General features: G+C 38.9%; 3 protein-coding genes across 3 annotated transcripts in view; 1 reads left to right on the top strand and 2 right to left on the bottom strand.

The window, feature by feature from the left end:
* Nucleotides 1-8,496: 8,496 nt before the first annotated feature.
* On the top strand, nucleotides 8,497-11,201 carry LOC139718819 (uncharacterized). The gene is made up of 3 exons (XM_071630283.1): nucleotides 8,497-8,503; nucleotides 9,486-10,569; nucleotides 11,144-11,201. Exons 1-3 carry the CDS (start codon nucleotides 8,497-8,499, stop codon nucleotides 11,199-11,201), a joined length of 1,149 nt encoding a protein of 382 aa, XP_071486384.1.
* A 16,469-nt stretch (nucleotides 11,202-27,670) lies between these two features.
* Nucleotides 27,671-49,612, bottom strand: LOC139718818 (methyltransferase-like protein 27). The gene is made up of 4 exons (XM_071630282.1): nucleotides 49,484-49,612; nucleotides 39,767-39,889; nucleotides 37,917-38,055; nucleotides 27,671-27,873 (listed from the first exon to the last, which is right to left on the bottom strand). The coding sequence occupies exons 1-4, from the start codon at nucleotides 49,610-49,612 to the stop codon at nucleotides 27,671-27,673; spliced, it is 594 nt and encodes a 197-aa protein (XP_071486383.1).
* Nucleotides 49,613-64,916: 15,304 nt separating this feature from the next.
* LOC139718833 (uncharacterized) overlaps nucleotides 64,917-72,089 on the bottom strand; it is a 14,946-nt gene continuing 7,773 nt past the window's right edge. Inside the window, exons 2-3 of the mRNA XM_071630297.1 lie at nucleotides 68,783-69,119; nucleotides 64,917-68,324 (exon numbers count right to left, since the gene is read on the bottom strand). Coding sequence (XP_071486398.1) covers nucleotides 68,054-68,324; nucleotides 68,783-69,119 — 608 coding nt within the window. The 3' untranslated portion in view covers nucleotides 64,917-68,053. The remainder of the gene's footprint in view (nucleotides 68,325-68,782; nucleotides 69,120-72,089) is intronic.

The raw sequence follows: 72,089 nt of genomic DNA, 5'->3' as shown, positions 1-72,089 counted from the left end.
GAAGCTTCAAAATAAACAAACCTACGGAATCCCGGGAATGGCGAAACTTCGGAATAAAAGAAAGAAACGAACCTTTGGCGTAGCGAATTGTAACCGAATTTTTAACCGTCATTTTCTATACATGTGTGACAATACAATCAACTTTATATGCTCTCTTTTAAATGTAATTTTCAATGAAATTAAAAAGGTAACATCCCATTTCACACAGCTTTCCAGTGTATGATGAGTATTCAACAAGCAGTATATATTATGATATATGCGAGGCTTCCTTGTTTTCGTTATTATATTGTAGTTCGGTTATAACGAAATTTCGTTATAACGAAAGAAAACTTCCGGTCCCGAGCATTTCGTTATAACGGGAGTGCACTGTACTAAACACTTAACAAAAAGTAAGTTCCCTCTAAAACAAACATCTATATTTTATGAATCAGGAACCTTTGAGGAAAATAAATCTGAATACAGGATCATGTAGCTGTATTTCTCGGCTACCTTTCATGTGAAATTCAGTGGATATCACTTGGTCACGCTTGACTGAGCATGACTTAAAGTTTGATTTGGTGATATCGGAACAAATTTCAATTTTCCAGGATTAAAAAGGCAGCGTGAAAAATTGGCAGTTTGGCCATAATCCCCATGGTAAGTTCATGTGAAGAGGAGGAATTTATGCTTTTGAAAGCTAACAATGGCTTTTGCATGCAATGTGGTTTATTTTACGGTTGAATGACGACATTATGAAACAATGATTTATCTTATTAAAATCATCCAGCAGGTGTTGCATTAATCTTCTGCATTTAAAATCAACTGAAAAACATTTCATTATTGCGCTTAGGGCCGATATAAATGTCTCAGTGATCCTTGGCATTCCTTCAAAATTTTACACGTCAAAGGGTACATGGTGCCGGAAACCCTCCTTATAATCCATGGCTACCTTTGATTAAAATCAATATTGAAGTATACGTGCCTTTAGTTTGATGAAATCCCCTTGTTAGAGCAGAGATGAGAAATTATGCAAATTAAATCTTCGGGCCTTTGTTCTCGCTACTGAATACTAATTTTGGCATTAAGTTCTTGATCTTTGTAACGTCATGAAGTCATGCATTAACTCAAAGGGAAAATAAATGCAATTAATCATTAGCATGGAACCAAATTTCACTTTTGTTCAACATCAATATCCTCCCGTGCTGCACATAATATATGCATGGAGAGTCTGGAGACAGATATTGATTGTGGTGAGATACATGTAGTGGCCTTTGTTGTTCATGTGGTGTTGATGATTGTGATGGTGATGATAGTTGCTTAAAATGTTGGTTGACTATTATACGATCGTTATGGCAATATAACACAGATTGGGAAGCATCTGCACTCACTTTTTAGGCTCTATCCACTAACGCCGCTGAACACGTCTTCAAAACCAACCAAAAGTAAATCGTATGGGAATTTCAGCCACGAAAATGGTTTTGACCTGCACACTTTGCTCATCTTATGTGCTCATCCTGAAGCATGTCACAATGTAATTTTTTTATCGAAATGTTTTTTTAATTGAAATCAGAGTAATTTCCCAACATGTCAACTAAAACATAAAAACAATGATTTTTTTTTTTATGGCAAAAAAAGGCAGCGCGCAAAATTATCACAATTCTCACTGCACAATTTAAATTATTTTTCTTTGTTTTTAATGTGCTCATTCAACCGTAAAATTACGTGAATTGTGTGTAAAAACTGTTCAACACACGAATTCAATCTCAATTGATAGAAATTACCACGAGAAACATGTCAAATCGGCCATTTTGGTAATTCTCACCTCGTGTTCACTCAACCGTGAAATTTTGTGCACAAGTCACATGGTACGATAAGAAGCACATGAATTATACGTTGCATGCCTTCTTATCGTGGAAAATTGAAATTAGTTCCAATATCACCAAATCAAAATTGCAAAATTGGGCTTGTGAACTTCAAAAAGTGACCATTTTGACTTTAAGTCATGCTCATTCAAGCGTGACTAAGTGATATCCACTGAATTTCACATGAAACGTAGCCGAGAAATGCAGCTACATGATCCTGTATTCAGATTTCCTCAGAGGTTCCCGATTCATAAATTACAGAGGTTTGTTTTAGGGGGAAGTTACTTTTTGTTTAGTGTTTGTTTAGTGTTTTAGTATTTGATTGTAAAGGTGTACAATCATCTAACCAATTATCTCGTATGTATGGTATATCAAAGTTAGAAACTACGATTGAATCTTACTTCTTTCTCACTCAGTATATTTTTCTTCATAGAGCCGCTGCCTATATCTAACAACAAAGTGTTCTCCGCCAAACCTTTATTTTGCACCTGCATTAGAAGTAGTTATGAATTTTAGCGTCATGTACAAAGTGGAATCTCCTCCCCCTCTAAAAAAGAAAAAAAAAAAGAAAAAGAAGAAAGTGCAGAATGACTTTCTTCAAACATAATATAGGGCGTAAAAGTTTTTTGTAACCTGTAACTCTGTAGTCTCACCCGGATGTATATGAAGGTGAACTTGTTTCATTTTCTCCCACTGATAGGAAGAACGAGGAAATAACCGTCATGACAAACAATAGAAAATGCAATTGAAATCTTGCAATTTTCTGCCGTTTCATGGTCATCGAGTCAGTATTATGTCTTAATCATGGTCATGTGTTTGTCTGATCAACTCTTGCGGAAAGAGTAATTCGTGAAAAAAAGTTTTTTTTTTGCAAAAACTTCGAATCTTCACCCATTTTCATACAGCAAAGTTACTCCGAAAATTAAAAGAAAGTACATTTGGACATGCATACTAACGAACCTTCGGAATTACGAGCCGTATTTCGGCTTCGGATTAACAAACCTTCGGAATAATGAACCTTGTTTCTTTCTTCTTTTTATTTGTTCAACAAATTAAGGATTCTTTTTATTTGTTCAACGGATTAAGGATTCTTCGGAATTTGCTGTAATCCTCGAGATACGTGTGTGTGTGTGTGTGTGTGTGTGTGTGTGTGTTTCCAAATCAAGTAGAAGCTCTTGGAGGCTTCATCTTGGATATGATGTAAGACATGATTTGAAATATCCACGTATCTTTAAAACCCGTAAACTGCTGAAGACCACGTCAGTGGCCCCGAGTTACATTTTTTTTTCATTTATTAAAGTATTTAAGTGAAAACTTATGCTATTTCACTGAAACACATTTAGTTTTAACAAACCTAAGCAGAAAAAAAAGTTTTATCGCAAAAAGTAAAATCGTATAGCCAAAAAAAGTCAAAACATGCGTTTTTGAACAGAGTACCATAGTAAAATCAATATATGGGACTACACGGACATTGATTACATGACTCACAATCATGCAAATATATCAGCAGTAAAAAGAGATAAACACCGAATTTCTTGTATTAGTGTCCTAACATACCAATGTAAAATTAAGTTTAAAAATTAATTATTAATCAAAAATTAAACATTAATTAAAATTAGGTACAAAATTTGGAAAACGATCAAGGAAATTTTGAAATATGTCATATTTTTTCGTATTTCTTCTCACAATTATGGTATTTTTCAATACAAAAATTGGTTTTACAGGCATAAAATGTGAAAATTATATTTGAAATTTAATTGAAAAAAATCTTTTTTAGTTCAAATTTTTATTTTTGATCTTTCCTCTTCAAAACAACATATGACATCACATAAAAACTCTAGAAATATAATATTTTTCAGTAATCTCCATAATATGTGTATGGCCCTAAAACTAAGAATGCCAAAAAAAAAAAAAAATACCCTCAGCAGTTTACGGGTTTTAAGCAAAGATATGCCTGCTTCTGACAACAAATTTTGGACACACAGGATACCTCACATGAAATAATCAATACACAGTGCACTCCCGTCATATAACGAACACGGTTATAACGAAATTCCGGTTACAACGAAGCAAAAATTCAGGCCGAAACATTTTCGCTCTATATTTCCAATCATTTATTTGTTCGGTTGTTACAAAGTATAACGAAATAAAACTGATGGTCCTGAGGACTTCGTTATAACGGGAGTCCACTATATAGAACAAAAAAACCTTAAATTTGTCGAGATTTATAGAGAAACGTAGTTTCAGTCATGCACTCATGATAGTGCAGTCCGAGTATGTAGGCCTATACAGTATGTCCGAAACAAAAATACAATAAGATTTTCGCATTGATAACACCCAATATGATTAAACTGTCTAAATGCTACTTCAGGGTCTCAAAATATAATATCTTAGCTCTATTTTGCAGAAAACCCCAGTTAGTTTGGTTAAGCGGTCAGAGAGAAATGTGGATTGTTGTATTAAAGCATGTCATGAGTCTGATTCTTCCAAGTGTAACACTTTGATGCTCTTGTGTGTGAATACAATAGACAAAACTTGGGGGGAAGAGTTTTCTGACATCCTCTACAAAATTCCTCATATCTCTTTGACCGTTAAAGCAAATCGAATGGGGTTTTCTGTAAGATGTGGGCAATGATTTTGTTAGTTTCGTACCCAGAATTTGTATTTTGATTGATGAACTAATTTTAAAGATATCATTGCGGAGGGTCCCGTTGTTGTTGTTGTTGGGGTTTTTTCGGGGGGGGGGGGGGGGGGGCATACGGTATACTAACCTTTCCCGAGGACGCGATTGATCTCGGGAATGCCAGATCGGTCCACGCACTGGGGTGCAAAGATCCCGACAGCCGCCACTATGCCAAAATATCCTGGAGGAATAAATGACGAATGTAATACGAAAAGAAGTAATCAGAATATCACACCACCCCCCTCCATCTGTTATGTATCCTTCTGAGATCTGTTTTACACATCTTTAGAAGATTGGACAACATTTCGTCAGAGCTGGAGAGACAAAACCTAGATATGTTTTCTCCCATCCCCATATGGCACTATAGTAACTCTTCTCTTTTTTTCAAAACTTTTTCATTTGTGGTCATCATAGTTGTTGTTTGTTATTGTCTTTGAGTCAATCTTTTTTTTTTTCTCGCTCTCTCGTTTACAAGCAACACTGAAATAGAATGTGCATGATTTTATACGTACAGCTTATTTTGATCATACATCGTTCATTCTATTTTTTATAGATAGCAGCGGAAAACACCAATTCATGTAGGCCTACCTTAAAAGTTATGGTCCGAAAACGTGTGCTCCTCTTGTTATTATTTTACATTGTTCTTTATTATTATTATTATAATAATTATTATTATTATTATTATTATTATTATTATCATTATTATTATCATTGCATACCTATATTATTTATGGTCGTTATTATACAGCATACAAGGGTGAACTTTTTGATAAATGGGCAACTTATTTTAACATAACGTATATACTTTTCTCTGGCTAATATTTGTTGTACTGACATGAACTCATGGAGCAGATTGGTTTTTTTTTACATGTTTGTTTCTTCCTCTTGTTTTTTCTATCAATTTCAATACGCGTGTCGACGGAGAATCATTTACAAAATGTGAAACTTCAAGCATTACTTGCATACCGTCATCAAAGGGCATGCGCGAATTTTCTTCCAAATAGCAGACTTGCAGTTGCTTGTACGAGCCTTCTCCCGGCACTTTGCCGCCAACGCCTCATTCCCGTCCACCGCATACATATTGGTGTAGCCCAGAGATGCGAGCTGGATGATATAAACAGATTGATTGTTGTAGCTCGTTTAATTGCACAAAATACAACTCTAAAATTGAAGGAAACATATGACGTTTTAATATGTTTCTTTATTCACTATACGTTCTACATCAACATCAACATGAAATCGTACTTCAAGAGATGTGCTAAAGTTGTTGCGTGGGCTAAGAAAAATATGCTAAAAGTCATCGCCCGAAAGACAGAGTTTTTGCATTTTTCATCAAGTTTCGATCCATCCACTTGTCCGAATCCCTGTATTTGTCGATGGTTTCACGGTGAATGAAACATACATAGCACGAAACATATGTGTTCACATGGATCAGCACCTACAACTGAAAGATCATGTGAAAAAAGTATGTTGCTTATCTATGTTACTCTTTAAAAGAAAGTGACATAGATTCGCATTTTTTAAGTAAAAAAAAACTACAGAGAAATTTACACATCATTTTGTTTCATATAGAATAGATTCATGTAACGCTCTCGAAAATTGCAGATAGTCCAAAATAGTGCTGCTCGACCGATGGAACGTGCAAAAGGTCGGGATCCCATTACGTCCATGTTGAATCGCCTGCATTTTGTTCCCCGCATAGGTAATATTTTTCATTATGCGCTATATAAGATATACTATCATTATTATGATTATTGTCATTTTTCTATTATTATTGTTATTATTATTATTATTACACCAATGCTTCTCAACCTTTTTTTTCAATCTGAGCCCCACTGTGGCTCCAATGATTTTTTTTTCGAGGCCCAGTTAGAAAGACTAGATATATATATATATATATATATATATATATATATATATATATATAATGTTTTAGCCGACTTACGGCCCTCCTGTAAAGAAGTGGGACTCTGTATATACACGATGCTAATGTCTTGGACTATAGACCCTGGTTTTAACAGATTAAAGACTTTAACTTCGGAGTAGAATTTAATGCACGAATGGGAAATTCAATGCTACACATCGGACGATATAGTTTAGTGCCGTGGGGATTATGAGTTATAAAATTCAGGTCTAGAAATAAAATCCCGATTTTTATAACCTGGCCGACGGAACCGGGCAGGGATGGGGGGGGGGGGGTTGGGGCGGGGGCTTGCCTCTCCCCCCCCCCCCTCCCACTCTAATGCATACATAGGAATACATAGGGTGTCACCACTCTCATAACAGGGCCGGCGGAACCGGGCGGGGATGGGGTGGGGGCGGGGGCATGCCTCCCCCCCCCCCCACTTTAATACATACCTAGGAATACATAGATTGTCGATCACTGCATTGGAAGCCGACACGAGATAGCCAGACGGATATGGAATATTCAATTTCGTGCGAAGTTTGCCCCGAAAAACTAGAATTATCACTGAAGTTGATTAATACCCCTGCCCCTAGTGTTGCTTTATAGTATGTGATGTCATGAGGGCAATGATGTTAATACAAGTTTGTGCATTTGTCGAATTGGACACAGAATAATCTTAGTTTACTGTACAATTACAGAGTTGACACTGAGCTCCACAAGGTTTGGGTAAAAGTGTGGTTACCATGGCAATGTATTGTCTGATACAAACACAAGGGACATTTTGCATAACTACACTTAAAAACCATCATATACATCAAATTTGACCTTCACAGCTTGAATTGTTTATTTTGATACAAAAATGAGTGGTTACCATGGCAACGCATTTTCCTTAAACTAACACATTGGTGTCTTGCAAAGCTACACTTCCAGATCATGATACATACCAAATTTGACTTAAATTGCTTGAATGATGGAAAAGTTATTCGATCTGCAAGGTTTTGGTAAAATTGTGGTTACCATGGCAACGGTTTGTGTCACAAACACATCACAAACATAAAAATTATGTGTTCCACATTTATACGTCAAGGCCATAATGCCTACCAAATTTGGTTTCAATTGCTTGAAAACTGTGGAAGAAGTTCACTCCACAGGATTTAAAAAAAAAATGCGGTTACCATGGCAACGCATTGTCCGATACAAATACAAAGGACATTTTGCAAAACTACACTTAAAGAGCATCATGCACACCGAATTTCACCTTTATAGATTAAATGGTTCAATTTGATACAAAGATGAGTGGTTACCATGGCAACACATTTTTCATTGGTGTCTTGCATGACTACACCTCCCCATCATCATACATACTAAATTTGACCTTTTATTGCTTGAATAGTGTGGAAGTTATTCAATCCACAAGGTTTTGGTATGATTATGGTTACCATGACAACGCTTTGTCCGACAAACACAAAAATTATGTCTTCCACATCTATGCCTCAAGGCCATTATGCCTACCAAATTTGATTTCAACTGCTTCCAAACTGTGGAAGTTGTTCACTCCACAAGATTTCGAAGAAAACATGCGGTTACCATGACAACGCTTTGTCAAGTAAAAACACAAAGAGTGTCTTGCATAACTACACCTAGAGATCATCATAGATACCAATTTTGACATTGATTGCTTAAATACTATGGAAGTCATTCAATCCACAAGGTTTTGGTAAAATTATGGTTACCATGGCAACGCATAGTCCGACAAACACAAAAACAAAATGTCTTGCACATCTATACCTCAATATCATCATTTTCCCTAAATTTCATTTAAATTTCTTCAAAACTGTAGAAGGAGTTCGCAACGCAAGATTTTGCAAGAGATCGACCGACCGACCGACCGACCAACATCACGATGATTCCTATACCCCCTTCACACTACCCCTTATATGTGTTGTGCTGGAGGACGGACGTGCCGGAGCGGAGCTCCATCTTATGCTCTGATTTCAGCGCCTTTTCGCCTCACCAGAGAAACTTTTTCATATGCCTGGATTGCACTCATCGCGCTGATTCCGCGGATGTCTGGTATGTGTTGCGTAACTTGAGTGTTTGCGAGTTTTTCCGGGTTTTTTCTTCGTTTCTGGTCGTTTTTGTCGAAGAAGTATAATAAACTTAGCGTCCAACAATAACAAATAGTAAACAAAAATACGCTAAGTAGACGCGCAAATAGTCCTACGCAAGGATTTCAGCCTACTATGACGTCACTATAGATATCAACATTAGTATTAGTATCGCGTACCAGTCAACAATCCTCAGTGTGACGTCACCATTTACAGTGCAGTCAACGCAGCTTTAAGGAACAAGGCGTATACGCTAGAAACAAGCAACAAGTGCGCATCTTCAGCCAACAAACCTCGTTGTGACGTCATCCCCTACAGTCATCGCAGCTAACTTTCAGCAACGCACACAAAGCACCCGTTAGCAGCCAGATTTGACGCAATTCATTATTGTGACGTCACAAGAGCTAAAGGACACGTCCAATTTTTTCTTCTTTAGTATAACTTTCAGCTATAAATAGCCTTCGAGGCGATACACACGAATATCGAGTAGCACTGAATAGTGTTTGTGGGTCCGTGTTGTCAACCTCCTTGTGGTGGGCCCGGGGCAACTGATCGATCAGGTGTCTGATTTATCAGGCGAATGACAACAATCTGAGACAGCAGCAGCAACAGTAGAGCTCCAAATAAGATGAATCCTTCATGTCCACAGCCTGAAGCTGACACAAAGTTATCAGGGCAAGCATCTTTTGATGTCATACAGGAAGGTGTCTCCGTGCTGCAACTAAACGTAGAAGGCCTAACCAAAGCCAAGATCAATGTTATTGAACAGTTACTTCAGACACATAAAGCAACAGTAGTTCTTCTACAGGAAACTCATGCTAAGGACAGCTCTTGTCTCAATATCCCTGGTTTCACTCTGGCCGCACATACAGTAAGCGAAATTCATGGGATTGCAACTTTTGTCAAGAGTACTCACAGTTGGAAAGCATTGGTTTCATGTCCATCAGACTCACCAGTGGAGTGGACGGCAACGTTAGTTGAAGAGGTTACCATTATAAATATCTACAAGCCACCCTCATTTCGACTCCAGCCAAATACCCTTCCTATCTTCAGTGCTCCTTGCATCTATGCTGGAGATTTCAACAGTCACAGTACTTCATGGGGCTACTCATCCACTAATCCAGATGGTTTTGCACTAGAAGATTGGTCCTCAACAGCTGGTGTCCAATTACTGTTTGACCCAAAACAGCCAGACAGCTTCTACTCTTGCAGATGGAATACAACGTCAAATCCTGACTTAGCCTTTGTCAACTTTCAAGGCCCATCACCTCACCGGATCATCTTAGACCCCTTTCCCAAGTCACAACACAGGCCATCACTGCTCATACCAGTAAACCCAGTCCGACCAGTCACAACGAAGCCTGTTAAGCGTTGGAATTTCCGCAAGGCCGACTGGAAAAAATTCTCGAACTTGGTAGATGAAGCCGTATGCAATCTCCCTCCACCAACTCCCCGTGGCACCGACCAAGCCTACTCAGACTTCTGCAATATACTTATCAAGGCAGCAACGAATTCCATCCCGCGCGGTTTTCGCCGACACTACATCCCCACCTGGGACGAAGAATGTGATGCTATCTACAACCAGTTCTTGCGATCTGAACCTGGAGACTTGGCTTCCACCAAAGCCTCAGAACTGACTGATTGTCTAGACAGGAAGCGTCGTAAACGTTGGGAAGAAACCGTGCAAGGGATAGACTTCACTCACTCTAGCAGAGTTGCTTGGAAGACTCTCAAACGCCTCACTGGAAACAGTACCAAACCTAGAACATGTCCTGTGTCAGCCAACTCCATCGCGGAACAACTTGTTAGCAATGGGCGATTCAAGGACTGTGACAAGGCCCACACTCGATCTGTGAAACAGGAGACTACCAACCTATGGCAGGCCCCGGGAGTGGATGGATGGTTGTCGGCCCCCTTCTCTCAGGAGGAGTTAGCTAATGCTTTAGCCTTACTTAGGAGTGGAAAGGCCCAAGGTCCGGACAACATCCCACCGGAATTCCTTATTCATTGCGGGGTCAAATGTCAGAAGTGGTTAACAGATTTCTATTCTTGCTGTTTCACCAACCAAGTCATCCCTAAGATATGGAGAAAAGCCACTGTAATTGCTCTCCCAAAACCAAACAAACCAGTTGATGACCCCAAGAGCTACAGACCAATCTCCCTTCTCTGTGTCCCTTACAAGCTTCTGGAACGTCTCCTTCTGGCGAGGATAGAACCTGTGGTTGACCCACAATTACCAGATGAACAAGCGGGCTTCCGCCATGGTCGGAGTACAGTCCACCAAATTGTCAAGCTGACCAATGACATCGAAGATAGCTTTGAGAAGAATCACAAAGCTGGCGCCATCTTTGTCGACCTCACTGCAGCCTACGACACTGTGTGGCACCAGGGTCTGACTCTGAAATTATTAAAGACAATCCCTGATCGCCACATGGTGAGGTTCCTCTGCAACATTCTAGCCAACAGGAGGTTCGTTCTGAAGACTAGTGATGGACAGTCCAGCAGACCACGCCAACTGCGGAATGGAGTTCCTCAAGGCTCTGTACTATCCCCCTTGCTCTTCAACATATACATCAGTGACATCCCCTTCACAACCTCACGACAGTATGGCTATGCTGATGACCTGGCCCTTCTTCACTCTGACAGAGCCTGGTCAAATGTAGAGAATACCCTCACTGCAGATATGTCGCAAATCGCGAAGTACTTCAGGATCTGGAGACTCAAGATTAGCATGTCCAAGACAACGGTAACAGCCTTCCACCTGAACACCAAGGAGGCTAATCGGCAACTCAGTGTCATTCTTGATGGAACACCTCTTCCATACAATGCTACACCAACCTACCTTGGAGTGAAGTTGGATAGGCAGCTGACCTACAAGGAACAACTTAAGGCCATAAGTGCAAAAGTGTCTTCAAGGAACAACCTCCTTCACCGACTTGCAGGCTCAAAATGGGGTGCCAGTACAACCACTCTCCGCACTAGTGCGCTAGCACTGGTGTACAGTGCCGCGGAATACGCCTCCCCTGCGTGGTGTAGGAGCTCTCACACCAAGAAACTTGACTCAGTTCTGAATGACACCATGAGATTAATAACAGGATGTCTCCGGCCTACACCAACAGAATTCCTACCTGTTCTCTCAGGCATCGCTCCTGCCCCCATGCGCCGAGAACATCACACACATAGGCTGGTAACCAAGGCCTCCAGCAACCCGGACGACCTCCTCCACGACGTAGTTGAGGGCTCTGTAACTCTGGGTCAGCGGCATCAGCGACTGAAGTCTCGCCGCCCTTTCTCCCGCCATGCAGCAACGCTGAGAGGATCAGACTTCAACATCTGCCAGACATGGAGAACAAGCTGGGAAGACACCCAACGACCTGCCCAACTCGTTGTCACGCCCAATACATCTGTCCCCCCAGGAGCAAACCTCCCAAGGAGTGAGTGGGTGTCTCTAAATCGGATTCGAACGGGAGTTGGGCGTTTCAATGCAGCCATGCATCGTTGGGGGCTACGCCCGTCAGCAGCTTGCCAGTGTGGTGCACCAGAACAGACTGCTCAACACATCTTGAGTGAGTGCCCTGATCTCCGCCCTCCTGACAACATGGACCTGACACACCCTACTCCACAGACTGTAACTTGGCTACAACAATTGAGGGACATTACTTAGCTGCTGCTGCCTCATAAGCAAGAAGAAGAAGACTACGCGTGGCGGGGGTAATAAATGCCTATAAAGATGGTCTTAAAAGTCCATGAACTTCAGTGAGCAAGTATACAGATTGTCATGTGATGATACCCGCACCACACTCGACGACAAGACGAAGATTTTAATCTTTAATAATTAGGTAGCCAGTTTACCTGAAGGATCGACACATTAAAGGAAACACAATGGCTCGGCTTACAGGAAGATTTTACCACCGTTTACGAAATTGCTGTTAGAGCCTGATGAGAAACTCCTCCGGTGGTCGTGTGAAAGCTCAAGATTCCCTCATGAATGACCCAAAGTTTAACATGTAATCTTGCGTCCTTGTTTGTTCAGTTTAGGAACAGTATGAAACTACAGCTCTATGCGATGTGGCCCTTACGTAACGAAATTTTATCAAGAGCAAAATGAAGAGAGAACGCAATCCAAGGTTTCCTTTGCCATGGAGGTACTACATCCATGCTTTTACCGAAAAGAAAAAGTTACCTTTTCGCCAAGCAAGCCAGTTCCACATCCGACGTCGAGAATCCGTGTCGCCTTGTCTTTCACTAGGTCCGCAATCTTCGCTGCAACACCATCAGGTAGAGAATAGGAGAGTTGCCATGTCCTATATCCAAGTGTCCGCAATTGAGAAAATAAGAGGTTGCTTGGTCCCAATCAAATCTTTTAATTCATTAAAAAGTTTGATTCCTATATCAGGCAAATCATCAACTGGCTAGTTGATGTGGGAATATGAGTCTTCTTAATCTATGAGTAGGCCGGATCATGTTTGAGAATAGAATGTTGACTCATGATGTTGTGCGACGTCACCGAACTATTTTAGAAGTGAAATCTCAAAGCCGGTGGGAGTTTCAGCCTGAACGTATTAGGCCTAAACGTTTGTACCCCTTTCATAAACTCAATAATGCGGATAATATCCGCAACATTTGGTCGTAAAATCGGAGCGGGGAAAGAATAATGCGCTTTATTTCGACCCTTCTATTCTCCGCATAATAGCAGCATCGGGACCAGATTTGGAGTTTATGAACGCAAACCCAAATAATGCGGATAATTTGCCGGGGTGCGGTCAAACGTCACCTGTCTTTCCCGCAAGAGGGACGTGTGCAGTCACCATGACGATTATCCGCCTTTTTCAGGACGGGTGCTCGTAAAAATAATGCGGATAATTTTCAGAGTTTGTGAACGCATTTTTTATTGAATTGTCCGCATTATTCTTATGCGGATAATTGGAGGATGAGTTTATGAAAGGGGTATTAGTGTCACTTGTAAAGGAATTAAAGTATCAAATCAACTCTCTAATAGAGACCAATCATTATAGCCGCGTCACTTTGGTGATACACACACTGTATTTCATGTTTGATAATCGCGCAACATTAGCCACATAATTTTTCTCCTTGTGAATATAAAGACTTTTTTTTGTGATCATTGTTTCAAACCCAAGTCGCTTTGTGTAAATCTGCGTGTAGCATCGCAATTTCAGTGCATTTAGTGTGAAAATACATAAATAAATGTAAAGTATCACTGACTGACTGGGGACGTCGAGATTACATTACCGTGTCGTAATCAGGAGCCCATACGTCGTATTGCTTTGATTTCTCTTCCACCGTGTCAAAGCGTTGCCTGCAAGTAGCGACCCTCTTTAAGGCGTCCAGTGTAGGAGGAGTTGCCATGGTTACGTCCGTACCGTTGAATATTTTGTCCTACCCTATAGTATGTAGAGATGCAGTGTGAACACACATATATACATAAAACGTGCTATTCTTCATATAAATGTTTGTCACGGAGCAGGCTTCCCGAGCTTGGCGCCAATTTGAAGGGAGGATGCCCCATGATGCCCTTGACGTGGAGATACCTGGATTGAGCTCTGTATGATCGATAAATCTCACAACACATTGTAGGAAATGGCAGTCTGTATCTGGAGCTTTTGAACCTTTACTCTTGGTCATCTGGCCTACATTTTTTAACGGGATTTCATTCTAATTCATCGTTAATTTTTGACTTTACCAGAGAGAACAGTCCTATAAAGAACTATGAGGTTGTTCTGGCAAAGACCCGAATACGCAACCCCGAAAATTAATCGACATTAACCCCCCCCCCCCCCCCCCAAAAAAAAGGAAATGGAATTATACTCATAACAAGGAAAATGGCATCTACAATGGATATGACGCACTAAAAAATGTTAAAGAACAATGCAGATGTTATGTATAGGAAAAATAAATTGGTATAGGAGTCAAATTCCCACGCAAAGGATAAACTTAATATACAGTTGATATATGCGTTTGAATATTCTTGTCTATAGGGTGTGTAACCCCATTTGGCAAGAGCAGACAGAAAAAAATGCTTCTTGTTTTGCATAACTCTTTCTGTTTTAAGTCTTCTAAAGGGGTTTACATCTGACACTAGATTTTTTTCATTTTATTCACTATCTATCTGATAGGTATACAGTAAGCATTCGTTCTGACGTTATTTTCATTTCTTCCATTCCATAAGTTATGAAAAAGTCATATGTTGAATATTTGCAACTATAGCAACGTGGCAAAGGTATCTAAAAGACAATATATATCTCAGGGTTTGACAATGTCTTTCTCTGAGGTGGACCACCTGGGCCACTTAAGTCTTCAAATCTGAAATTTTGGTGCCCCGAAAAAGAAAGGTATAGTTGTGATAGTGGCCTATAATACACGGAAACAAAATCAATTTTTAATCTAAAGTGCCAGTAAAGTGCCCAATAGGGCCAGCAATAGATTGCATTTTTGGAACTTTGATGGCCCGACATCAATTTCAGTGGCCCCATCTCGATGCACAGTCAACGTGGGGAAACGAAGTACAAACGAGTTACGCCATTTTGAAAATGTCCCAAATTTTCTAGAGCCTTATTGCCAACAGCGTTTGCGTTTCCCCGAACCGCATTAGAAGCTATTAGAAGCTATAAAGACGTCACATCAGATCTTGTACTAATGTTTCTGGTTTACTTACTTTACTTTACTTTACTTTTACTTTTCCGGAACGATGCTGTAGGTCAAAGCCTGTTCATCGATCAGGATTGCATCCTCGGCTGCTCTTGATCCTTCCAATTAATATAGCCTGGGCTAATCTCAGTCAAACATATATCTTGAAATTAAAAAAAAAAATCCATGGGACCTATACACAATCATGGCAGGGAGGGGTGAAAACTGCTTGAGACCAAGGATATACGTAGTAGTTACTCGTAGTCAAATACACAATTCTTCCAATGCTCGTCCAGCTTATTCTTAAAAGCATAAACAGAGCACCGAGACCACATCTTCTGAAAGAGAATTCCACAATATAATCGACCACTCTGTTGGCAAAAAAAAAGTTTTGACCCTCCCATCCAATCTAGCGTACCGTTTTCCAAGAGCTCTTCATTGAGTTCTCCCACCACTGTTACGACTCAACATGTCAGTGTGATAATGACCATGAAAATACTTCTACACATCAATCATGTCCTCTCATTTTCGCCTGTAACAGAGAGATGGTAGGAATAGGTGACGCAAACGATTATACAGTATACGACAAAAATGACTTCATTTCTTGACTCATTTAGTAGCCCTTCTTTGAACACTTTCGGGTCTCCTTAGCTCCCCCAGTTTGAATGGTGACCACAAAGTGTGGTCGTATTCCAAGATAGGTTGTACAATGCCTTTAAACAAGAGTTTTACATTATTCTCAGCCAAATACAAACGACTTTCGAATGATATATTCCTAACAGTGTGTTTGATTTTGCAACAGCTTGTGAAATGTGGTCTTCGAAAGTCAAATGAGAGTCCACTTAAACACCCAGATCTCTCTATAGGCCTACCTCAGTTTCAGCTAAGACGACAGTGTCAGACCCTTTCTTCATTTTTGAATATACTGGGACTCTGGACATGACCGACCAATCTTCACTGCTGTCATAAAAATTAGATTATTATACTTGTACTGATATGTCCAGGTTCTAATCTACAATCAAAAGTGACAGTAAATGTCACTCGAGTAAGTCGGCAGATTTTCACTAGTCCTCTCTCATGTGAGGTTTGCTGAACAATGTTGTTTATCTATTTGATATAAACTTAAATACCATGAATGTTAAAGAATCTGAATGATATCAATGAATATAATATATGTTACTTACGTCTGCCAGTTGTCTGCTACACAAAATATCTGCTCATTGCCACAGGAATGTAGTCAGTGTATATTACAGCCCACCCGCCGCCGCAGTGAGAGAGAAACGGCGGCAGAGAAAACGATGTACGCTCCTAAACCTGTACTACATGTTATGTATCCTCATACCATAACCAGCGATGCATCGACCGCACCCTTTGTATACCAAGGTCGTCTCAGTTTGTGCAGGGAGGTGAGACGTCTCACCTCCCTGGTTTGTAGTTCATTGATAAGTATAATGAAAGAATTCACATCAGACACAACGATATAAAACAACATGTATACACTGAAAACTCAAAATGCACGGTGTTGTGTTACCTCAGAGAATGGACAAATTTACACTTCTATGAATATTATGACAATTCCTACTATTTTGTAGTAATTTTCTATATCACTGATACTCTGAATTCTTATACAGAGCACTCGCTTTTCAAGTCCCTTCAGGTATAAATGGAACTAAGTCAAGAAAGAAAAGGCCTCTGTGTACGGTTTAGCAAGGGATCAGTGAGGCTATGTCTACTTATACTCTTCTGATATAAATAAGAATTATTGTCAGATGATTCAAATTAGAATATTTATGTTTCAGAAGTGTTGTCTTGTCTCCTATGTAAAGGATACGTCCCCTCTCCCATTCTGGACCTACGCCTCAGTATCACTATATTTACCCTTCTAACTTTGTCTATCTATCAGATTCTATCTATCAGATTCTATCTATCTTTCTATCTATCGTTCTGTCATTGTATCATTCTATCTATGTATTTACATACGTAAAAACTGCAAAGAGAAATTACCGTTAAAGGGGTATTGCCGTTTTACGAACTTCGACATGGCATGTTCTTCCAAGAAGGCACCAGGAAGCGATGAACTGGAAACCCCTCTGTAGACCAATGGCATTAATCGAGCCACATGCAATAGGAACAGACAACCCCTGTCAGACGAAAACGGTGTTCCACTGAGTTGTACCAGTGGATGGAAACATGCACTCTAAAAAAGATCCGGGTCAGAACTGACCCGGAACTGGGTCCGTTGGGGTCACTCACACACCATTCCGGGTCAAAAATGACTTGGAATTTGGTCATGAAGACCCGGAATGGGGTCAGTCAACTGACCCAATTCATGACTCTGGATGGGGTCATATCTGATCCCATTCCTTGTCATTTCTGACCCGGAAAGGTGTGTGACCCTATTACGGACCCAGTTCTGGGTCAGTTCTGACTCGGATTTTTTTAGAGTGTACGAAGCCGACTGCATCGCTACAACAGAACAACGTAAAAGCAGGGTGAGAAAACTGATATGGAGATATGAATTATATATGATATATGATATACATATATATATATATATATATGCCTATACATATGTATATATACAATATATCATGCATAAAGATATCATAGGATTCAAATATAAGTTCAATAAGTTGTGTCCCTCTTATCATCAGGCATAAACTTAATTCATGGGCGCAGTTTGTGTGATGACAGGAAATTGTGAGGAATATATTACGATTTGTGAATATAATATCATCATTATTATTATTATTATTATTATTATTATTATTATTATCATAATATCATAATTATACGAGATCGTCAAATCATTTTCATCGATGGCGTTTTTTAACCGATAAATCTAAATATTCGTTGCGTCATACTGGTCCCGATTTATGGAATACGTTAGAACTGAGCAAATTCAATACACAGTTTAAGTTCAAAAGGCAGTACAAGAAGTTATTGATTAGTAAGTATTGATTGGATTATTATGTATGGATGTATTGGTCTTTCTTCTATTTGTATTATGGTGTTTAATGTTTTTCTCTTTTTTTTGTTATGATTAATTAAATATTGATTTTTTTAAAGTAATTTTCAAATGATTATAACGAGGGGTATGTGCAACGTAACAAGCCTATTTTGGCTTTCTACGCGCATACCATTTTCCGATCAACCAAACACATAATGTTAATAAGTTTCCGTTTTTTATGTACCTGTGATATCTGTTTTCCCGATGTGGTTTTTTATTCTTTTGTCTTTATCATAATCTCACCTTGTTTTGTTGTCGTTTCCATTGTTTTTAAACTCACTTTTTGTACAATTTGCTCATATTCACATGTATTTTTGTATATTATATACTGAATCGGAAATAAAGATTGAATTGAATTAAATGAATTGAATTATACAATAGACAAGGAGTCACAGTAATGACCAATGAAAGACAGTCGTCACTCATATTCTGCTTTTATCATTAAATATTTCAAAAGACTTTGTGGAAAATGTGTGCTGTTTGACATAACGGCCAAAAAAAAAAAAATCTGATCGTTGCCTGACCACAAGATACATTTGGGAAGAACCCAAGGATTCAAACTCCAAAGGTATGAAGATTCCCTGACAATTACATTACTGTTCTATCTTATCCCATACAATATCAACGACGGAAGAAAAAAAATGTCGGCAATGCTAGCAGTCAAAATAATATAATGAAAGTATCGAAATTAGCATTTTATTTCATTTCATCACATTTCATTTCATTTTCCACACATATTACATTTGCTACATACATCTAGGGCCTAGAGATCAATGAATAGTAACAAATATTTGAAAATTCCGTGTACACAGACTGAACTTTACATAATATTACAAGATACATGAATACGTAATGTATCTAAAGCGGTCTAAAGTAGGCCCTACGTCATATTCATATTTGAAAAATAAGGTAATGTGCGGGGAACCTATACAGAAAGGCATTTTTTGAGGGGGGGGGGGCGCATGTTCCCAGAAAAGAAGTCGCACACACTCATGCACACACACATACACACACACACACACACACACACACACACACACACTAAATCCTGCAAGCACTCAAGTACACCTGCGCCCCATTTCATAAATGAAATGGCAACTTCTCATAGCAACAGCCAATCAGGAAGCTGGATTATTGTTGTTAACATTACAATTGTCATTTCAGCAAGAGATGCTATCGTATAAATTTTTTTTTTATGAAATGGGGCCCTGGACAAGCATGCGTGCACACACACATACACGCCCACACACATAGCACGACATGCACAGCAAAGAGAAATGAAAGACAGTGAAAGAGAGAAAATACCAACAAGGCCGTTATATAGGGACATCATTAATGTGGGTATATACCCTCAGCTCCGAGTGAAACGAAAACATGCAAAATACTTAGTAAGGAATTGTAGGCGAGACAATTTCATTTCATTTCATTTCATTTCAATTTATTTTCATATTTCTCACATATATCACAATAAAGTATATAAATACGAAAATTATACAAAACATAATTCAGATGAGACTTCATCAGAATGTACAGAAGTTTGATTTGGTATAAACACGAGGTCTGTATGCATGCGAATTACACTGTGGTCATAATGCGAAAAAATATGATGGGGCCTGCGTAAAAGCATTAGCTTGTACAGCCGCAGGTCCCGTGAGTAATCAGATTAGGGGAAGTTTAAAGTACGGATGTTTTTTAAGACCAACTATATCTGGGGAAACCGATTAAAACAAACAAAACAAAAAATCCAATTAAATATATGTCACTAAATAAAAATACAGAAAAACAGAAAGCAGAAAGGTCACATGTTGCAGCAGTGAACAACAACTGCAGAGATTCAAGGGGTGTGTTGCAGAGTATAGAAAATGGCGTAACTGTATGTCATAAATACATAAGTAGAAGGTGGGATGATGAGATTTGTCGTGAATGTAAACAATACCGAAAGCTCAGGAGTAACATTCCAGCATGGGTCCTAAAACCAAGCATTCCGTGTGACCATAGTAACCGACAGCTGTCACGCGCGAGAGTTTCGATAACCGAGTGGAACAATAGGTGCATGAACAGCGCAACAGGCAGACTGTTCAAAAATAGTGTTCATGGTTAGGATCCCGCCGGACTAAGGTGGGATAGACAAGGGGTAACATGTAAAGAGCAACAAGAACTATACACTATGCATGCCGTACAATGTAGCTGCTAAGAAGATATTGCTTCAGTTTTCGTTTGAATGAGGTTACAGTGGTACAACTTACAAGTTCCATAGGGAGTTCGTTCCAATATTTGGGCCCAGCGAACATAATGGTTTTTTTCGCGAAAATTGTTCGGGTACGTGGAAGGTGATATGCGTAACGTTGACGAGTTGGATAATCATGAACTGTATAATTTCTTGTAAACATTTGGGAAAATACGTCTGGTAATTGGCCAGTTGAAAATTGAAACATAAACAGGCCGACGTTGTAATAAAATAACTCGGGAATTTTCAAAATTTTATTACTAACAAAAAGTTCATTCGTGTGGGATAAATATCCAGTGTGGTTAACAATTCTAACAGCGCGTTTTTGTACAAGAAATAACGAATCGATAAGGTTTTTAGAAGCATTTCCCCACGCCAGAATCCCAATTATATTATACCAAACAGAAAAAAACAATAAATGATATGACAAGAACTGCTCACATAGGACCTGACGTGTAGGCCTACATTGGTATCTGCTCCACGTATAATGTGCGGTTTATTGCACATGATTGTTCTCGAAAACACCCCACAAAATATGCTGCATACAGAAATGATCACCCCTATTGTGATATTATTGATTAGTGTACAAACATTTTACAAGTCACTATGATAAGGAAAAGTTGCTTGGTATATCAAATACTATTGTAGAGCATTTCCCCACACCAGAATCCCATAGTTGAGATAGGGAGATATCAAAGTTGAATATATGCTCTGTAGAATATTACTTGGAAAATAATAGCTAAGTTTGTTAAGAACCCCGGTATTTCTAGCAATAATTCTGCTTACATAATTAACATGGGTTCTCCAAGATAAATCACTATCGATATGAAGACCCAAAAAGTTTGTATTGTTGACCTGTGACAGATCAATGTTGTTTATCTTGACAGAGAGAGGTAACACAGGTAGCGAATTACTGAATAACATATACTGAGTTTTATCAATGTTTAAGGATAATTTGTTCGCAAAAATCCAAGATTGGACAGAAACAAGTTCTTTATTTATTATGTTTATAAGCGCATCAGGATTTTGATGAGAGAAGAACAAATTTGTATCATCTGCAAAGCAAACGAAGGAGAGAATCTTAGAGGAGTTCTGGATATCATTAATATATAAAATAAAGAGAAGTGGGCCTAACAAGGAACCCTGTGGAACACCACAAGAAATCAGTTTTGGTTGGGAATCGTGACCGTGAATACTTAACAAATTGTTTTCTATTCGTTAAATAATGACTGAACCATTCTAGCGCCCTTCCCCGAATTCCGTAATGATTTAACTTATAAAGTAAAATGTCATGGTCTATTGTATCAAACGCCTTGGAGAAGTCAAGGAAAACACCGACAGTGTGAGAAACATCATCTATAGCATGAGCTATCTTATCAATAAACTTGAGTAATGCGTGAGTTGTACTATGTTTTTTCCGAAATCCAAATTGAGATTCAGTAAATACATTTGCCTGAAGAAAAAAATTAAGGGTGCGTTTATACACAAGTCTTTCGAGTATCTTTGAAAAAGAAGTTAAAAGGGAAATGGGGCGATAATTATTGACAAGGTCTTTTCGCCCTTTTTTAAAAATGGGAACAACTCTGGCTACTTTCATTTTTTGAGGAACTTTACCAGTAGACAAAGATTGATTGAAAATATAAGTAAGAGGCGAGATTATTTCATGAATCACATTTTTTACCAAGAAGTTTGTGATTCCATCATATCCCGAACTTTTTTATCATTTAACTTATCAACAATCTTTATTATTTCATCTTCGACAATTGGGACAAAAAATAAAGATTCCATATTCCTACTACCCAGGAAAGAGTGAAATTCTCGCTGTGCTTCAGGGATTCTATCAGCCAGATTTGGCCCAATGTTTACAAAAAAAATCATTAAAAACTTCAGCTATATCTATGGGGTCATCAATACGAACATCATCCTCTTGAATATAACTAGGCACGTTATTATCAGTATTACGTTTCAACGCTCGGTTTATCACCTTCCACGTACCCTTCACATCAAATTTACATTTGTCGAATTGATTCATAAAATACATCCGTTTGGCTGACCGTAATGCAGAAGTGAGGATATTACGATACTGAGTATATCTGGACTTGTTTGTAACTGTGGGTACTTTGCGATATTTATGATAAAGTTTATTTTTCTTATTGATTGATTTTAAAAGTGATTTTGTAACCCATGGCTGCCGGGGTACTTTTTTATGATTTGAGTTAGAGAATTTACGACAAGGGATAGCAATATTAAGCTGAGTTATCAAAATATCTATAAAAGTATCAACAGATAGTTTACGTCATTTTGATTATATACAATCGACCAATCAACGAGTTTCAACCTTTCTCTAAAACTATTCAGGTTCGAGTCTGACATAACACGAAAACCGGATTTTTTTTTGCACACTGTCAACAAGAGGGTGGATACTACCAATAAGTGTATACACAGGAAAATGATCAGAGATATCCGTAACAACAATACCAGATGAAATATCAGAAAATGACTTGTTAACAAATATATTATCTATTAAAGTAGAAGAGAGGTCGGTGATTCTTGTAGGTCTTCTTATGAGAGGAATAAAAGACTTAGACAACAGTTGATTAAGAAACTCTTGGCAATTATGATTATCATAATTTAAAAGATTTAAATTAAAATCACCCATAAGAAAACATAATTTATTCTTGAAATAGTTATTCGACAAAATACCGTGGATTAATTCACCGAATTCAGTAAAATTAGAGTTTGGTGGCCTATAAATTTCTCCAACAATTACATTTCCTTTATTTGGTACTTTTATCTCAATGAAAATACTTTCAAAAAATTCTGTCATAAAACTGAACTCTTCTAATAACCGATGGTTTAAATTTTCTGTTACATAAAAACCAACTCCACCTCCTTTCTTGCACGGTCTATTATTTGTAATCAGTTTGAATCTATCAATATGAAACAATGAAGAAGGAGACACCTCCTGTAACCATGTTTCACTGAGGCCGATGACACCAAATGTGAATCGTAATTCATCAATGAATAAGCGAAGTTGATCAAAATGTTGGTTTAAACTCCTAATATTAAAATGAGAAAAAAAGATTTGATTTGGGTCCGAATTGGATAATGTAATGACATCTTTTTCTAAGCAGTAACTTGTAGAAAACATGTGAGGTGGAATATCATTAGGATCAAAATCAAGTTTTAATTCATCGGTTTCTGTGGTTGAAAAAAAATTTTAAGTCAGAATTATCACCGTTCTCATTATTTGTAATGGTTACAGAACTTTCACCTTCCAATGACCGAACATCTACAAAAGCATTACTCATATTCATTGTGATAAAACTCAAAGCAATTCATCCTATTTTCGTTGGGAAATGTAACAGAATGTACAGCAATGTTGGACAAGCCATATTGCCGTTGACCTGGACACAAAATGGTAGAAGACACGTAAACATGTTTGTCTTTGAGACATACATGCACCTGGACAGTTGATGCCGACATTGGAAAAACATGTTTATGCAAGAAGGAGGAAAAATACACCAGCGTGAATGCATGGAATTCGGAAATGCGAATAACAAGTGAACAATTAAGAAGTACTGGGGCACTGCAAATGCGAATGGAATGTAACACTAGGTGGGATAATGTATGAAACAATTTTCCATAGGTAAATATGAGAACATAGGGATGCATAGGTTCAACCTGTGCGGGTGACACTTCGGTACGTTCAATTAAAAATTGCAAACATGTGACCTTCCTTAAGAGTAAATGTGCACATTTGGCGTTGCCAATGAATACAAGGATGAAACATTTAAACATCAATGCAGAGACAAACGAAGAAATAAGCATTACATCACTAGCTCTACCTTAGAGCACATCACTAATGATAGTAGAGTGACAAAAGATATCAAACTACACATTTCTTTCGAAGATATCGACAGCCAACCCACCCTCCTCTCTTAATCCATTATATAAAATAAATTATTAAAATCTAATTATCACAGTTTATGGTAAGATTCATTATGTAGTACGAGCGGTATCAAAAGAAATATCACAACCCCCTCCAAAAGAGGGACTCATGTGAATACATTATACCTTGTGCATGTCACACGAGTTTAAAACATGGAGGGGATATACTCCGGTAGCCGTGGAAGAAAAATGTACTAGGGCCTATACAAATGCATGCCTTGAACATGCAAGTTATGGGAGACTTTCCTTTCCAAGAGGAGCAAAAACAGACAACGAATACATCATGCTAATAACACGCAGTTATTAAACCTTCAGTTAATCGTTGCTTAAATCACCCGAAAGGCTCCTGACCTACACACACAATACATGGAGTCGCAGCTAGGCCGCCAAACTCGGAACCCCCGCAAGCAAAGCCTGGTTCTAAAACAACATGGCGGTCGGTCTACTTCTCCGACCCGTAACCGATGCACATATCGGTAAAATATCAAAATACAATTTATCAATACAAAGTTGTGAGTCATTTCTTTTCACTATTGTAACAGTAATAATGTGGGTATCATCATCACCTTTGTATACAATTATAGCCAGAAAGTATAAAACACTGATACGGTGTATTGTTATAAGAACTCAGAAATGGCAGAGGTTAAGTGCAAAATGCGTGAATGAAAAAGACGAAATAAATGAAAGGATATTACTCATGATATAGATTCCAGTCCGACGCAGCTTTTTCTTTCCATTTTAACACAACCTTGATTCATTATGTAGTACATAGCGGTATCAAAAAGAAATATCACAACCCCCTCCAAAAAAGGGACTCATTACATTATACCTTGTGCATGTCACATGAGTTTAAAATATGGAGGGAATATACTCCGGTAGGCGTGGAAGAAAAATGTACTATACAAATGCATGCCTTGAACATGCAAGTTATGGGAGTCTTTCCTTTCTAAGAGGAGCAAAAACAGACAACGAATACATAATGCTAATAACTTGAAGTTATTAAACCTTCAGTTAATCGTTGCTTAAATCACCCGAAAGGCTCCAGCTAGAGTTAGGTTTAAAACATGGAGGGAATATACTCCGGTAGGCGTGGAAGAAAAATGTACTATACAAATGCATGCCTTGAACATGCAAGTTATGGGAGACTTTCCTTTCCAAGAGGAGCAAAAACAGACAACGAATACATAATGCTAATAACACGCAGTTATTAAACCTTCAGTTAATCGTTGCTTAAATCACCCGAAAGGCTCCTGACCTACACACACAATACATGGAGTCGCAGCTAGGCCGCCAAACTCGGAACCCCCGCAAGCAAAGCCTGGTTCTAAAACAACATGGCGGTCGGTCTACTTCTCCGACCCGTAACCGATGCACATATCGGTAAAATATCAAAATACAATTTATCAATACAAAGTTGTGTCATTTCTATTCACTATTGTAACAGTAATAATGTGGGTATCATCATCACCTTTGTATACAATTATAGCCAGAGAGTATAAAACACTAACACGGTGTATTGTTATAAGAACTCAGAAATGATACCGTATGCCCCCATCCTCCCCTCCCCCCCCCCCAAAAAAAAAGAAACGAAACAACGGGACCCTCCGCAATGATAACTTTAAAAATAGTGAATCAATCCAAATACAATTTTAGGGTATGAAACTATAACTCATTGTCCACATCTTACACAAACCCTATTCGATTTGCTTCAGTGGTCAAAGAGAAATGATGAATTTTGTAGAGCATGTCAGGAATCTCTTCCCTCCAAGTTCTGTCTATTAACACACAAGAGCATCCAAGTGCTAAACTTGGAAGAATCAGACTCATGACATGCTTTACAACAATCCACATTTCTCTGTGACTGCTTAACCAAATTGAATGGGGTTTTCTGCAAAATAGAGCTAAGATGTTACATTTTAAGACCCTGAAGTAGCATTTAGACAATTTAATCATAGTGGGTGTTATCAATTCGAAAATCTGATTTATTTTTTTTTTTGAAGGGGGGGGGGCATACTGTATGGGAACGTTCAACAACCATGCATTTAGCATGTCAGTTATGATTTACATATTGGTAACTACAAAGTCCATAAGGAAGGAAGCAGTGCTAACTTATTACGACTGTTATCAATTTGATTGAAACCATTGGAGGGATTCGACTATTACACACAGTCGATTAGGGTGTGTCAAGTTGCATTTTTTTATGGAGTTGATTGATCTTGACCACTGACTTAGGATTAACCTTTAACTCTCTTGCATAAAGGAAACATTTCCAGTCTATTTCGTTTCAAATGATACACACACACACACACACACACACACACACACACACACACACAAACATAATATTTGGACTTCTGCCCAAGTGGAATTTATGGCCAGAAGTGACATTTTAGCGATATCTTGGTGACCATGATCATTGTTTCATCCTTGTCATTTCAGGCTATTATTAATCATTCATTCTTATTTACCCTTCAATTCGATATCAATTCAAGTATATTTAAATTTTTCGACAAAAACAAAACAAAACATACACTTCGCTTTCTTTTATAATAGAGAATAATATGAACAAGACAACTATATGAAAGGAACGGAATATATCATACAACAACAGTGAAGCCATACAGTAATAACATAATTGCAATGAGCAATATTGTTAATCACTGATTATTGTGATCGATGTGAACAATATACAATGTACGACAAATGGAGGGATCCACTGAAAAGACCATTTTTACCATTCTTAAAGATACATTTGAGTGGTTCACAATGTACAAGCATTGCTTTTTAGTGGACCTCTCAGTTCTCTTTTCCCCCTCCAAACATAACTTAGTATTTTGCCGATATGTATGTATATCTCTCTTTGTTAATTTTTTTTAATTTTCAATTTCGCACATTCTAATGTATATATGCTAATGATATGATTCCTGATTTATTCTGTGTTATGTTTTGTTGGAAGAAAATGAGAATGAAAATAAATGAACTGAACTACCGCAAATTCTTAAACTTACTGTATTATAAGTCACATTTAAATGCTTATTGAAACTTCATGTAAAATCACAGTCACATATAATTTGCAAATTAATGTTTAACACACAGGTTTGCTCTCATCTTGAAAAGACATGAACAAACACAAAGATATTCACATCTTTTGTTTGAATGATGACAGCACTCCCCATGTGCAGCTAAGAACTGCTTCAGGTTCTTTCGACGTCGAATTACGTACACAGAAGCCACCCCTTCATCACGTGATCATTATAATTTCTGTATCATACACGTGAGCATGCTATGAACACCCTAATTCATCGTTTTCTTACGGTGACGACAACGCCGTCGATCTCAACGACATCTCCATCGACGGCGTTTTGGTAGAAAGGAACACCGTGGTCGGCCTGTCGCTCCCAAATTCCGTTGACTTCGTACTTTTCGAACACTGACTTGACATCGAAATCCTCGGTCTGCATCTCCAGTCGACTTTTGCGCATGAACATTATAAAGTAACCACCTGTCATGAGGTGTAATAAAGGTCACAGGTCAATGAACCTTGCCTAAAAATTGCTCGTTTCCATCAGCTGTGACCTCAATTTGTAGGGATGGCCAGTATAGGGGCAATATGTGAGGAGCGCAGACATACGTGCATATAATGGACTAGTTTTAGATAAGTGTATAGTTTGAAAGGTCAACGGTGATAGTCAAAGGTCAGAGTTCTTTTGCACACACACACACACACACACACACACACACACGCACACACACGCACACACACATGCACGCACACACACACAAACACACGCAAAAAAGGTCATTCCAGCCCTTGTTTCCGTCCAAGAATCTCCTGTATGTGATGATTTTAGATTTATGACCAGGGAAGAATCATTTGGTTTGCGGTCGGGATGGACCTCTATATGGAAACCGGCTTTGCTGATCAGGGTGTTCCACCTCATTATGTGGCAATAAATTCAGTTCAATTAAATTATTCAAGATCTATTATGATAACTTCATTAAAAGGACCATATACTTGTGATTTATACGGCGATTACGTGAGAAAGTATAGCAATGTTTATTCTCATATTTCTTTTTTATTTCACATACAAACGTACTTTTGTATCATAAAGTAGTGATTACGTGGGAAAAAACCCCGCAATGTACCAGTATAACGTTTCGATATTTTGAATTCACGTAAGGAAAGAATCATTTGTATATTTCTCTGCAAATCAATGGGAGACTTGTAAGGACATTATACCACTACCTCATTTGATTATAATTTTGTCACTTTTCATTTTGTTTGAAGGATGGTTTCTTGTAAGATAAAGTCAGCGATGTGATTTTCTTCTTGTTTAACTGCATAGTGATAACGTTGAACATAAAATACGAGAGACATTGTAACTCTATAAATGCAAAACGAAATTATGGGGAAGTAGTAAATTGTTATGATACAACGTGTAATTGCGTTTTTTCAAACCTTTTCGGAGAATTCGATTGACTTCAGGGAGGGTGTGCTGATCCATCGCCCTTGGACCAATCACCGAGATACCGATGATAATATCAAAGCTTTCTATATACAGATTTCAAATGAAAGGATGACAACAGATGATAATAATGATGATGGTAATGATGATAATAAAAATAATAAATGCAATAATAATGATAACAATAATGATAATAATAAGGTCTTCTTTATCCAAGGTAGCCTCTTCAGTGTTTCCACTGCTCTACCGTAGAGGGCCTGCCATTATTATTTTCCTATAGGGCTCACACCTGTAAATAAAATGGAATGTCCCAGACCCCTTCACAAATTCGTACCAAAGATACCAAAATAAATGAAGAAAAAAATAATTAAAAATCAATAATGCAGTTTGGCATAAAACTGAATAGCTGCAGATATTGAGTATGAATTCCTCTATACAAACTGCATTTTGGTTGGAAGATGAAAGTTTTTCTCGTGGAATTTGAAGGGACTATATTTCATTGGGTGCATGTACAGACTAGAAATGTCGCTTTGGCGACTGGTATGCCTCCGCCATAATGCATGATTTTCCCAATAGGTCTAGATAGTATGTGGACAATGTGTGATGACATTTTCACAAAATTGGCAAAATATTGAAATGACAAGTTTGTCACAAATGTGTTGAATGTTCACCTTCCTTGACCTAGGTTTAAGTGGATGAATAGGAGAGCATGTATTTGGGGATTTAAGGACCTTAACTAGACTTTGACCCATTCATACATTTATGCATTGAGTAATTTTCAAGGTACCGGTATGGAGAAAAAGTGCAATTTCTGAATTGAATAGTAAATTGTTACCATTTTCATCTGGCCTTTGACCCTAAAATTCATAAGATAATCACTTTCAGGTAGAACATGCATAATATGTACTAAGTTTCAAGATAACTTGAGCCACTTCCGAGATATGGAGGAAAAAGTTAGTTCAGCACTTTCACTTGATCTTTGACCTTTTGACCTTTGAGGCAAAAAAAAAAGAAGAAAAAAAAATCTTTCCAGAGAATTTCTATTAGGTTACACATGCATACACCAAGTGTAAAAAAAAATAACCCTGCTGGAATTGCATAAATATGAGGGAAATAGTAAAATTTTGAAGTGTTGCACTTGACCTTTGACCCCATGAACCCTACATTCTCTAGATAATCACGTCCAGTCAGTACATGTATATACTATGTTCCATGAAGATACCTTGAACAATTTTCCAAGGCACGGAAAAAAAAGAAGTTTTAACATTTTTATTTGACCTTTTGACCTTTGACCTCATGACCCAAACTTTCACCAGAGAATCTTAATTGGGTAATACATGTATACACTAAGTTTCAAGAAAATCTCTTCAGGCATTCAATAGATATGGTGGAAATAGTGACATTTTATGTATTTGACCTTGACCTTTTGACCTTTGACCTTGAGCATGTGCACCCAAAAGTTGATAGGCACAACTTCACCCCCTAATACACATACATGCCAAGTTTCATTAGGATACCTCAACAGGTTTTGATAGTTACCTTGTCCACAAAATTCATTACGGACGGACGGAAGGACGGACGGACGGACGGAATGACGGACGGACGGACGGACGGACAACTCGAAAACATAATGCCTCCGGCACCACTTCGTGGCGGAGGCATAAAAATAGGTGATTATTTGAGTGAAAAGAACTCGTAGTCTGGCTTTGCGGACCCTTGGACAGAGTTTGAGCTGAAGAACCCGCCTTGGAAATTTGATGGATGACAGGATATAGCTCACTTATCCAGGTTAGTAAAGATGAAACACCTAATTTCTCCCAGGTATTTTACAGAATTTTTTTGAATTTTTAATTTTAACACACGTCTCTATGGGGAATTATTTACCCGTGTGTGCCCTATACCGTTGCCATGTACCCATTTCATACACATTGGTTGAGAGGGACATGGTGGGTGAAATCATCCTGTCCAAGGACACAAACACTGGGCGAGGAATCGAACTCTGGTCCTCCAATTAAGAGTCAGAAGTCTTATCCACTATATACCAAAGCGCCCCAACAGACGCGCAACTAAACCAAATGGAACAAGGCATGACGCATACTTCTGTAACAGAGTTATCCATAAAGTGGATAAGCTGCTATGACTGTCATGATAACCGCACAGTAAGTGAACAATATGCTGTCTCAAGATTGAAAAAAAAAAAGATGATAACATTCAAGTCATCCGAATGCTGTCTGGAGGTCATCTATTCGCAGGTTTGATAAGCAGTACGGTACTTCTTTCTAGGAAACTTCAGTTACGTTTCATATTACAACGACCTCTTAATCAATGATACGGATTGCAGAAAAATCACAGATCAACTGCAGATGGACGAGATTCAGCAATATGTAACGACGACAGATATCAACATGTTTCAAATCATTTAGTGGGGTGCCCTGGCACTCAGTCATTTCAAATTCATGTAAAAGTTTCAATTTTGGTACCAAATTGAAGGTTTTGATCTGTAGAACAATTTTGATTCGAGTGTCAAGCATGTATCATAAAAAATTCAAAATGGCGGCCAAAATCCAAAATGGCCGCCAATTTCAAGGTTTTTTCGCATTATGACTCGTAACTCTTGTTCTATCGAGTCTAGAATGAAGATTTTGCTCTCTATACCTATGATTGTACATGTCAGGAATTGAATACGAGTAAAATGAACACATTTAGAGCACATCTTCAATTCAAAATGGCCGCCAAAATCCAAGATGGCTGCCGTTTTCAAGCTTATTTGCAGTATGACTCGTAACTCTTGTAGTATTGAGTGTAGAATGGAGATTTTGGTCTCTATACCTATGATTACACATGTGAGGAATTGAATAAAGATAAAATGAACACAATTAGAGCACATCTTCTAGTCAAAATGGCCGCAAAAATCCAAGATGGCTGCCATTTTCAAGCTATTTTGCGTTGTGACTCGTAACACCTGTACTATTGAGTCTGGAATGGAGATATTTGTCTCTACACCTTTGACTACACATGTGAGGAGTTGAATATGAATAGAATTAATGCAATTAGAGCACATCTTCTATTCAAAATGGCTGCCAAAATCTAAGATGGCTGCCATTTTCAAGCTATTTTGCATAGGGACTCATAACTCTTGTACTATTGAGTCTAGACTTTAGATTTTGGTCGCTATGCCTATTATTGCACGTGTCAGGAATTGAATAGAAATAAAATGATCACAATTAGAGCACATCCTCTATTCAAAATGGCCGCCAAAATCCAAGATGGCTGCCATTTCAAGCTTATTTGCTTTATGACTCGTAACTCTTGTACTATTAAGTCTAGAATTTACATTTTGGACTCTATACCTATGATTGCATGCATTATCAATTGAATGAAAATAAAACGAACACAATTAGAGCACATCTCCAATTCAAAATGGTCGCCAAAATCGAAGATGGCTGCCATTTTCAAGCTTATTTGCAATGTGACTCGTAACTTTTGTACTATTGAGTCTAGAATGGAGATTTTGGTCTCTATACCTATGATTCCATGTGTGGGGAATCAAATACAAAAAAACCAACACAATTGGTGCATGCATTCAATTCAAAATACCAACCAAATCCAAGATGGCTGCCACTTTCAAGTTTCCTTTTTTCCGCATCATGCCTCATAAGATTCATACTTATGCTATTGGTAATATCAGTCTCTCCACCAATTGTATTTACTGGTATGAGGAATTGACTGCTAAACAAATAGACATCATGGGAGCATATCTTCTTTCATTAGGCCTATTACATAAACAGTTGCTCTAAGAAATCCGTCCACAATGCATTAAAGTAACAGAATGGTTGACAAATTATCCAAATATACATATTTTTGTGGTCGCATTGAAAAATGTTCTAGTCTAGCAACTTCTGGCATGTAAACACAATCTGACATGTGCACTTCAGCTTTGTCTTAACACATTTGCACTGAGAGCAGGCAATTGGGCAGGTGCACTTCGCATCCAGGTGAAAAACATCCTTAGCAAGGAGTAGCATGGTCCAAATGGGAAGCAGCTTGCCGTCTTCTTTTTTCCATCCATGGTTCATTGGCCAGGTTGTTGGCAGGCATCACTAACATTAAAGGGATAGTACAGTATTGGTTGAGATGAGAATTGGGCCTTTATACTTTTGCAAGATACCAAGAAAACACTTATGATACAGTACAGAGCATACCATTTTAAGAGGAATTCAAAGTTTATTTGATGAAAATCGGGTTTGGAATAACTGAAACATCCAAAAACAAAGTAAAACAAAGCGATCGTTACAAAGTGTGGGTCCCACACTTTATGAGAATCGCTCTTTTTTGATATCTCAGCCGTTGCAAAACCAATTTTTATCAAATAAACGTCGAATTCCTCCTAGAATTGCGTGCTCTTTCATATTTCATATGAGATTTCTCATTATCTCACCTAAAAATATTAGAAACCTGAAATTAGGTCTCAACCAGAACTGTACAGTCCCTTTAAGGCTGGCTTCCAACGACGCTTGAAAACTGGCCTAGCGCTCATAGACCTTCCATTAGCATACGGCACAGTGTGGAGACGAGGTCTCCTTTTGAAATTTTCTCAAATCCTGAATTGCCAGACTACTCTGCGCTGCTTGTCTTTGGTCTAAAATTCAGGGTCACTCTGGGTAAACAGACCAGCTCTGTTAGGACTCTCAATGATGCCCCCCCCCTTGGTTCTGTGTTGGTTCCATTCCTTTTCAACATATACATGAGTGACATGCCCACCACTTCATCCAGGAAATTTGCTTATGCAGGTGACCTCTACATCTCAAGGAAGGTCCTTGGATGACATCAGCCAAGTCCTAACCCAAGATCTGAAGACAATGGAGGAGTACTTCACCTTGTAGAGACTTCGCGCCAACCCTTCAAAGACTACCATTACTGCTTTCCATTTTAGTAACCATCTTGCCAAAGCTAAGCTCTGTGGCAAGCCTGGAAGCATAAGGAGTTTCCAAAGGACCTCACTAACCGAGAACACCTAAAGAGAGTTGCAGACAGGTTGAAATCACGGGTCAACATCATCAGGAAACTCGCAGGCAACACTTGGGGGTTCAAAAGCCAGTACTCTCCGTACTGCAACACTGGCCCTCGCCTACTCAACTGCAGAGTACTGCTCGTCTTCGTTGGCCAAAAGCTGCCACACGAAATGAGTGCACTCAAGTCTACCCTCTTCACTGGCTACCTGTTTTGGCACACATCACTCCCCCCTTCCTACGCAGGATGGAAAGGATGGTAAGTGTCGCCAATGTCATCAATGCTGACCCTGACCTCCAAATCCACGACGACTTGAACAACTTGCCATCAATGCGCCTGAAATACCGCAGCCAGTCTAGATGTTCCTTCCATCACGCTGGAACACATTGACTCCAAAAGTGAATGGCGCAGATGCTGGTCTTATGCTGTCTCGAACACAACTCAAGTCACGTGCAACACCATCACTGACCTGACTTTAAAGCCAGAGGGCTTCAACCTCCCTCAGAAACAGTGGCTCACCCTAAACCTCATCTGAAACCTCCATGCAAGGACATATGTCACCGTCTACACAAATGGGGTTCTTAGCTAGTCCAGCGTGTGACTGCGGCCATCCTTTCCAAACTCTGCGCCACATTGTGGAAGACTGCCACCTGCCGAAGTTCCCAGCAGGGCTCAAAGAACTTATTCAAGCAAGTACGCGATACTACCCTGAACTGGATCTGCAGCTTAGATATCAACCTATAAGTCTATAACCCCTCACCTACGACAGGAGAAAAGATAGACATGTGGGCTGTTACCCAGGCATTCGATTGAAAAACAATTCTCTTAGATGTTGATACAAAGCATCTCTGGATGGAGGAATTCTCTCCACGTCCATAGTCTTCCGTGAGAACAAATTTACTTGGACGAGGTCAACATCATTGTCTTCACGTGATTCAGTAAAGTAAAGGATTGTCAACAATACTTGCAAATTGTCTCATGGGAACGGCATTTCATGCATCAACATGCAGCAGGATCGCTTACCCTTGAACTTGAAGGAAGAAGTACTATCTGATCCAGTTTATGCGTGGAAAAGGGTCATGGCATGCACACTGTCGCACCCAGGTTTGTGGCTATACTGTTCAGGGAGATCATTTCAAAGGTGAAATTTCAGGTCTTTGATGATTTGATTGTCCATCTATTGAAAACTGACAGCTCATTATATAATTCAAGCCAGTTGGAACACCATGCTCTTGAACTTCCTTGGTTCTACAGTCCAGCTTCTTGCTCCTTGTTTGGGAAAGCAATCTGAGGAACAAAAACACTGGAAGAGGCAGGTCACAATTCAGATTCGCAGAAAGAGAAATCATATTTAGCATGGCTTTCTGACTCACAGAGTATCTTCAGGAATTCTCTTTATGGCATTGATTTGGGTTTTGAGAGGAGTTGACGGAAGAAATACAGATGTTCTTTGGAATCTTTTGGGGAAAAAAATCATCAAACCTGAATGCGGTTTCTCCATCCCAAACAGCTTTATTGAGAATAAATGCTGCCATTAAAGATATCCGTACTGCCTCATCCACGTGGTGTTCGAGTTGCATCTGATATGACCTTTTTAGCATCTTTTAACAAACGATTTAAACTAGGTCTTTCCTCTGTCAAACTAGGGATGTGTTCTGGTATTTTTTCCTCTAGGCATGAATGGCTGACAGTTTTCTTGATCACATATTGTTCTAATGTTTCAGTCATCATATCCGTCACATCAGGATTTGTACAACTTGTTGTCTCAGATAGGTGAAAGCAGGTATACTTTATCACAATAGTCACGTGGGTGCGCTAGCAGTTCCAAGACCTTTCTTTGGAGTATAATGCCTCTGTAAAACATGGAGCTATTGACCCCCTATTCAACGAATGTGTTGAAAATATATTTTAGGACATTTCTGGAAGATTTCGCTGTAATTCTTTCCTTATTATCATTTCCTTGTGATTATTTCCTTTTTGTCTCGCCCACCGGAGGTGAAGGCGAGAGTAAGGGATCCAAATGTCGTCCGTCCGTCGTCCGTCCGTCGTCCGTCACAAATGTTAAAGTTTACCTGCAAGACTCTCTTATGATGCATAACTTGGCAACTGTTACAGCAATGGCAGCCGAACTTGGGTGATAGAAGCACTAGGGGTATCTTCATGTTATGGTGTTGTCGAAGGTCATGTGATGACGTCAAAGGTCATTTGAGGTCATATATTAAAGAGTATGTGCAAGACTCTCTTTTTTATGTTAAAGTTTACCTGCAAGACTCTCTTTTGACAAATAACTTCACATAAGTTGCTTGGATTACAACCTAACTTGGGTCATAGATGCACTGGGGTACCTTCATGTTATGGTGCCATTGGAGGTCACAGGATAAGGTTAAAGGTCATTTGAGGTCATACGTTAAAGTTTACTTGCAAGACTCTCCTATCACACGTAACTCGACACATATTGCTACAATGGCAATCAAACTTGGGTGATGGATGCACTAGGGGTACCTTCATGTTATGGTGCCGTAAGAGGTCACATGATAAGGTCAAAGGTCATTTGAGGTCATACGTTAAAGTTTACTTGCAAGACTCTCTTATCCCACATAACTCAGCACATGTTGCTACAATGGCAATCAAACTTGGGTGATGGTAGATGTCTCTTGGGAAGTTGAAGGTAACCACAAGGTCAAAGGTCACAGACGGTTCAACGAACTTTTAGGGCCCAATGTTAAGTTTTTAGGGCGCATTTCGTTTATGGCTCACAACTTTTGATCCCTTGGTCCGTTTGTGACCAAACTTGGATTGAAGATGTCCCTTGGGGAGGTGAAGGTCGTCACAAGGTCAAAGGTCACAGAGAGGGGTCAACAAACTTTTAGGGCCCAATGTTATGTTTTTAGGGCGCATTTTGATTGTGGCTCATAACTTTTGATCCCTATGTCCGTTTGTGAGCAAACTTGGATGGTAAATGTCCCTTGGGGAGTTAAAGGTCATCACAAGGTCAAAGGTCACAGAAAGGGGTCAACAAATTTTTAGGGCCCAATGTTATGTTTTTATGGCACGTTTCGATTATGGCTCATTACTTTTGATCCCTTTGTCCGTTTGTGACCAAACTTGGATGGTAAATGTCCCTTGGGGTGTTGAAGGTCACCACAAGGTCAAAGGTCATAAGCAGGTCAATTAACTTCTGGGAGTTATAAAAAAAATTAATTCCTTGTACGCGAATGGGGGAGACACAATTTGGCACTTGCCCTGTTTATATACATTTTGTCTCTAAATAATTGTATTTTTTAAAGGAAAAAAGCTTAAAAAATGGAATTTATGTAAATTTATGCAAATTAAGCAAAAGGCATTAATTGTTTTTATTTCTAAATGTGTCCAATAATCTCATTACCCTTGAAAATATCAGGTTCAGCACTTAAATCACTTCAAATGGAGAGTTTTATCCAACTTTTTGACGAAAGTCTAGAAGTTGGCGGCCATCTTGGATTTTGGCGGCCATTTTGAGTATTTCTTACTTGTGTGCTTGACACTCGAACCGAAATTGATCTATAGACAATTACCTTTACAATGGTACCAAAAATTAAACTTTTACATCAACTTGAACTGAAAATCAAAAATAACACATGCAAGGCCCCCCACTAATTGGTTGTCCTTGATAGTGGTGGGGATTTCTATTGCTGAGGCGTGATGACAAAAGCTTCTTTCGACACACACGCACAAAAATCAAACCTTATAAGGGAGTGTAATAGTCTACGTATATGTATATTATTATGTAATACATATCTGTCATTTCTAGACAACTACAAGAAAAGAATAATGTGTAAGATACAATCATCAGTATAACCATGCATAAGACACATAACATGGCCATAACTTTCCTGCACCTGCACGTCCGCTTTTAATTGCTCGCATTTCCTTTCGTTATTTTGTTTAGTTCTCTTAAACTGGCTGATCGACGATTGATCTACGTTTCTGTTTTCACTCCTAATGTTTGCTATTTTCAATCCATCAACTAGGGCACTACATGTTTTGTTCATCTTCTGAGAGGATACGTTTATCCTGAATCCATACATACCATCGTCGAAGGGTATACCAGAGTTAGATCCAATATCGACGATTTCCACCTGACGATAGATTTTTCTCGCGCGACTCTTTTCGACGAACGATTCATTGGCGTCAATGCCGCATATGTTTTCATATCCCATCAACTTGAGCTATAACAGACGGAACGTGAAGTATAAGAATAAGCAAGGGTGATATCGACCCGACCTTCCATTCAGACTGAAGTTATGTAGTTACCCTTAAACATAAAAGATTCATGTCGGTCCTGCCTTAGTTTTTACTTATCAATGGATACCACTTTTCTTTTTAAATTTTAGAGTGAGTCTTTAAAAAGTAATGTGACATATGATGCCAATCTATACAACTCACGTTGTAGCTCTTCTCTTTCCGTTAACTATTTTGAGTTTGGCATCCGGACGCTCCTTTATAGTAGCTTAGAACACGCGGAAAATAGACAACGGGAATGGAACACTGTACCGTATGTCCCAAAAAAAAATTACAACGGGGCCCTACGCAATGATATCTTTAAAAATATTGCATCAATCTAAATACAAATTCAGGGTATGAAACTATAACTCATTGCCCACATCTTACAGAAAACCCCATTCGATTTGCTTCAGTGGTCAAAGAGAAATGAGGAATTTTGTAGAGGATGTCGGGAATCTCTTTTGTCCAAGTTCTGTCTATTGTTCACACACAAAATCATCGAAGTGCTAAACTTGGAAGAATCAGACTCATGACATGCTTTACTACAATCCCCATTTCTCTGTGACCGCTTAACCAAATCGAATGGGATTTCTGCAAAATATAGCTAAGATGTTATATTTTAAGACCCTAAAGTAGCATTGAAAAAAAAATCATATTGGATGTTATCAATGCGAAAATCTGATTGTAATTTTTGTGGGACATACTGCAGTATTTCCTTCAAAAATTAGAATCAAATTTTCGAATTGATAACATCCAAAATGATTGACCTGTCTAAGTGTTACTTCGGGGCCTTAAAATATAACATCTTAGCTCTATTTCGCAGAAAACCTCATTCAATTTGGTTAAGCGGTCACAGAGAAATGTAGATTGTTGTAAAGCATGTCATGAGTCTAATTTTTCCAATTTTAGCAATTCAATGCTCTAGTGCGTGAATAATAGACAGAACTTGGACAAAAGAGATTCCCGACATCCTCTGCAAAATTCCTCATTTCTCTTTGACCACTGAAGCAAATTGAATGGGGTTTTCTGTAAGATGTGGGCAATGAGTTATAGTTTCATACCCTGAATTTGTATTTAGATTTATTCACTATTTTTAAAGATATCATTGCGGGGGGTCCCGTTGTAATTTTTTTGGGGACATACTGTACCATGCAAACGTAATACAGCTGTATTCACCGTTGTTTTCCATCAAAGTGTACCTTTGTTTTTCAACCCGTCTTAATTCAGTTGCTAATTTTTCGGTATATCCGACCACTAAGAATTCATAATTCTCATGAGTCCACCACAAAATACTGAGCTATACAATAATGTTTGAGTGGTGAATCATAGATTTTAGAGTTCACCATAGCATATGACACTATTGTTATCTCTTTTCGTCAATAGTTTCCACACTTTAATTTTGAGAACATGCATCCTTTGTTTATGAAAGGACATCACTGTTTGTGATCTTGAAACAACTTCCGTCCTTGCCGGGAGATATACTGCAAAACAACAACAAGAACAACAGACAAACAAACAAAGAAACAAACTGGCCACACCACTATTGCCTTATTGTTATTGTCAATAAACGTGGTAATTGCATCAATATAATTCGAATATAAGCCAACTGAATTAGATTTGTTTTCAGAATGAAGAATACTAACGTGTTTAACTTACCGTCTCTCCAAAATGGCCTGTACCACATCCAAGGTCCAGTATCTTAACTGTCTTGTTGGGGGCTACCTCTGCAACTTTTCTGGAACATGCATTGTAACCATTAAAACCTAAGGTTACCATGTCCTGCACCAGAAATAAATAAATGAGAAAGACACGAAAAAAATGAAGAAAGCCAAGTTAGATATGCCGGTTCGTCCACATCTATGTTGACAGAAACCGTTTGACGTTTAATGCTATAGCAGCACCTTACACACTCATTTCCCCCCCTTTTCTTCAGTTCAAGCGGAGCTGTAAAATAAAATTTCAAGAGAACAACTGTGGAAAGCAATATATAGCGGCTACATGCTAAGCCTATGTATAGGCTCTTTTAAGAACATTCTGGGACCGGTATCTGCTGTAGAAATTTGTCTGGAGAAAGTAAGAGTTTTTTTTTCCCCGCGTAATTTGAGAAACTCATTTGATTTGCTACGGTATAGGGAAGACGGGGCAAACTTCAAGTGCACCTTGGTAGCTGGTCATCAAAGAGATGTTCTAAGGACATGATTTTTTTTTTGAATGATTTTGAATGACATTTTAAAGCGAGCCTCAAAAGGCCGACAAGTCCTACATATGACACGATTATTGTTGGAGCCGAAATCTAGCGAATTTGTTGTTGTTTTCCTTCTTTTCTTTTTCTTAACTCCGGGAGTGGATGGGTATCTGGTAATTCTGGGGTGACGGAAAGAATATCGCTTTCGTTTAAAGTACGCCCATTGTTCAACCTCAGGCAGATATAATCTTTTGTGGCCTAATATGGGAGAATGCATACGACCGGATGTGCACCTCCAACAATCCGTTGATCTTTGATCCCTTTTAAAATTTACAAAATTTACACATCATCATGGAGTATAACTGTTTGTCTTACACACACTCCAATAAACGTGCTGAATAAAGTTTTACTGCCGTGAATATTGCCCTTCCAGCAACCCTCAAACTTCGTTACAAAAGGCTATAATCGATACACAGAAAATGGAAAATGGAAAACACAGTTCTTATCACACGATTGAACAATGATTTCATTACGGGTTCTTCTCAGTTTCTTGCAGTTGATCATATAGGCAATGCAGGTTCAATGGTGAATGGGCATCAGCTTCGCTAAAAACATGTATTCAAATCTACGCATTTTTTTTTTAGATCTTTAAACAAGGATGGGAATGTAATATAATTCCAGTGCTCTCATGCTTTTAATATGCTGAAACAACTATTTTACGCAGGCTAGCTGCTGCTCCAGGCAAAGTTAATGTTAAGTTTTGTTTTGTGTTTGTTTGGGGTTTTTTTTCCTTCTTTTGCTTATACCTTTGCACAAGGACTGAATACATTTGGTAAATTGGTACGTTGTGATACTCTTCAAACACTTTTTTGCTATCGAGTGGTTTGTTTGTTTGTTTTTTTGCTTTTATTTCTGCATTCAATCAGATGCAATTTGAATGCAAACTTCAAAAAGTACAAAGACAAAGAATAACAAGTGCAGTGAAATAAATTGATAACAGTACATAAATAGATACACATAGGTGATTGCATTGAGCAATGTAGATACACAGAAACATAAAATAAGATATACAGTATTTTTCAGTAAACAACAGAGATCATTGAATGCAGGAGACCACCATCATAAGCGATTAAGCTTGAAATGGATGGAGGCCTCATAAAATGACTATCCAACGACATAACTCTCTTGGAGGAAGGTGATCAGGTGAGTGCAGTGCAGTTGCAGGTGAGAGTGCAAGATGCAGTTGAAGGAAGAAAATAGAGATTGACAATAAGATGACAATCTATACTATGAATATTTGTTAGCTCAATTGGTTTGGAGAATATAATTGTATCAAATATCGTTTTAATGAAGCTTTCAAAGAATAAATACTTGAACAAGACTTTATATTATCCGGGAGATTATTCCAAATGTCCGGACCCGAATGTCTTATAGATTTATGTGTCACTAATAATTTGGGATTCAAAAGGTGGAAATTTCTACATATACGAGTAGGGTACGAATGGACAGAAGTATTGAACCTAAACATGTTATCAAACGATGATGGAAGTTGATCATGTATATATTTAAACACAATTACTTCTACTTGAATAATATTCAAATCAAAAACCTTCAATGTTTTAAGCTCATAAAATAAAGAATCAGTATGAGCCAGAAAATGCGATCCTGTACAAATACGTAGAACTTTCTTTTGTAATTTGAATGTAGAATTTATTTTGGTAGAGCCGCAAGTACCCCATACAACATTGCAATAACTTATATATGGGAGAATTATGGAATTATATAATAGAAATAAAGTTGAACGAGGAAGAAAGAACTTCAGCTTGGAAATTATCACTATATTTCTAGAAATACACGTTGTAACATAATGTAAATGCTCATTCCAAGTCAAACTTTCATCTATATATACTCCTAGAAATTTTGAATTCGTTTTCTTTTCTAATGGGATATCATCAATGTTAATATGTATCAACGTATCTTCATTATGAGAATGAAGTTTGAAATAAATGAAGTGAGTCTTTTTTATATTCAAAGAAAGTTTATTAGACTTAAACCAATTTGATACTTTACTAATTTCAGTATTTAAAGTATCATTTAAAATCTTAAGATCTTTATGAGAATAAAATATATTCGTATCATCAGCAAATAGAACAAAAGAGAGAAAAGAGGATGTATTTATGATATCATTAACATAAAGAAGGAATAATAGTGGTCCCAGAATTGAGCCTTGAGGAACTCCACATTTAATTAAAAGGGGGTCAGATTCACAACCATTAAAAGTAACATATTGTCTTCTATTAGTTAGATAATCTTTAAGCCATAAAAGTGCTTGTCCTCGAATACCATAATGACTAAGTTTGGTGAGTAAAATAGAATGATCAAGAGTATCGAATGCCTAACTCAAATCACAAAATATACCTGCAACATGTTCTTTGTTTGCAAAAGCACTCGTAATTTTATCATAAATTTGTATTAGTGCTAAATCAGTTGAATAATTTTTTCTGAAACCATATTGATTGGGAATAAGTAAATCATACTTATTAATAAATTTAAGAAGTCTATTATAAACAATCTTTTTCTAAAATTTTGGATATACTAGGCAACAAAGAAATAGGACGATAATTACTAATTTCATGAGGATCATCTTTTTTATGAACAGGATTAACTTTCGCTATTTTCAGCAGATCAGGAAAAATACCTTGTGATAAAGAAATATTAAATATATGACTTGACGGTTCTGCGAGTGGATAAACTATTTCTTTCAATAACATCATACTTATTTTATCAAAACCATAAGATTTAGAGCTATTTAAAGATTTAGCGATACTAATGATTTCACTGGGACTTGTTGGATTAAAATAAATAGACTCTTGATTTTGGTCAAAAAGATAATCTGTAAAATGAGCAGAAGTATTGCTAATTCTAGTAGCAAGTTCCGGACCGATGTTAACAAAAAATGAGTTAAATGAATTAGCATACATATTGGGATCATTTATTTTAATGCCGTTTAATGTGATATCATCCGTTGGCGGAGAATCAGGCTTTTTACCTAGGACCTCTTTAATGATTTTCTATGTTGCATTAATATTCGAAGAAACCTTTTTCATTCTATCAGAAAAATGTAATCTGCGGGATAAACGAATCAATTTTGTCAATTTATTTCGATAAACTTTATACATATTCAAATTAAATTCAGTTGGGTTACGAATATGTAACTTATACAAAAAATTACGAGTGTTTATGGCTTTCAAAATACCTTTTGTAATCCAAGGATTTCTTGGTTTACTTCGATTACTTTTTATTCTACATAAAGGAATATTATTTTCATAATAATACAACAATTTATCATTAAAACATCTATATGCCAAATTAACATTGTTCATAATATAAATATCTGTCCATTCCTCTAAAAATAAATTCTGTTTCAATAATTCCACATTACGTTTTGACTCTTTATAATACCATATTCTATCACGTAATTCATTACGACCCAATTTACATTCACAAATTGAAAATATTGGTAAATGATCAGAAACTTCAGAACATAATATACCCCCCGTAATTGTATTATTATACACATTCGAAAATATATTATCAATCTGAGTTGATGAGTGTGGATTTATCCTGGTGGGTTTATTGATAATCGACATAAAACCATATGAATACATTAAATGCATAAAATTAAGGGAATTATTGTTATCGGATGTGGGGGAAAAGTTAATGTTGAAATCACCAAAAATAAAAACATGTTTACTTTCATTATCTATCTTATGGAGATATAAATCCAATTCATCACAAAATAATTCACAATTCAGATCAGGGGGTCGATAAATTCAACCTATAATAGCATTTTTAGAAATTGGGTTATCAATTTCAATAAATAACGTTTCTGCATATCTTAAAGTGATTTCAGAACGGATTCAGAACTGTAAATTTTGCGCAATATAAAACGCAACACCGCTACCCCTTTTTCCTTGACGATCAGCCCTAACTACTTTATAATTAGGTAATTTAAAGATATCTGGGGAGTTTTTATGTAACCAAGTTTCACGTATTCCAATAACAGAAAATTCAAAATTGTTTAAAGAGTGCAAAAGATTTTCTAAATATTCAAAATTTTTATTCAAACTCCTAGAGATAATATGAAGAAGTGAAATATTATCTGAACTATACGGTATAATACCATTGAATTCAAGGGGTGTGTAATATTTGCTGTCGCGCATAGGCATAGCGTCAGCAAGAATATCGGGGGTATTCACCTGTGACGCCATTTTGTAATACAGAAATGTAAATTACCGGAGATTTGAGAGACAACAACTGCACAGGTGCTAATGTGCATTTTGCAAGTGCATGCTGATGTGCAGGTGTGTGTACAAAGTGCAAATGTGTGTGGGGTTTCAATATACAATACAAAATTTGGTACAATTAGACCCATCTTGGTCACAGTTACAATAATTACTCAATTACAACAGATCACCAGGGGATAGCCGGACCACCATTTACCTACTAAGGTGTTGTGTTTTAAAACACGTACAGATAGAGAATTCAAGGACCGTGACACTTGCCCAGTTAAAGTTCAGGGAGACTTTCCAGTATACGGGGGGGGGGGGGGGGGGGGGGAGGGAGGGGGAGGGGGGAGGGGGGGAGTAAAGGGGAGTGAAGGTACATTTCTTGCAACATCTGTATTGGCTATTGAATGTGGGACTTTTAACCATGCACCCATTAACACACGTATCAGAGAGAAAAAAAAACCAGTACAAATACTAAATGGAAATCAGGGTGTTAATAGCAACCCGTTCAACATGCGTCAAACGCAGGTGCTACTTGCAGTGGCTTAATTACCATTGGAGATCAGTCGGCCGTAGCGCGAAAAAGCAGCCACGCCTCGTGTCGACACACAACATGTATACGATTATAGTATTACATTCATGGAAACTGCTTACTGTACATGTATAATAAGGACGTCTTATCAATGGGTTCGGAGTTTCAACAGGTGATTCGTAGAACAAAGGGATTTTTTTCGGACAGTTCACAGTCGGATAAATATCTACCAAAGCAGTGTGGGATGTGCTGTACTAAAAATAATTATAAAAAAAAAAAAAAAATCGGAGTTCAATACCAAAAAGTGTGGGAGGTTTAAAAGAACCATTTACCAGTTATAAATTAAAACAGATTACTGACTTTCTTTAAAAGTTTAAAGTTACGGGTTCAAAAACATTTTGAAACTATGAAGTGAAATATGTGGGTAGAAATGTCTGGCTTCAATCAATACGTGAAAACATGAGGTACTAACTGTCACCATACTGTGGAGAATGACCAGGGCCCCGTTGCTAGAAACTTTGCGTTTAAACGCAACTCTAAAAATCAAACGCAAGTCCTGGAAATCCCACGCAACTTTGCGTTTAAACGCAAGTCTGTTGCTGAAAGGACTTGCGTTTAAACGCAATTTGAGTTTCTTGCAACGGGGCCCAGGTGGTGGATGAGCATAACCTTGCAAAATTGAACCGTGTATCCCTAAAATGATGACCGAAAAAGGTTTTCTTTTTCCCCGTCAAACTTTTTTGATAACCGCCATCAAAAAATATATATATACATGAATGTATATAATAGGAAATAAAAATGGTTATAACAAGCCATGGTTCTATCATTCAATACACTCAGCGTTGGGAGTCACAGTGGATCAACAAGGAGGTCAGATATCAGAGGCGTGGAGGGGAAACCTCGCCCTGATATTGGTTTACGCACAAGACGCGTAATTAGCAACACATATATTTGTAGTGAGGTTACAAGGCACAATTGAGTTCTACGGTTAGATATCAAAAAAGGAAAAATGTATGGAAGCTTAGTTGACAATTGTTTGACTTCAGATGATCTTGCTCAATAACAATAAGTTGTAAGAAAAGGGAAAATTGTCAACCAAAGAGCTTTGACATTCCCATTCCCAGTAATGGTGGACTTGGCAATTGAAGGCAACCATTTTCAATCAAAGATTACGTAACTTTTTTTACGAATCAAAGGGCGATGCCCGTCAATAAATCCAACAAGGTAAATGAAATTTTCCTGAATGGTAGCTTTTTAATGGCTCCTGGAAGGTAGTGACAAACATACATTCTTTTCGTGGCTAATGTGTTAAATGATTTTTTTCTTTACTTGTTATTTCTTTTTACTCAACCAACGCAATTGTGCCTTACATAATATCCTTAGCCATAATAAAACCAATACAAGTTGATCATGAGAGTCAAGGTGTCGAAGTATTTGACCCCTCCATACGAACAGGAAAGATGGCCCAAAAGACCGATATAAGATATTGGCTATAATTTTACCGTGGTGAGGAAGGGGAGCCACGCCCTGTGTCTATATTTTAGACGTGTGTGGACAACTATAAAGACTACATATTTGTTTGTTTTTTATATATATAATTATGTACGTTGAAGAAATAACTGAATAAAATCATTGGTTGACACAAATTCATTATACAAATTCATTACAAACTTTAGAGTTCCTTTATATGAAAACCAAAGGACCGTGACCCTTGGCCAGTTAGGGAGGGGGGGGGGGTGGGGAGTAAAGGGGGAGTGAAGGTACATTTCTTGCAACCTCTGTATTGACTATCAAATACGAGACTTTAAACACGTACCCATTAAAAGACGCGTAGAAGAAAAAATATATTGTACAAATATTGAATGGAAACCAGGGTGTACAAACATGAACCCGTTCAACATGCGTCAAACACAGGTGCCACTTGCAGTGGCCTGATTAACATACAGACATAATAAGTAGGTCAGGTGTGAAAGAGTAGCCACGCTCAGTGTCTACACTAAACATGTGAACGATTACACATTCTTGCAAAATTCTGATAGTACGCATGCATAGAATAAGAACGTCACGTCAGTGGGAACACCTCTGACTTTCACAAAGATGATTTGCAAAACAAAATAATTTTGTCGGGCAAGTAGAGGGATAAATGCCTGCCAAAGCAGTGCAGGAGATACTATACTGAGAAAATCGAGGTTCAATAACAGGAAGTATGGAGGTTTGTAAAAACCGTTTACCAGTTATCAGTAAATTTAAAATTGATTAGTAACTTTCATTCACAAAGTTGGAGATATTGATTCAAAAAAAGTTTTGAAACTTAAAGTGAAACAGGCGGGTGAACATTTCTGGCTTTACAATTAATACGTGAAAACATCAGGTACTATAATTGTCACCATTCAGCTCGCAGGCTGGTGGCGGATGAACATAACCTTGCCGATTTGAACTGTGTATCCCCACAGTGATGATAGAAAATGATTTCCCTTTTTTCTCGTTAGGTTTTTCATATTACCGGTCATCAAAATCTTTATAATATGAAGTGATTTCTTTAAATATAATATGACGTGAATCTCTGTAAATATACATTGATTCACAGTGGATCAACGAAGAGGTCGGATAGCAGAGGCGTGGAGGGGAAACCTCGCCCTGACATTGGTTTACGCATGCACAAGACACGTAATTGGCCACACATTGTAGTGAGGCTAATAGGCACAATTGAGTTCTATGGTTGAATATTAAAGCAAGGAAAAATGTATGGAAGCTTAGTTGACAATTGGTTGACTTCAGAGATGTTCTTGCTCAGTAACAATAAGTTGTAAGAAAAAGGAAAATTATCAACCAAAGAGCTCCGGGTTGGAATGTGTTTTGACATACCCGGCCGCAGTGATGGTGGATTTGACAATTGAAAGCAGCCCATTTCCAATCAGAAATTATGTAACTCTTTTTATTAATCAAAGGATAATGCCCGTCACTAAATCCAACGGGCATGACAGGGTAAATGGAACATTCCTGCATGCATGGTAGCCTTTATAGCTGCTGGAGGGTGGTGACAAGCATACATTCCTTTCGACGCTAAAATGTCAAATGTTGCTATTTCTTTTTCTTTAATTATCATTTCTTTTTAACCAGCTAACGCAGTTGTGCCTTTCAGATATTCTTCAGTTTTCAGTTGACATCCATAGTATCATATGCTCCCACACACGCTGGCAACACTTTTCTTTTTGTTTTTCCTTGATATTTATTGATTTCATCCAAATCATTCATAAATCAACCCATTCTGGGTGTAACACGAACAAAAATCAGTCCAAATGCAATTCAAAACACAAACAAATCCATTTGTCAATTTATACTGCAAATAATCTCTCTTCAACATAAATAACTCGATTATAAGTCAACCCTACTAAAAATTTCTTCACGAAAAAGTTTTGACATATACCAAACCTATATCCCTTGAATACATTGAATCATGTTACTCCTTCTCACTAATATAAAGGACGTATACATAAAAAACAAAAACATTATAAAAATCTAGAATGAAATCAGTCATAAGACATGTAAGAAGAAGAAAAAAACTGACCAACCCTTCCCCTCCCAATCGAAAACAAATCTAATCTACACTTATCCTAAATATTAAATTCTACCAATATCTATCATACAATTTATAACTATCCTTCTTCAAATCAAAAACCCCATCCCCACCAACCCCCGCGCACATTCCCACCAACACATGCACACACCAACGCACACACACACACACACACACACACACACGTACACACACACGTACACACAAGAAAAAAGAGTGCACAAAACGTGTTACAGAGGGCAACTGGTATTAGATGATCATGGCCTGAGCAGTTGTAGCACCATCGTAGCACAAAGCGATTAGCATACGTTCGTGTTCTTTCTAATTCCTTTCCCAAGTGAGGTCATGAATTCCGGAAGGGTCCCGGGCCAGGAAGAAGGCATTCACAAGCATTCTCATGCTTTTTTAGAATATTTCGTCTTTGTATATATATATATATATATATATATATATATATATATATATATTAGCTTGATGGCAGCTAATATAGGTTGGAATTGTATGAGTCCTATACCACGGTTGAACTACCACGGTTGTAATACCAGAGAGGTGGTTGAGATAACCATGGCGCCATAAAGCTAATGGAATACAGTGTACTGACTAATACTGACTGTTGGTCCATGGAGCAGGGGGGTGGGTGGAGCTGTTGTAGCTCCATTGTTTAGATAGAACTTTAGATAGAAATATAAACCCGTTTCCAATTCTCACATGTCTGTTTTGAATGGCAGACGAATGTAACACACGGCGCATCCCTCGAAAGGCTGGGCGCTGTAAGTTTGAAATGGTTTACCTGGTCATAGGTGTTCACCCATTGACTATATTGCTTGATCTCCTGTTCATGCGTCTCAGCGTGGATTACAGTGGCAAGTCGAGATGTTGCCTCGATTTGGGCGGCATGGTCAGTGGAGTAAGTCTCCATCGTCTGGTACCTTGGACCTAAAACAAGTTTTCTTCTTCACTTCACTAATTCATTCAGGGAGGTGGTTCCAGCACACCTTCACTTCACGGGGAGACTGAATAGACACAGAGGGTGAGATATACTATGGTAGTATTTGGCAGGTTGCTGCTGTCCTAGACAAGAATTCCTCGTGTACTGTAAAGCTGCGTTCACATAGAAGTATTCGGTATTCGCTATTCGCTATTCGCTATTCGCTATTCGCTATTCGGGCACCGAGTACACCACCCGCACCGTCAACTCACCATCCCAAGCAGTGAGGATTTCTTCCTCCTACATCCCAGCAAATCTTATTAACAATTTCTAAACTGCATCAGAATGTCAGTCTACATGCTTATATTTGCTAAAGGGCAAATCCAGACCAAAATTGTCATTATTTCATAATTTAAACGAGGGACGGTATACGCTGCAAAAAAATCGAACAAGCTCGATTCTCACTTTGCTATACTTTTCGCAGCTATTCGGTACTTTCGAATAGTGCCCTCTTATGTGAACCGGTGTGAGGAAATCCTATCGTTCGATTCAAGCTATTCGCGTGCCCTGGAAAACGAGCCCCGAATACCCGAATAGTATACTTCTATGTGAAAGCAGCCTAAAAGGAATACAGTTCAGATAAGATGAGTACGTGATACCTCCTTAGTTCAGATAAGGGCAGCATTCAGTCACTCGCACGGTACTGTTATCATCCTTGGCGCACAGTCTCAGCACATATATAACGAGTGCCTTTTGATCATTTCGCCGCCGGCTTTTTGGCATGTTTGTTTGTTGGCGTTCTTTTTTTTTTCAGAAACGTGCTGGTGAAAATTAATGTTTGTGAATACACAGACCATCGAACAAGGACGGCAAACAGAAAGGTCACTTGCCCCTTGTGACCCCCCCCCCCTCAAACCAGGTACGCATGAGAAAACATCCCATTTTCAATAAGTAGATCTCACTTTTTTTGCTAATATATTATTCAAGAGGACACTGCGTTGATTTTTTTTTGTATTCAGTTTTGTAAAATACATTCAATGCAGTACAATTCTATAAACCATTAATTTATTTTCGCCAAAATATTTGAACGCGAAAAAGTGCAGAAGAGGGGTTGGAAAACCACTTAACTATAAGTTTGACACCATGTGACTGGACTTGGCCAATGGGTAACAAGATAGGCCTATAGTAATCTCGGTCTCACTGATAAGGGGTATCCTATACATAGCCTATAACATGCACTTTTAACGTGGATCCTGCATTATTGCAACTCAAGCAGATCGAGGTACAAAGATTTACCTCAAGGTGAAGGTCGCCGGGGTGTTACATCACGTCCAAGGCCGTGTCAAGGGACAAGAATCAAAGTTCGGCTTTTGTTGTCGTTAGAGGGTGTGTACAGTTCTGGTCGAGGTGAGGATTTAGCTTTTAACGTTTTGCGAGATATTCAGAAACCACTCTATGAGATGTCAAAGAGCATGCAGTTCTAAGGGGTATCAAAAGTTTATTCGATGAAAATCGGTTTTGAAATGGCTGAGATATCCAAAAACAAAGTGAAACAAAGAGATCCTAATAAAGTTGTGGCATGTCGCCTTTTATTATTAGCACTTTTTTGGACATCTCAGCCATTTGAAAACCAATTTTCATCAAATAAACGTTGAAACCTTCTTAAAATTACATGCTCTTTCATATGTCATAAGAGGCTTTTCATTATCTCACTTAGGAATGTTCAAAACATGAATCCCCACCTCAACCAGTACTGTACAGTCCCTTTAAAGCGAAATCCCTACCTTCTATTTATTATCACATTGTGCATTCAGTGAATACAGAATTTTAGAAAACGTATCAGTCTGGGGAATATCCAATAATCCAATTAAAAGTCATTAAAAGTTAGAGATGAATTCCCTTGTTGCCAACGTTGGATAAGAGAGAAAATTTCACAAGATCAGGGGGGGGGGGTTTCATCAACGTTTGTCAGTGCTGACAATTTCAGCAAAATCCTTTGTTTTGATTGGCTGAGATGCTCTGGTCACTGACTGTTACTATGGCGATTCAAGTTGTCAGCGCTGACAAACGTTGATGAAACACCCCCAGTTTGATAAAAAGGACGCATTCCCTCGACTTTTAAATCACTTGTGAGAGTATTGTTTTCCCTTCCTTGTGAAGGAGGTACAAATTGTCTTATATTTAGCAAGAAAACAAAAGTTTTATTTATGTGGAATTCCACTACAATAATATCACGAACTCCTGGAGCCTTCTTTACAATCTCTTTTCAAAGAAGCACACTTGCATTTTACTTAGATATCTCTGGTTTCATTACGCTACTCCAGCCACACGCCTTCACATGCACACGCAAACGAAATAAAAAAAAAAGGCGCGTCGTGCGCGCGCGCGCACACACACACACACGCACACACACAATAAAACAAGCAAACACACAGTAGACACTCAAAAAATGCTTACGATTTGACTTCAATCAAAAATTGATTAAAATGTTTGACAGGACAACATATAAGGCTAGTTTTTATGTTTACATTGAGCACATTTTATTAAAGTCAAAACAGGTACTCCGATACTACGAATCGATTCAGGACCCCCGAAGCAAACATAATAATGTTTCTGTTAGTGACTTTGATATCCGCGTAGAGAACACAACTGAACAATAGTATTGCGTATACGATCCTGGCGCAACAAGAATATTAATAAGACTAACATAAAGGAGGTATTATGATTCTTTTTGCCTTCTGGAAGTGGTTAAGTCAGGCGCCCTTTCGTTATGCTAGAAAAATGCAAAACATTCAAAAAAAAATTTAAACTTCTAAACGGACCGGTCGGTTTTCCTCAAACTTTTAAAATGTGTACTTCGAATACTTCTGCAAAATACATACATATATATATATATATATATATATATATATATATAATGTGAAGCTTGCTTGGCCTCGTACGTGGTGGGTACTGCATCATTGGTATATGTGTGACGGAAGGAAAACTTGCAGTATAGACGTTGCAGTGATGTTCAGTCTTGCCTTTATTCCCCGAGCTTTCGGCTATTTCACTAGCCTTTTTCAAGGGCTTGATGAGACATAAAATAAAAGCAAAATAGCAACCAATTTGCATGCATTTGAACAGAAATAGAAATAAAAATAGTAATAACGAGAAGCCAATCAAACGGAATGTAGGCAGTGACACCAATTCGCATACATTTCAACAGAATAAGGCAAACAACAGAACAAAAACAAAAAAACAAAAACAAAGCAAAATGGGCAGCAATATTACATTCGCTCCAACGGAAAGGTAGTATTATCACATACACTTGCAGTGAAAGAATACAGTTGTAGTGGTAGTTTAGTATAGGCAGGGAGGTGGAATTGCCACCTCCCTGGTATAGGTAATACCAACGGTAATCCATAAACCAACATAAATTAAAGCACGTTAGTTACCTTTAGGGCGTGGGGATTTGCTTGTGTGTGGTGTGTGTGGTGTCAGGAAGGTGAGTGTGAGGGTTTCGTACATGTAATGCGGGGGCAGTGAAGTGTGAGGGGTGATGTGGCTTGGGGTATTTGGGACGATGACACAGTAATAATGGATACATGCCTTTGAAGGTCATTCGGGCCGTAAAACTCTTTTATAAGATATAGGTACAAGGTCTTTATAGTAAATAAAGTGCACCTATATATTCTTGACACTGTGAGTGGGTACTCGATAAACTTCAAAACTTCTCGTAGGTTCTGGATAGAGATTAAAACAGGACCTATGAAAAATTAAGGATCGGCATTAATTCCATGTGGACGTAAGGTTCGTAGTTTAGGATATCCAGTACGATTCTCGTTTGAGTATGATATGGCTTTCCTTCTTTTTGATGAGTTCGATGCCTGTGATTTGTACATCCTGAACTGAGTGATTTGGTAATGTAGGGAAGGATTTTGCGGCTGGAGGTGTTGTGGTTGATAATCTCAGAACGTGTGTTGTGCAGGCGGGTGTACAGAGACGTTTGAGTTTTACCGACAAACTGTAGGCCACATTGACAGCATGTGATGAGGTATATTACCCAAGATGATTTGCAGTTTATATACTGGTAGTCTGTGATGAAGTAGGTTTTCTTTGTTGATGAGCTTGTGAATGCGTGTGTGTCTTGGATGTACTGGTGCAGGATGCATTTTTTTGACTTACATTGGTAGAAACCAGGCGTTGAAGAGCTGATGTCTGTAGGTGTGCTGTGGAACTGTGGTGGGGTTTGGTGGGGTGGGCTTGGAAAATTGTGTGAGTTAGTGTTTGTTGGGGATTCAGAGCTCTGTAGGGCGTCTTCGTGAATTGCGTCTGCTAGCATGGATATTGTTTGTGTTTGTGTATGTTCTTCATGATCTGTGGCTGGAGTGCGTTGTTTGGGTGATTTGGCATTCACTAGCATGTCCCGTAGCGTTCTACTACGTCGGAGGGATGTGATGGGTGGCCTTGGGAAGATATTTCGTAGGGTATCGCAGTCGCTGATGATGGAGAAATGTTTGTAGATGATGCGCGAGACGTTGGCTGTGGCGGGTGTGTATGTGATAGGGAAGTGTATGTTGTTTGTTGTGGTTCGTTCCTTGTATATGAGAGGAGATTTTCCCTATCTAGTGATTTGTGATGCTCGCGAGATTTGTTTGTTTACCATTTTGGTATTGTAATTTCTGTCTTTGAGGTGCATTTTTAGTTGTTTTAAGTGGTGAGAGGTCTTGTCGGGGTCTGAACAGATGCGGCGGATGCGTGTTGCTTGACTATGGGATGCTGTTGAAGACATAATTGGGATGACAGGAGGGGAGTAGGTAGGCGTGCGTGTTGGTGGGTTTAGTGTGGAGTTGTGTTTGTAAGGTGCCTCCTTCAAGATAGAGGGTGACATCCAAGAAATTGATGCTTGTTTCAGATGAGTCAAACGTGTATTTGATGGTTGCATGTTTTTGATTCATGTCATTTTGAAATTTTGACAGGCTGGCGTGGGGAACCAATCCAGATGAATTGAATATCGTCTATATAACGCCGCCATGATTTTTTCAGCATAGGCATGTGCATCGATTTGAGGATTTCCTCTTCATTTTCTGCTATGAAGAGATTAGTGGAAGAGGGGGCTACTGGAGTGCCCATAGCTGTGCCCTGGATTTGAAGGTAGTTGGTGCCCTGGAACTGAAAATTGTTGAGGGTCAGGACCAGCTCCAGTAGGCGCATCAGCTGTGGTATGGGCGGTTGGGGGTGCTCTCGCCGCGAGAGGGCGTTTTGTATTGATTTTAGACCTTCAGCATGGGGTATGTTAGTATAGAGTGATGACACATCGGCTGTAACTAAAATAGTGCGTGATGAAAATGGGGCAGACTCAGCATTGAGCTTTTCAACATGTTGTAGAAAATGAGTAGTGTCTCTGAGATATGACGGGATTTTTTCAACCAGGGGTCGCAAGTGGAAGTCTAGGTATTTGGAGATCTGTACTGTGGGACAAGCACAACCGGAGACAATCGGTCTTCCCGGGTTGTTTTCCTTGTGTAGTTTAGGCAGAAGATACAGATTGGGACTAGAGCAGATTTGGGGTATCAGAGCTTTTTTTGTGCTCTTTTCTTCGTCCAAACATTGCACTGCATCTCTTACTTTGAGGAGATTGTTTTGTGTTGGATCGTGGTCGAGCTTTTTGTAGGTCCCCGTGTCCGACAGCTGTCAGAGACCTTCGTCGACATAGTTTTGGGATGACATAACTATTACTGCCGAGCCTTTGTCGGCTGGCTTGATGACAATTTGATCATTATTTCTCAGAGCTCTTAAAGCCTTCCGTTCACCTTTGGTCAGATTGTCCGAACACCTACGTGATTCATGTTTTCGGGTGGAGTCTAAGATTTCTCTCTCTACGTTTTCAAAAAACAGACCCAGGCGTGGATTTTCGGTGCGTGGGGTCCAGAGACTTTTCTTTTTGATTAGCGATTTAAGTCTTGATTATCTGTTTCAGGATGGGGGTTGTGCCGACTTTCGGCATCAGTCGTGTTTTGACCAGTTTGATTTTTTCCAGCATAGTATGCTTTCAGACTCATTTTCCTTTTGAGTTCATTTACATCTGCTTGTAATTGAAGAGTGTCGATAAGGGGAGGGGTGGGAGAGAAATTCAACCCTTTGGACAAAAGTGTTTACCGATTACCGTTGGTATTACCTATACTAAACTACCACTACAACTGTATTCTTTCACTGCAAGTGTATGTGATAATACTACCTTTCCGTTGGAGCGAATGTAATATTGCTGCCCATTTTGCTTTGTTTTTGTTTTTTGTTTTTGTTCTGTTGTTTGCCTTATTCTGTTGAAATGTATGCGAATTGGTGTCACTGCCTTCATTCCGTTTGATTGGCTTCTTGTTACTATTTTTATTTCTATTTCTATTCAAAGGCATGCAAATTGGTTGCTATTTTGCTTTTATGTTATGTCTCATCAAGCCCTTGAAAAAGGCTAGTGAAATAGCCGAAAGCTCGGGGAATAAAGGCAAGACTGAACATCACTGCAACGTCTATACTGCAAGTTTTCCTTCCGTCATATTATATATATAGTGCATGAGGCTGAATGCATTATAACAATATAAGCACCGACAAATTCTGAATTTGCCCCGAAGGTCAATATTCAATGAGGCCGCAGGCCGAATTGAATATAACTGCCTGAGGGCAAATTCAGAATTTGGAGGTGCTTGGTATTTGTTATAGTGCAATAAGATGTCATGCACTATGTGTTATATAAAATAGCATACATACCCAGGCGTACCATACGTAGGTGCCTAACGTTAGATCGCTTCTAAGATTCTTCTACACGTGCATGACGTGTCTAGACAATACCAGTTTCTTTGAACCTGTGACCTGTGTAGACAAAATCCTGAAAGTCCAAATTCAACTATCGAGTCTATATAGGGTCTATATCTAATCTAGATCTAGATCTAACAGTGCAAGTAACAGTTTATAGGTTAGGACCAACGTTAGATCTACGAGTGACAGAGCTAGTTAACACTAATTGAATAACGTTAGACCGAATAGGTCTAACACGTTATGGATGTAACACGTTAGAGTGACGCCCTACTTACTGCACTGGGTCCAGGACCAGGACTAGATGATGTATTGTAGGATTTTAATAGGGATCTACTGGATTTAAAAACAAGGCTCGTGCCAGGCATTGTAGTCACCATTGCTGAAAATGTGGATGCCGAGAGTGTGTTGTAACCGCTAGAAGTTCATAGCGTAGCGTGATCAAAGAGCGCTTAGCGTACATACCGTACATACGCTGCCCATCTACGGGGCACTTCCGCGTAGAATGTACGGAGAAAGCAGCACAATCTTGGGTTGACTTGCTTAATATCCGTCGGATTGATTCCTTTTTCAGAACAGTAGGAGTCTAAAATTCGTAGGGCGTATTTGATGACGTCCTTTGTTTTCTTTGTGTCCTTATCTAGAGATCAGTCTCTGTAAAAGTAGCGAACCTGCTGTTGTTTTCAGCTTTCATGTTTAAATCTACCGCTGAAAGACTAGTCCCACACAGCTAAGTTGCTGGCATAGCCAGCGAGGATCGAGAATAACGATAATATCGAGCAAAGCATATCGCGGTTGTGGCGCAATCGAGTCGATAAGATATGGGATTCAAGTACTCGATGATTAAAGTGAGGGAGCAAAAACCGATAGTCACATCGATAGTGGGTTATCGTTTGCAATCGTTATATTTTGCGTGCACTATTATACAAATGATGCACAGGATAGAGTGTGTTAGTGAAGGTGCGGCGCGCTCGAGAGTATTGACAATGGTGCGACATGCACGAGGCGCAGCCGAGTGCATGTTTGCAACCGTTGTCAATACTCGAGAGTGAGCCGCACCTTCACTAACGCCACGAAATAATCCTGTGCATCATTTGTTTTATAAAATGGGTCGAAAACTAACAGCATTATTCACGTACCTTTGTGGGTCAATACCAGTCAGCTACATGTAGCACTCGCTCAAAAGTCAAGATGTCCGAAGATGTTCGTCCCAAACATTTACGCACGTCGCACTCGGAAATCCCGCACATAAGTACTGTACGTACGTTGTACGTATAAGAGTATACGTACGCCACGTGTTATGCACAAGAAAGGCCGCCGGCTGTTGTGGCAGCCCGAACTAGAAGTTGTTTACAGGATTGACAGCGCGTATTGACCGATTCTGTGACGCGCTATGTGTATTATTGGCATGGGCGCAGCCATAGTGGGTGTATCAGCCGACCGACCCCCCCCCCCCTCCGCACTCCCCCATCCCTCTCCCTACATTAGCACGCGCGCAGAATGAAAAACTGCTTTAGCCAATAGGCGTCTCGTACTGAGTGCGCGAATGCTTGCTACTGCGCGAACCTTTGTTACAAGTGCGTGATAAACATGTTTCCCCGCGTGTTTTTTTTTTAGACGGCGCAGATTGGGGACCCTAAAAATCTATTGGGGACCCTATCCCTAAACCTAACCCTAATCCTAATCCTAACCCTAACCATCAAACCCTAACCCTAACCCTAACCCTAACCCCAACCCTAACCCTAACCCTAACCAAAAACCATAACCCAACGTTTTTCCCATAGGTTTAACACGCGCCATGCCCCAATCTGTGCCGTCTTAAAAAAAAAACGCGCCCCGGGGTGGGGGAGAGCAGGGGGGGGGGGGGGTCGGCTGATACACCCACTATGGCTGCGCCCTGTGCCGTAAAATGTCTGCTGCCCTCAACGAACCCGAATCGGTCAATAGTAGCGCGTGACGCACTTGTAACAACTGATTGAGTGCGCACTGCTAGTGTAAACATTGTGACGTACGTCAGGCCCCGGCCGTGCATTTACTAAGAAATTAATGCACGCACACGTGACTCATTTCAGCGCTTCCAATTGGCTACATTCTTGAACCCATTTTATAAAACTTTTGTCATGCACTGCCGGCCTGTATCATAAGTATGTATGCTATTTTATATATATATATATATATATATATATATATATATATATATACTTATATATATACTTATATATATACTTATATATATATACATATATATATATATATATATACTTGCTTTTTTTCCTCCGAATTTATTTCAGCACACATGAATCTTTGGCGCGACAGTGATGGGGCTTGGGATGAGTCTTCTACCGCACCATATTGTGCACTGTGCAAGAATCAGATGAAGTGATCTGCATTGAATCAGGGTCCTTCATTACGAGCGCTCTGCATTGAAAACCTGAACAGCGCCATCTCTCGGGGAAGCATACAGGCGTTTTCCGCAGACCAGTCACTGATGACTGAAGAAGATACATCTGCAGAGATCAGAGTCACCAATCAGGGAGGTGTCTTACCTCGCTGCACCAATGCACCAGTAAGATACAGAGTATTTCTCGATACAATGTATTCACAACTACATCTGTGAAATCATGTCTTTGATGTTTCATGAACCCAAGTTCTTGCACTTCAGTCCTGAAATCTGCAGTGGGATAGGGCCTACATCTGCTCAATGTATGATGCATCATGCGGTACCCCGGGGTACCGCTTTGTATGTTGTCATCTCGTGTTCGTATCGTTTAGTTACTCACTGCCATGAACGTTTTTGCTAAACAGTCGGGTGGCGAATGCGGCTTGCTGGCAGAAATTAACTGCAATTTTTCAGGAAATGCAGGCATCTTATGACTGTATGGTAGCCTGTATTTTTCAGCACAACAATAAAAGAGAGGAAATGATTTCTTTGTTGGGAGCATGGATTTGTTATTTAAATCATAAAACGGGTAACTTGATTGGTCAATCAATAAATTGATAAAGTGTTGATTTCGTGAATCTTATATATTGTTGCATCATTGAATCTTAGAAAAGAAAAATCGGAATGAAAGCGCTAACGCCTTTCCGCGCGACTATTATAGCACCCGGGACTAGCACACACTGGGTGCGCATGTAGCAGTCTTTCGCCACATGTGTTACGATCCTAAGTCCCGGGAGCGAGCTCCGTCTCCCAGATAGGCTTACCGATACCGGTACTCGGGTATCCGACTGTTTATCATAGACCCTCACACTTAGGCCCTATTCATAGTTCACAGCCACACACTAGAAAAGATAAATCAAAACTGAACCAACGAACAGCTGATATGCTAACCCGTCATCACCCAGGTCATCGAGACTCGAAACTGTCATCGAACAGGACAAGGCCGAGAGCAGTATGTTACGATGGCGATGTGGCAGAGCGGTAGTGGACGTGACTCTAATTGACGCGGGCGAAACGTTTTGCATGCATGCGTACTGCATTCTCCGTCTATAGCAGTCGGTAATAATGAACCCAATGCCAATCAGTTCTGTTATTGAGATTTTTGACCATACTTACATTAATGCTACATAACATTTATGCCCGCGGGTCGTTTTGCATAATCTTTTTTTTTTTTTTTGTCATGAAAATTTTCAGCAGCAATGTATAGCTGATGGTCATTTTAATCCACTGTTTTGTCCTATGACCATAAAGCTAAGATCCCTGCTATGACCTTGCTATGACAAGGGAGGTGATTGGTCTCACCTTCCTGCTATGACTACTTATTTTACGTCTCCCGTGGACTGGTCATGCATATAGTGCGACTGATTGATTGATTGATTGATTGATCGATTGGTTGATTGATTGATTGATTGATTGATTGATTGATTGATTGATTGATTGATTGATTGGTTGCTTTATTGTCCACAATGCGAAAGTGGAAATGCGCCTTCCACCAGCGTTACACACAAGAGATACAAACAGATAACATTTGTTCATTGAACAACATTATACGTCACAGATTACAAATAACATGAAACATAAATGTTTTGCATTATTTGTTGCAGAAAAATAAAAAAATAACCATTATATTCATAATACATATTACAGGGCTCCACACTAACTTTTTTATTTGGTGGCCCGATGGGGCCACCAAAATCATCAATTTCAAATTTTTGGTGGCCCGAGAGAAAAATTTGGTGACCTCCAAAAAACAAAAAAAAAAACATTAAAATTCCTGCTTTTTTGATGAGTCAAATATTTAAGTTTTATCATAGTAAGAATTGGAAGTTGGACATGTCTACTCATAAATAAACCTCAACAAACTCGCAACACTCACTCTCAGGCACTCATTCAGTCCTTTTCATCCATCCTTTAAGCAAATTTAACTGCTGAATGGTAAGACTAAGTATAAATATTCATTGACAGGCACATGGGTTGCAACATCTTAACATAAATAAATGACATTTTTCAAAATATTTTGGTGGCCCGAGGTGGGCCACCAAATTTGCCCTTTTTTGAAATTTGGTGGCCCGACTTTCATTTTTGGTGGCCCCGAGCCACCGGGCCACCGTTAGTGTCGAGCCCTGCATGTTACGTATATCTCATTCAATTCATTCACTTAAATAAATTCTATAATCATTATACTTATTATAAAAAATTCAACTTTCAGCAAATCTTCCACTTCTAATCAATCAGCGATGCAGCCGAGCTCAGCATGCTCAGTGCGGGGTGCAGCTATCTGTGGACTAGTGACCAGCGAAAAAATGGGATTGTGCTTGAAGCGGCCTAAAATTAGGCTAAATTGGCAAAACAAAGCAAAACACAAATAGAAATCAATTGTGGTGCCCAATCGCATCTTGGTGACCAATTGCATTGTGGTGCCAAGTCGTCCTCCCATTGTGGTGCCCAATCCGCTGTCTGGCACTCAATCGGCAAAACAAAAGAAAAATAAACAGACACACGAAAAACAGGGCTTCACAGTTTTCTATTGTCAATCTCGTGTACAAATCAGCTGACAAACTAACAAACAAACCAAAATAAAGTACCACAGTCCACAAAACGCCTAGAGACTTCCTTTCTGTAGCAATTATGCTCAGAATTATGCTAAAAAAGCAAAGAATTCACACCTAGCATAATGCTAGATGCTGAAGTGTCTAAAATTATGCCAGAAAGCATATAGGCTATAGAATATGCCAACTCTGGCAACATAGCATTGAGGTCACGAATGGGTGTGTGTCGATGAACATTGGTGCCGTGAATCTGCTGCACTGCTGAGCTCATCTTGCAACAATTTTTTTTTTCCATGGAACACTAGGAAATGATGACTAGCAGATACTCCAACCCAAAGCACCTTCTGATCTGGAGATTCTCCCGCCTGAAACCCCTAGCAAACGGGAGACTCCAAGTTGATGTGTGCGAAGCGCCAAGTTCCTAGGGGTCTAGATGCTCTCTGGTGCTATCTAAGGCTTATTTTTTCAACATACAATAGCAATAAGTAAGAAATCCTTTCCAACGGGAGACACAGAGCCAGGGCGGGAGAAATTAAATCTCAAGCGGGAGAAAGGGAGATTTTGCAAAAATGGGTTTTCGGCGGGAGATCTCCCGTCGAAAACGGGAGAGTTGGAATCTGTTACTGTCACTCATTTTCGGAAAAAACCAGGGTATTATACATCGCCAAAAAACAAACAAACAAACAAAAAATTCCACAAAATGGCGGATTTCTGTTTGGTACCCATGGGATATCGTATCATAAACTCCGCTCAGAGGTACATACTTGAACAGAGACTAGGATTAATCACTGGAAATCTAGGTCGGAACAAGCACTATTTCCTTTCAATCTGACGAAAAAAAAAATCGGCCATAGAAAGTGAGGTACACTTGTATACAGGAAGTTACAGCCACAACTAATCATTGTTTTCTGGGTTCTTGCAAATTTGCTATTTTTTGTTATTTTTTCATATTTTTCTTTTGATTTACATATCAGCAAGTGTTTAGCATGACAAAGTGATAGGCTAGTGGATGGTCGATTCTTTGCGAGAGTGAAATCTTTATGTTACATGTTACAACAATTTCTGATGCCATTGCACGGTAGACCAAAACCTTATAGTCGCTTTAGCAAAATTAAATGATATTGTCTTCTGAAAGTCTCAATACACCAAGCACGGTAACCACAGTGCCCCGTTTGTTTGTTTGTTTGTTTGTTTGTTTGTTTGTTTAATCGTTTGTTTGTTTTGCTATGGTGGGCCAAAAGGAACCATGTCTGCTTCTGTTATATATCACTTCCCCCTGATAATCATGCTACAAAATAAATCTTCAACTGATAATTTTGCTGCTCTTGATTTTGACATTAGTGTAAAATCTTTGGTGATTTTGTACCAAATTAACGATTTTTTTTTAACTGAACCAGGCATGGATTCTTGAGGGGCACCGTAAAAAAACAATGAATAAATAAACAAACAAACAAAAACACAACATAGTACAACAACAACAAACAAACGCACGAACAAACAAAACAAAACAAAACCAAGACAGAACAAAAAAAAAAAAAAAAAACTATAAAAAAGAACCGGACCGTTGCCATGTTCATATGAGGAGAGCTTAAAGGGATCATATAGTTTTGGTTGAGACCTTGTTTCAGATTTCTAACATTTTTGGTGAGATAATGAGAAACCTCTTATGAAATTGAAAGAGCATGTAGTTCTATGAGGAATTCAACGTTTATTGTATGAAAATTGGTTTTGAAATGGCTGAGATATCAACAACAACAACAAAAAAAGAGCGATCCTAATAAAGTGTGGGACCTACACTTAATCACGATCGCTTTGTTTTTGGATGTTTCAGTCGTTCCAAACCCGATTTTCATCAAATACACTTTGAATTCCTCTTTAAATTGTATACTCTGTACTATATTATAAGTGTTTTCTTGGTACCTCGCAAAAAGTTAAAAGCCCAATTCTCATCTCCACCAATACTGTACCATCCCTAATTCATTTTCCTGAAAAGAAAACGACATAAGATTTCATTCCGATGAGCAGAAAGAGAAGGCAACTCGACAAGCTCAGAACACTTGCCGTCAAGTTCTTTTGGGATAGATTTTGCAGAAAGCAAACTGGTTTGCATGTACTGTACTTTATCACGCTGTTTGTGTCGTGATACGTGTGAAGTGTCCTTGGCCCGAGAGACTTTCAGAACTTCTTTCCATTTACAGAGAAGTACAGTACATGTAGTATATAGCATCATGCGGTATTCCTCTGAGTGCGTAATTATTCTTCAGAACAACTCGATTTTGTTTCTGTTTTCAAATACATTGTACCATGCGTTCTTTTCAAGCAAAGGCATGTGTTTCTAAGTGCATGGCCATGGCAGGGTTCTGATATTTTATTGTGTGCGACTAATTGCGTTCTGGAGAGAAAGGAAGAATGTGTTATGTTTTTCTACGAAACTCCGTAGTTGAATGATTCATATCCACTCCCCCCCCCCCCCCCCCCCCCCCGTGCTCGTTATTGTGTCGTGCTTTGGCCTTGGCCTTATGCTTGGGGTTTCATGCTTTTGTTTTCAGGGGTCAATGCCTGGAGGAGTTGGACCTTGTGGGTCAGAGAGGTTTGGGGCTTCGTTCCTTTGCGGAACTACAATGTATACACGAAATTTAGATGATGGATACTCGGCAACAGGAGTTTGACAAAAATAACGATAATTATATACATTGTACTTCATCATGAATGTCGTGCAATACTTTACAGGCTTCTTTTTTTAATTCATTTGTGTACGTGTGTGTGTGTTTGCGTGTCTTTTGACAACGTTTCTGACTACGTCTCTGAAACGTTTGGTAACTTCTCATTATGTTTGGGAATTTTTTTTTTCCATTTCCTCGGCCACGGGTTTGTCTCCTGGTACTCAGCCACACCTTAGCTGGAAACGCTCTTCAAAAGCAGTATGCATGCACTTTTCAACATCGCGATGATTTAGCCCATGTTAGACAGGGTTTGAAAATTGCCCAGTGCAGACGTTGTGTTTCTACGATCAGCCACATTCCTATTGCATCTCACTGTGATACTCTCTTAATATGATATCGAAAATGAATTGTGCCCAAATTATACTGAAAGATGTTGGTTTCTCTCCATTTCACACGGTAGATTCACCACTGCATGATACATGTTGAAATCAGACACTGGGGCGATGCCAAAACAAACGTCCACCTTTTGATAGAAATGCACATTTTCATATATTTATTCAATACAATAGAAATACAGAGATGATGAAATACAAAACAATGACAATAAGAAAACGCTTTAACGTACACACACACACACACACACATACACACGCCAGCGCACAGTCATAAGTACAGTATTATGCTTAGGACATTATGTTATACGCGTACCACATATACCAAATAATGAAATATAGATGCAATGAAAAACATAATACTGGCAATATATTGCTCCTCAAATTTCTCGAGTTTCCACGCAGTTTGAAATGTTTGAAAGTTGGTCATCTTTTATTGTTGTTGTCCGTCCCCCCCCCGCCGCCCAAAATTAGTTAGAACCGAAATTGGAAGTAAACCTTAAAAATCCCGTAACGAGCATTATTTTCTTTTAATTCGAAGTTAGAGCGACCTTTTCAATACTACCTTTTCAATACACCACAATATTCAAAGAGGTTCGCTACAAAATGGGCTAACTGTCATTTTTTTTAGCATTTTAAAGTAAGTCCATCATCAGATAGAGCGAAATAAACCCTTTCCAGTCATACATACTTCAGTGGTAACATCACAAGGAATATTCCTGAACTTGTGATTACAAATAGGCCTACGTATTCCCATATTTTCTTTTTGTAGCAACTTAGTAACCGTAAATATCTCAACTTAACAATAATGGAATTGGTTCGTTTTGCGATTAAACTCTTGATACAATATTTCGCAATGTTCTTGTTCAATGCTTTCCTGGCACAAGGGAAAATTCGGACTGAAAGTACGGCACAAAATGGTAGTCAACGACTGTAAATGCGAACCTGGATTTAAGTCATTGGGGACATTACAATAGGCCAGATGCTATCACGCCAGTTGTTTTCCTATCCAAATTTAGTATTCTTCCGTCGCCTGCAGGGGAATGCAAATTATCGTGCATGTACACGTTAATCGACGGAAAGATATAATAGTGCATTTCGCACGAATCCACTTGCACATCAACAGTTTCGGAGGGGGAAATTTAACAATCAAACAAACCAACACCAAAACGGTATTTCCGTGAAAAAAAGAAAAGACTCGAATCATGAAAAAAAAGGTCACCAACAATCAGAGGGTTCAATGATAGGTACAATTTCCGTTTCCCGTCTTGGTTTGTCACGCGCTTTGAGCGCATCGTCATTAACCTGGTAACCACAGTGATGCATATCTCGCTCTGAGTGGGTGAAAATCGACAGAATGTAAGTACATTGTATCCGGAATGCCTTGACTTTCTGAATACATAAAAAAAAAAAACCGCGATGTACTACTTTATCAGGAGATAACCTCGTACTCTTCTTCGTCGTTTTTTTTAAGGAATGGTACTGTAAAACGAGAAATTTTCGCGTGCATTTTAATTTCGCGAATTTCGCGAGCGTGAAGATTCGCGAAATTAAAATGCACGCGAAAGTTCTTTTGTACACTATATGCACTGAATGCCAGTGGCAGTTCGCGAAAATTTCATGCCGCAAAAAAGGCCGTCGGCTCCAATTCGCGAAAAATTCATGCCGCGAATATATCATGTTTTACAGTATACTTTGGTTGAGATAGGGATTCAGTTTTCAACTTTTTGCAAGATAACTAGAAACCACTTGTGAAATAACAAAGAGTATACAAATTCAAGAGGAATTAAAAGTTTACATGATGAAAGTCGGTTTCGAAATGGCCGAGACGTTCAAAACCACAGTAAAACAAAGCGATCCTACTAAAGGGTGGGTCCCACCTCTTATTAGTATTGCTTTGTTTTGGATATCTCAGCCACTTCAAAACCAAATTTCATCAAAGAAACCTTGAATTCCTCTAAGAATTGTATGCACTTTCATATGATTTCATAAGACATTTCCCATTATCTCACAAAAAACAACAAAAAACAAACAAACATTGAAAACCTGAAGCCGGCCAATTCAACCAAAACTTATTCCATGCCTTTAGATGATTAACATTTAATCTTATTTTCTCTTGGTCCTCCTCCTCCGCCCAACGAGAAATCTTCATCTCAGATCACAGCTCATCGATTTGTACTCAGAGAGGCAACTTTGTATACTCACATACAATGTATAAACATACTCTAAATTTCATAACAACGAATTACTCCGACACCATTACACACTACAAGCCATTTAGTCATACTTGTGAATATAAAACGCATACGTCATCGTGACTTAGTTTAAATCAAACGAGAGGATCAAGACAATTCGTCATTGGCTGAACATTAATAATAACAATAATAATTGCATTTATATGGCGCTTCATACTGACGTTCCTAAGCGCACTTTGCTACTCATACAAATAGAGTAGAAAACACAATAACATTAACAAAAATCATTACGAAATACCTGAGCCTGAGAATTTGGATAACTCGGCAAAAATGAACGAGCTTCAAAAAGAAAGATAAAAACAACAGGGAATTATCAGTTAAGAATTGATTTATGTTAATTGTCAGTTTGTTCGCTTTTCTTTTATTTTGATTACACTATACACTCATGAGCAGGTACGCAATATGAATTCACAATAATCATATCATTATTACCATCATTATAAAATCATCTTTCTTTCTTTCATTCTTTTGTAAGGGGGTTGTCTTGTGACATTCTATACATCGGCATACACAAAGAATCAGAAAGAGTCTGGAGATTCACCCTGACGTTAACCCCCAAGACAACGACCTCCAGCTCAGTTGTATACCAAAATAGTAGTATCTGGCACTCCCATACTTGATAACACAGGAGACTGGGTATATCGCTCAGGTTCACTGGGGACGCATCCGACACACAGGAAGAGAGGTTTGGACTTGGAATGGCCGATTAGCCATATTACTATATAGGATAAGTCAATCAGGTACCATTCTTTCATGGTGTGGATTCTGCCATGTTTGTGACCCCTTATTGTAACAAGCAACCCTCAATAGGGGAAGTGTGTGTGAGGGATCTTTCTTTTTTTTGACCGGGGTGACGGGGGGGGGGGGGGGTAGTGCTGTACCCTATTGTCAACAGCGTGCTCATCCTGACGAAGGACAGAACATATTGGTGGAAACGCTGATTTGCTACAGTTCTTTCTCAGGCCCAAATTCATCCGAGAAACAATCTACGTCGTACATAAGAAACCCACACCACTATAATCTCCAAAAACTCATAAATAAAAAAAATTCTTATTATCTGTATAATTAGAACTTAATCATAATCATTTATACTCGTAATCTGTTGGATCATCTTCTGACCAGCACAATGGTCGTCAGAGTCGTTTTTTTTTTTTGTTTTTTTTTTTGGTAATCGGACCCAGTCCGAGTTACACTTCATGCCAGTGCAGACACGCTTTACATCAGTCTGAACCGCTCTCACACACTTCACACCAAATCCCGACCACATTCACACCAGTATACATTCACACTCGTGTAATCGGTGAACACGTCTGTTCAAGGGACATGAGATGGCGACTCAATTTACACTTTCACGTGCGTCTTGTGGTGTGATCGCGAAGGTTTCCTCGGCTTTGAGGGGCCGTCCAATCCCAACGGGAGCTCGAGCATAAATGGCTGCTCGCTGGAGTCGAAGTCCAGGGTTTCGACGTAGGCCTGCTTGCAGCAGCGCTGAAACTCATCGGCCAACCGCGGAAGGGCACCTGAGACGCACTTGCTGTACTGCCGAATATCCACGTAACGCTGAGGATCAACTCTAGAGACTTTGAAGTTGCCCGGCCTGTTCAGATCATGCCTGCAAAAGGAGACGCAACGAGAGTGAATCATTCAAAACAGACCAACATTCACTCACTCAGCAATAACTGCAAAGCAAATTGCAAAATTGTTGCTGCGCTTTTTTAGGCGTTATCTCGAGTCCTTCGGAATTCATAGTTTAAGACGGAGAGTTCTCTTCTTTCCAGAATGTAACAGAAGATAAAAAAAACCCTCAAAAACTGTGCAACTCAGTGACACGAGCATTTTGAATCTCAAAGTTCTAGCACAGCTTATTGTCAGAACGACGAACACAATATGCAACAGCGAAAGTTTAGATCTTCAAATACCAGGCTACCACGCAATATCACGCCTGGACAAAATATGTTTGTCCAACATGTATGGTACTAAGGTAGGTTCACTCGGAAGTCCTGGGCCGTGGATTATGCGGCCGATTGCAACTTAGCAACCAAACTGAATCTCTTCTGCTCATTAACGTACCTCATGAGCATCTGGCGCCGGTAGTGCTCCGGGTTGCAGAGGTGGCCATTTCTGCCGGCCTTGGCGCCGAGCACGCAGCACGTGTTGCGCGTTTCTGGAAGTCGTGGACGCTGCGTGGAGAACATTTCACTGATGCTGCTGCTTGGAGATTTGGTGGGCGGTGTCGGCCTCCGGTCGGAGAATGGTAGACTGTTGAGGGCGTTCTCTGGACCCTCTCCGCTCCCAGACATGAAGTTTGATGTCTCAGCAGCCGCGTGAGTTTGTTCGTTGCTCTCCGGCAACAGCTGCACCCTCTGCTGCGACTCCTCAGCCCTCATCCTCTCCCTCATCAGAAATTCTGGAAGACATTAATGAAAGAATTACTACTTTATTTTGCCATACTAGACTATACTTACAGAAGTAATGACATCTTTTACTCTCGCCCTTATTCTTGACAAATGATCTGTTTCTATGTATGTTATTCATAAAATATATAGGGACATGATACCTAAGATGATCTTTATCAATGATAGTGTTTCCCCAATTATTTCGCCCTGTTCCAGTCGAACTCATTCGTGCTTTTTTTAATATTCCCTGCGTGACTTTGTGTTTGTTTTGAAATATTTTACACATACATAATAATCATAATCTTATATATGTATATATATATAAGGTTCGTAGCGTGGTGGCCCGGGGGATGTGCCAAAAGAAATGAATTTCGGGTCACCAAAAGAAAGGTTAGTACCGAGACTTAACACATAATTGCATAGGTACCTATGCATAATGATTTGCCTAAACAATATTAGTGATATTGTTAGTTGTAATTCAGTGTTGACGTCAGGTTCATTGTTTCTATACTGAAATTGAAACCAGGGAGCACTGTCCTCTGCATAAAAAGCACTATGGTAAAGGGGAAAAGATTCAAGACTTTGAAATAAAGGATTCGAAGCCTGGTCGGTGCTAACATCGTCGGGATAGTGTTTTGCCCGAGATGTCCCTCAAAGCTACAGTGACGGGTTCTATCAAGGCGGTATGTGATACCCCATTGCGCATACCAGCATTGCTTGGGGTAATGGTGGCGGAGGCGAAGCCCTCCGGTACACCAGTGTATACTCTGAAGATGCTACTCCGGAGACGTAAGACTGAGCACAACAATTAGCAATATAAACGCACTCTTCCAATAGGTTAGCACTTTTTCACAAAGCATTATCAAAATACGGTCCATATTAAAAAAAAATATCATGTCTTTGAGAACTAAAAGCGAAGGATGATACAGATTCATAATAAAAAGACACAGCTTTGAATCATTACAGATATTACGTGTTTTTATGCTGTATGAGTAAACGAACGGACAAACTATAGATGAAGAGAAAAAAAAATGTTTATTAGACGTCACCTCAACAGATTGTGTAAGAGGCAGAATTACACGACCTATAGACACGTATTATTTCAAACGACAGTCGGGGCAAGCTGTCGTATAAACCAACTGTAGACTCCTTTCCGCTTCCTGTAGCAGTTGAAACACCCTGCGGATGTTCGTTTTATGGAAGAGGATTTCCGATCTCATTCCAAATAGGGTGTGTCCACAAAATTACAACAGATGCATTATTAGTCTCTACTATCAGAGCGAAGTATACGAGTACACACGCATTCTTTCTTGAGTGTCTCTACTGAAATGTCATTCATTAATCACATCATTCTTTTCCTATTGAGCATGGTATTTTTGACATAGTATAGACACACATTACTGACGTACAGAGGGTTTGTAATCCTTCGAGGCTCAGCTAACTACGAGGATGAGTTAGTATGTATGTATGGGGCGCCAAGTGTCGTGTGTTCTCTTTCGTTGCCAAAATTACTGATTTCGTGACGAAAGAGACCATTCGACACACGGCGCCCCAAACTTAATTACGAGCTTATCCTCAAAGTTAAGGATCACCGTCTGAATTTAACCAATGTAAAAATTAACAATGTAAAGTCAATAAACTGGCAACTGCAACCCCGCTCGTTTGAATGTAATGCTTGTGGTACGTCATAACAACTGAAATGGAATTCATGTCCAGAAAAGATAGGAGAATATAGCCTACCTATGGACATATGAAATCATTACGTCATCTAATTTGCATTTGTGATTGTGACCGATATTCGTGTAAAACTCCATATATCCGGTTGGTTTGAACTTTTTAGGTTTAAGAGCAAGGTAACGACAGAGAGGTCTACGAAGGGTAATGCTTTTATTTTTGGCCATTGTACACCTGTTCAAGTCCTGTATGTGTGTGGTGTAGTGGTGCGTTTATGCTCAATTTGAGAAGGCGATATCAGCGTTTTGATACACTAATCTAAAGTGCCGCTCACGAAGGTACTTTTTATATTTTTTGAATATTTCTATTCATTTCATTCAATATTTAGAAAAATACGAAACGTGTTTCAAAAGCTTGATTATGTTTCCAAAAAGTTAAAAATGAACGCATCCTTACTGGTTTTCCTCTGTGCCCCGTTCCTCCTCTTTTGCAGTCCTTTTTCACACTTCAGAGAAAATAATATTTGCACGTACGTGACGCAAAAAGAGCGTTACGTTGCATTTTCACTGAAACTTCCAAAGTAAACATGTCAGCCCTGCAAATGCCTCCTTTCCCTAGCCCCCCCCCCCCCACCCCCCAAATCAGGTTCAACATGATGACCTCTGGGAAATTCCGCACATTTTCTTCATGATTGAAGTCTTTTGTGAATAAACACATCGCTTGCTTTGAAACGAGAGAATGTTTTATCATCCTTATTAACAAGATTATCATCTTTCTTCCACCCCAGGGTTCCAAAACGATAATACTCGTAGTTTTAATCTGAACATTTGGAGAAGATCTCACATATTTGCCTGATTCGATTAATCAAAATGATAGCGGGCCCAACAGCGATTGGCATTTCGGCTCTGCATGGGAGTGGCTCCTCTTCCTCTTCCCCTCATTCAGTTTCTTGCCACGAAGTTTCTCGGCCCAGTTAGCCGCTCCATTTACCCATTACCAATGGATTATCATCAATTTCATCCGCGATTGAGAGTAGGAGGGGGGCACCAGCGTACCTGGTGACGCGAGCCGACCTTTGACCTAGAAAAGCAAAGAATGACGGGCGCTTTCTGTCTCCTTCTTGCTGTTGTCGAATCCACAGGATTTTCTCTTATCTCTCTTCATGTACATACACATGAACACATTCATGTATATTGCATGTACATACACGAAAATTGTCATGTAACATTATGTCATATAATATGTGTGTGAGCGACGTTTATGCGTATATCAGTGAGATCAAACCAAAGGAAGTACTAGGCGAGATC

The sequence above is a fragment of the Diadema antillarum genome, unplaced genomic scaffold, assembly GCF_040938485.1.
Source record: "Diadema antillarum isolate AM-2024a unplaced genomic scaffold, OU_Dant_1.0 scf00000100, whole genome shotgun sequence".
NCBI lineage: Eukaryota > Metazoa > Echinodermata > Echinoidea > Diadematoida > Diadematidae > Diadema > Diadema antillarum.
Note: the sequence above shows the minus strand (reverse complement) of the source record. Positions and strands in the feature narration are given on the sequence as shown.

Coding starts and splice junctions, on each gene's coding strand:
- LOC139718819 (XM_071630283.1), top strand. Junction 10,570..11,143: donor GGGGTCAAATGTCAGAAGTG/GTTAACAGATTT, acceptor ACCTCACGACAG/TATGGCTATGCTGATGACCT.
- LOC139718818 (XM_071630282.1), bottom strand. CDS start 49,612: ATGGAGACTTACTCCACTGACCATGCCGCCCAAATCGAGGCAACATCT. Junction 39,890..49,483: donor GGGTGAACACCTATGACCAG/GTAAACCATTTC, acceptor TTTCTGGTGCAG/GACATGGTAACCTTAGGTTT. Junction 38,056..39,766: donor CAGGCCATTTTGGAGAGACG/GTAAGTTAAACA, acceptor CGTCTGTTATAG/CTCAAGTTGATGGGATATGA.